The sequence below is a fragment of the Photinus pyralis genome, unplaced genomic scaffold, assembly GCF_008802855.1.
Source record: "Photinus pyralis isolate 1611_PpyrPB1 unplaced genomic scaffold, Ppyr1.3 Ppyr1.4_LG3a, whole genome shotgun sequence".
Classification (NCBI taxonomy): Eukaryota; Metazoa; Arthropoda; class Insecta; order Coleoptera; family Lampyridae; genus Photinus; species Photinus pyralis.
The window spans coordinates 784,093-845,040 of NW_022170509.1; the positions used below are offsets into that span (position 1 = coordinate 784,093).

Below are 60,948 nucleotides of genomic sequence, written 5' to 3' on the forward strand. Positions count from 1 at the left end.
AGCATGAACAAAAAGATGCCTTCTCACGCGAGTTGAAGTGAATAAAAACATTGCTTGAAGGAGGGGACTCATTGAATCGGTTGAAAAGCGACCACCGCGACTTCGTGCAACGTCATACATTTTTTATTCTTGTTCCATTAATTATAAAGATATTTTCAAACTGTACCCTCGTTGGATTCGTTAAGTTACCAGCTACAATTTTTATTTAAACTTTTTTAAATTATGATTCGTCTAAGAGTATTGTCTTATAAACGATATTTTTAAAAGTTACATTTTGCAAAACACTGTTTAAGCGAATGGCTAACGGTTATGTGTGCGTTCTTGCCGTATCTGCAATGTAAAATGTTTTTCTTTTTTGGGCCGTTTGGACATCGGTATCAACAGACGAATTTATGGGGTTAATTAGTAGGACAAACTACAGGAAAACATCATTAGATGCTTTTTACCTTTAAAAGCTTAACGGGGTGGATTTCTAAATCACTTTTGTGCGCGCGGGAACTGTACTATAAGAAATATCTCCATAAATAAGAAAGTTGACCTTGCACACCTGCGCATGCGTACATCTGATCTTTACTAATGCGATATCATTGAATTTATAACTATCAGAAGCGCCGATCCCATATAACAGTTTGTGACCATGTGCCAACTGGCCGCCGCTAGGAGCAGTTCGATCGTTTGAAAGTCCGTGGGCGATCGAAAGTGGAGCGTTACATTGACATTAGATGGCAGCATTACAAACCATTTATTTGACCATTCGAATATTTTCCTTTTTAATCGTTAGATGTCAGGAACTCGGGATGTTTTTTTTGTGTTATCATTGGAATGGTTTTATAAATAGGATTGGAATGTTCTAAAAATAGATCCCTTAAGAAGCGTTGCGTAAATTTGTAATGTAAATAATACATTTAGATGAACGAAGCTTGCAGTCCTTGTCCTTGAAGGAATGCAATTCCATACATTCTATTCACAGGCAGTACAATAGGCAGGTTCCACATTTTTACTGAAAGCGGGAGATTTTGTTATTCAAAAACGATCAAAATTTGAAGGCAAAATATTGTCCGTTGCAAGCATTTGAATTTTGAAAACCAACGGTCATCGAGAAGAGAAAAAACGTACCAACACATTTGCCGCCGCGTTGGCAGAATACAAATTCACGTGAACTGGAACCGATGTGTTAATTTTATTTGCTGTGTGCACAATGCTGCCAGGGTATAAAAAAAGTTGACGAAATTTACCCAAATTTAAATGAACCTCAGAACAGTCCAGTAGTGGAATTGTTGGCAGTTGGCAGCTACATCATTTCCACATTCACATTTGATAACTAAATTTCGCGAAACAGCTTTTTTTATAACCATGCAGCATTGTGCACAAATAAATCGGTCCCAGTTTACGTGAATTCGTATAGCTACTAGAGCTGAGCGATAAATGAAATTGTTATCGATTTATCGATAAGTCTGTTCAGTCTGATAATTATCGATTAATCGTTAATTGATAACTATCGATAATTATCGATAACTTTAAACACTTATCGATAACTTTCGATAATAATCGACAATTATCGATAAATCGTAACGCTAATTTTCGATAATGATCGATAACGTTTGATAATTATCGATAACTTTTTATAATTATCGATAACTTTTGAAAATAATTAATAATGATTGTTAGCTGCTGATAATAATCGATTATTATTGCCACGAAAATTGTCTATCTCTGATATTTATCGATTAATAGATAAGTAGCGGAAATTATCAAGAGAAAACTATCGATACTTTTTCATAAATCTCATCGATATATATTCTCAATGCTCAATCGATATATTACATCATCCATGCGTACACTCGCTAACACTTTTGTTTTTTTGGTATTGGTATTGCGAGAGATAATTTAAATAAAACAGGATCTTTTGATGCTCAAGTTTTCTGAAATCAAAGGTGATCAAGTGGACGATAATCCTCAAAAATGAGTACAGCAGTAGGTTGTGAATTGTGATCATATGGCAACTCCACAATGCTCTTACATCGCTTTTGTTGGAAGTAAACTGGTATACCTAAACATTGAAATTTATGTCGTTAAAAATTCTCTCGATAATTATCTATCTTAATAGTTTAGTTGTGAGGTTAATCGATAGATTATCGGTAATTATAGGTTTATCGACCAATCCTTTAACATTTTCGATAAATTACACCGGTCTACAGCATTTTTGCGCATGGGACATATATACCTTATTTTTATTGCTTCTATAGCCACAAATAAGAATTAGAACAAAAAATGGTTATGTATTTGTTTTTGTGTGAAAAAAATGCAAAAAACCAAAAAATAAAAATACCTATAGAATCCTACTTACATAGGCATGATTTATTAAATGGTAACGTTTCTACATTTATAATTTGTTTATCTTAGAGTCTAAATGTTTAAAATGGAGCAGTTTTGCTGTTTTTGTCATGTTCAACTGAATCTGATCTTCCATCATGCTTCCAACTTCCTGGCCTTGGGAAGGTGCCTAAGTTCCATTGTCTCGAGAAAGTGTTGTCCTTATTCAGAATAAGCTCCCATGACCCATATTATCCTTAAATTGATCTAAATGAGAATGTAACCTGTGCATCTTTATTCTTTAGAGACATTCTATACCCCATGATACAAAACCAAATCCTGTCAGCTCGTCATAATTTTCAGCTCTATGGTTTCCCAGGAAACACTGAACGGGAAACCATGGACTATTGCCTTAAAACTGTTCCAGGATTTTTTTCCTCTTTGCTAAGCAACGGCGGAAAAATATCACCCTCCATTTTTCTTTTTTTTTTAAGGGAAAACAAAGATTCCAACTTTAATTTTCGCCCCTGAAAGCTTTCAATCAAATCGCTGTAACTTTTGTAAAAGCAAATATTTTCGATGTCTTAATCGCACTTTTTATTTATTTTTGCTTATTATACCTAGTCAGAATATATATTGTGTAAATCCCATGCGCAAAAAAATTCTTTTTTTGTTGACCGGTCGACCATTTTTTTAAAATTCATCGATTGACTATCTATTAATCGATAATTATCGATAAGTTATCGATTAACCATTGAGAACAAATTTCAAACGTCAGAATTTAAAAGAAAAGAGGTTAACGACCTTTTTATTTTGTATCAAAATTGCCAGGTGTGACGTGTGATCCTAGATCAGGGGTCGGCAACCTGCGGCTCTTTTGATACCTATAAAGTTGCGGCTCTCCGTATTTATCTAAAGAAATGAGTTCATTTGTTCGAAATTCGCCTTTTTAATTAATCTTATTTTGTATCAAAAGTATACTTGCAGCAAATAATTATCTAATTTTTGACACTTGTTTACTTTCTGGTATTCTTTTGTTTTTTTTATTATAGCCAGCCTACTCCGATGTATAAACACGTAATTAATTAATGAGTAGGTACTTTTGTGAAAAATATTGAATAACCTAAACACTGCGGAGTTTAAGCACAGGGCACCCCTTATAAACATTTAAGAGAACACAAAAGACAATCGAATAGCGAAATAAAATAGTGGTAGTTCCATTTGAAAAAGAATAGTTATAGCACTTTGAACAAACGGCATTGAAACAACTAAATATTCAGGATGTTCTATTTAAAAAGATCAGTTATTAACTGACATCATAAAAATGGAACACCCTGTACATTCAAAAATAATTTCTGTAGATCCGCAACCACCAATATTTTTACCAGGTATCTGTCAGCTATGTAGGAAAAACCGACGGACTGTTGCAGGACCCTGTATATAGCCAAAAACTATAATATTGAATCAAAAATTATTTGTGGCTCTTTAAGAACTGTGAAATTTTGTAAATTGTAATTTTTGGCTCTTCCGTTTCAATAGGTTGCCGACCCCTGTCTTAGGTAGTTTAACCGGTGGCAACGGTTTAACCGACACACACAAAAATTAAGAATAGATAGGTAGGTACATTTAATTTCTGTTACAGTGATCAAGGATGCCTGCGTATTTTTTGCTTTCCTGTTCAAATGTAATTCAATCTTCCTTAAGGAATGTTAAGTAGGTCACGATTCATGAAAGGAAGAATGTTTATCTTACGTCATTCAACATCCTGTGTGCCACATAAATGCCTTATAAGTACGTTTCTTGGGTATGTAGAATTCTGTATACAACAATTACAAATCGAGATAGTGGGTTCATTACAGATTCCTGTATAATAATTAACAAAGGTAAAAAACTGACATTATTATTCATCTTTCTTACAGTGACTTTATAGAGACAGTGGCGACAACAGGGTATCTCGTTTTTGATTGGTCGTTGGTTCCGGTCGCCATATTGGAGCTAAATTCCAAACTGGCCAATAGAAAACCTTCAAAACGACGCGGTGCACTCCGTGCTATAATTATTAATTATACTGTTTTGACAGTGTCACCTGTAATTGTCACGGCTTCATGTTACTAGTTTATACTTTGCTTCTTGTATTTGCTTTATTTTACGTTTTCCGTCTCCAGTTTTATATAAACTCGATTTTTAAAGACGCATATAGTTTGGATTTATTACGATATTATAAGGTATGTAATTCGCTTAGTGTTTTTAGATGTAAAACTGTGCCTAACCTTACGACTGGTAATTGATGTAAAAATTTTTTCAGAAGCCCTAAATACCTACAGCGAGCGGCGCCGGAAGGGTAAGGCGACTAAGGCATCGAACTTAGGCCTCGCGCTTGATAGGCCTCGCACCGGTGTCTGAAATACCATTCCCATTGAGAAGATGTAATGACATCCATAAATACCAGTAATAATTTAATAAAGTTTCACGACTGCCAGAAAATGTTTTTGTGTACATTGCAATTTGCAAGGTGAATGTTCTTTGCATTCGCTTAACACTTTCTGTTACAGCCACAGCGGAAGTTTGAATGACCCTTAGCATATCATAATTCATTGAATGAAAGAAAATTGCTGAAACGCCAGAAATTGCACCATTTAGTTCCTCTTTTTGTTTTCACACTCCCACTCAGTCGTCAGCTATATCAAGTTTCCTATATAATGTGGTCTTTATTTAAACAAATATTTTATGCCAATTTATATCATATTCGCATGGGGCGAGATTCAGCACAAGTTAAACGCGCGTGCTGTAAAGAGATAAAGATATTTTTATACCTTACTACCAGTGTATAATGATCTTTGCTACCAGTAGACTAGTACGTACCTACCTACAAAGATTATACATTTGTGATTGTGATTATTTAATTAATATTGTTTTCAATTTTCCATTCGACGGATTTTACTTCATTTATTGACCAATTTCCCTACATTAATGTAAGTACTTTTAACTTTACCTACTTGTTTGTACCTAATTTGTAATAAGCGCTTAGTAACGTTCTTACTATCCTATTTTTATTACCTAATAGACACCCTCAGCCCTCTTACATGGCAACGTGAAGTTGTGATGATATGAATGACTAATACTAATAACTAACAACACTATTATATAACTTTTATAATTATAATAATAATGTTTATTTTTGCTCATTGTGCAGCTATGGCTTTACACTAGTCAATAGGTATAGAAAAACGGGCATCTTATGACACATACGCATACCTAACATTATGCATAATTTCAGTTTACATCCACAAATTTACCTTTATGTTATCACATCTGTGTTTACCATATTTTCCCGAGAACTACCCTACCTAGCATAGGCCTCTTCGGCGCATTTTACCTTAGGCCTCCTAAAGCCTAGCGGCGGCGCTGATACCTAATGAGTTTAGATAGAAAACTGGTTAGAGAAGCAGCTTATCCGAAATTTAGCAGCAAATTCAATTGTGATCGTAAATACGTTTGAATTGGTTTCATGTTTGCTGGAGCACATGGAATATTGATCTCTTGTACTCCGTGGACTAGATCAACGTGTTTTGTCTTCCATTTAAGAGACTAAAGAAATACTTTTAAGTCCGGAAGGAGCAACACGCGACAGGGGACAAGAAGTGACAGAAGACACTGAAATGTCAAACACAATTTAATGATTATTTATATGTACATTTTGGATATTGCACCATATTTCATACTTATTATACTGTTTTCCATATACCCATACCTTTTTGAATTTGGGAGGCATTTGTTTTCCCATAGGTTGTTCTGCAAAGCTTTAAACGATCATTTCTGCGCCGTTCGTTTTGAACAAGAATCTTTACTTAAATGAAACTGACATTTATTATTCTACGCTCACAATTTGACATGACAAGGTATATTGATCTTACAATCAATTTTTTAGCTCCAATATGGCGGATTATGATAAGTTGTCGCCACTGTCCTTATAAAGTCACTGTAATCTTTCTCGATGGTAGAGACATCTACGTCTTGTAATTTAAACTATTGAAAACAGTCACATATCCTGCCATTTAACCCGCGCTTCTGATAGTTATAAATTCAATGGCGATATGTACGTCTTTACTACAAGTAAGTATCTGTGGTTAAAATTTCAACAAAATATATGAATAAATAAGAAAGTTGATATTGCGCAGCCTGCGCATGCGCACATTAATCGTCAAGATTTTTCTTGACTCAGGTGGCAGAGCTATAAGCTACAGAATTGGAAAAGAACGCGCTAAATATATTGAAAACTGTGTCCTCGGACGGACGGATAGAGGTTAGACGGGCAGGCGGAAGGACAAAGAAAGTGGCGGCAATAGCGCACCCAACTTCATTGGGAAATGCGCTAAAAATGAGATTCTGTTAACGAGCGCGACTGTTGCCAAATTATTATCAGTGTGTGATAATTCCACGGCGTATGTGGTTGGCCCAAGTAGGAAAGGCGTTTTATCGCTTTCTATAGCGGATCTATATCGGCAACTGTGGTGAAAAAGGACAAGCCGTTGAGTGACACAGATAATCCTCACAATCAAGAAACATGAAGTCTAAACTGCCATGCTAGTTGCGGAATCTCGGCCTTTATTGATTGGTAAATTAACAAATGACAACGAGTTTTTACCTGTAGGCCTAGCGCCTGATGGATCTGCAATTCTCACATTACATACGCATACTGGACGTAATCATTGAATAAAAATGTTCCAAAACCCAGTCGTGGGTATTGCCGTGTAACACAAAGTATTGAAACGATGCATCGTCATCAAAAGCACACAAAATGTCGAATCTGCATATTGAACGTCCACGTCCAGAGAAAGAGAGGAGTAAAATAAGTAAAATAAAGTTTCAAAGAAATATTACCATACATAAGAAAGTTGGATATGAGCAGTCTGTGCAGTCACTGCGCATGCCCACATAATTTTTACCATGTGCGAAATGTTTGCCTTTACTAGAAGCATCTGTGGTTAACATTTCAAAGAATTATCTCCATAAATATGAAAGTTGGCATTGCGCAGTCTGCGCAAAATATGAAGTTAAATGAAACTGATCGAAATGGGCAAATATAGACCATAACAGCTATCAATTAGCGAAAACCCGAAGTCTCTAGGTGGCCCAGGGGCCGAGATCTCGATGGAACGGACGGACAGACGGAAACACGAGCACTACCTCAACTTCGTTGTGTTACGCTAAAAAAATGTCAGCTCTCATCAACGAGCGCCACTCCAAGGCATTTATTGCGTCGCTCTACACTACATCCCGCAATAATGCAAAACTCCGTTGGTCAAGGATGATTGTGAATCGACCTGTAGGATTCAAAGACTGACAGAGGAAAAGTCCCGCAAAAGCAGTTGTTGTTTTTATTACCTGGCCCTAATTGGATGAGATTAAGTTACCTACCTTAGTGAGCAATTACGTTGAGAGTAAGATTACAGATGATAAAGTGTCTCCGATTAACTAACTGCACTAACTAGGTTTGTGATTACTAACCTTAATTCAATCTTATATAAGAAAGCGCTTTCCCTTAAACGTCGCAATTCTTAAAAACTACCCCTTTGATATTTCTTAAAAAATACGTTTATCCACTTGCGAGAATTGTTTGTTTCAAACATAAAATGCCGGTTCGCTGGTAACGGGCGATTAACTTAATAAAACAGTAAACCAGATATCCCCTATAATCAGTGGTTAGTATAATAAACCTTAATATGGCAGATACATTTTCCAGTTGACTTTTCCTATTTTTTCCTTTTATATAAACAGAACGATAAATAGTGGAGTTTCGGCGTAGAGAAGTTTCGAAGGCGCCACTTCGACTACACTGTGTAATTTTATTCCGTTTTTCTGTGATAACCATTATAAGGTATATCTAACATATACGTTGTATAAACGGACTAAATCGATCAAAGAGCGCGTCGCTAATGTAGAAAAATAAACTGAAGGCGGGCAATTTTATTGTCGCAGGAATTATTGTCATCAAAAACTAGTTTGTATAAAAGAAATTGTTAGCAATAATTATAGACAAAACACATGGCCGTAAGGCTTATGTCTATGTTATATATAGGTACATACAGTGATATTTATTAAGAAGTATACATAGAGATTTACGTGTGTTTTTCCCTATGTCTCCTTTTAAAAGACAAAATCTCTTCTGACGGATACTTAATTTTATGTATCTACATAAAATAACTTTTTAAAACAACTAAACATCTGGCTGTCGTGTTAATTAGTTTGGATATTGTTGTTTTGGCTTAGCAGAAAATCAATCTTTTACGCTCCTTCCGACAATATACCAATTTATTGACTACTTATATCAACTTCGCCTTCAGTTGAATACATCGCACACGAATGAAAAAAATGTCAACGTTCTAGACAATATTGATCGTGTTAGTCTTTTAATCTTTAATCTTTTTCTACGCCGGGAAGTCTCGATTTTGTATCAAGTTACATCCGTTTTAACGAGGGTTTAATATTTTACATTTCTTACGTTGCATCCAAATAAAAAGTACGCTTGGAAGGTGGTGAGTGCACGCTTTTTTTGAATTGTGGGGGTTTTAGAAAACAACTAAGATTGGTTTAAAAAAGAGCCTTAACCAATGAAAATTAATTAATCGCCGCCTTGATTAACAATCGACCATTTTGGTCGGGTTTAATTATCAGAAACCGAGTGGGAATTCATTTTTGAAGTTGCTCTAGGAGGGTTCTCCATTTGGCTTTGAGAGCGGACGTTTTCGGTATCGAAAAAATAAAAATTCGGGCCCTTCGCGCCCTTTGTGAAGAATTTAAGAAAACCGAAAGCTACATATTGAAATCGGTGTAATATTGCGTAATTGCAACACTAGCTATCAACATTTTAATAATCGGCGTAAATTCAGTGCCTCCAGTGGCCAAGTTTGCTTATGGGAAAATTTTCTCCTGTAAAGAAACCTAATCATATAGACTGTCTGTATGTCAATGTTACGAGAGAAATCAATTTACATCTGCTAGTAAACTAAACGCCAAATCGAACCATCGATGACCCAGAAGAATTTCATATACTTGAAGAGATAATAGTCCGTTTCGACGGAGAGAGGTAACCAAATGCCATTCTGTCGGCTCCCGCAAGAGCTTCCACCTCTAATTGACTGGTGCCGAATACCAGTGCAATTTGCTGTAAATATGCATATTTCGTCGGTACTCGAAAGGGCGCTGGTACCAAATAACAGCACATTTTGCTAGCAAATTATGTTTCTGAAAATGAATGTATTGGATACAATAGTTATCTCACACTTACAAACAATGCAACAATATAAATAATGTACAAAATACAATGTTCGTGTTTGAGGCACCTACTATCTTTTTGAAAAATTCACTAGTGATTGGTTGATCTCCATAATGAACCTTTATATAGCTTCAGAAGTCACATATAGAGGAGAATTTTAAAAATTGAAAAATTTGTCACAGTACAAAGTTTAGAAGTTGAGTTACTTTCTGTCAGAATATTAGGTGACAAATTTTCTGCAAAACAAAACGTTTCCAACGAAAGTTTTCCATTGTCTTTTTTTTTAACCCGTGGGTCTATAAATACCATTTCAATAATGATATTAACCACAATCTCAATCGTTTCAAGTTTGCAAGAATACAGCGTGCTGAATTGAAATTAACTATTATTTTCTGTATACACAACGTTAAAGGTGACTCCACAACGAACTACACTAATACAATAATATGTATAAAAACAGTGAACAGTTGTTAAACCTAAAAGTTTTAGAAATGTATTTCAAAAGCGGCACACAAGCAAAATTTTCTCCGAGTAATTTATTCCATAACAGTTGCGATTTCCTTAAAACTTTATGTAAATGTTACTCACCACATAATGGAGAAGGTAAGCCAGATGTTGATATATCGGTGACCAAAACTGTAAAAGGATAAACAAATTAATATTCAGAGCATGTACCGGCATATATTAGCAATATTGAAAATTGCCTACAAATCTTATAAGATAAGCTGGACAGCATGAGGATTTCGGTAACCGTCACAGTTAAAAATCGACGTTGTAGTGTAATTTTGTAAACTTCATCTTGTAGGATTGCGCTAAAAAAGTGTCTTTCATTTCTTTATCACTTTCCAAATAACCTGATAAAAAACGAAACAACGATAGCTCAAGGAACAGTAACGTAAAATTACATAGATCTACATACAGTTTGTCCACGAATTGAGTGCAAATAAGGTGTATACTGTATATGAAAAATGTTGTTAGAGTTGGATATTTATGTTTTGAGGATCGCTCCTGCTTAGTATCAAACTAAGACTTTTGCCGAATTTTAAAAATTAGTCTAGTCAAGAGTAATGTTGAAGTAATCACTTTGGATTTTTTTTCAAAATCAGAAAACGGGGACAAAAGCTATGTAAAATTGTTAGTAGTATAACAGCATTTCGCCCACCACTTTTTGTGACGGCACATAAGGTCATGACCTTGGGGTCTCCCACGATTACGTCACTGGGTCATGACCTTAGTGTTTCCGCCGATTAGGTAACAAGACCATGACCTTGGGGTATTCCCAACTACGGTTCAAGGTCATGTGAATGTGAGGTCTTGGGGTTTCCCAAGGTCATAGCCGTGGATTTTCCCAATATCATTGTTTTGCGAATTCCCAAGGGTGTTTATATGTTGGTAAAATGATAATCGGTAATAGTAATATCGACTCAAACCCGAGCTTAAACCGTTATTTTTTGTTATTTGCGACATTTTCAACTACATTCAAAATTAGGTCACTCACTATAGTAGACGGAGCATACTTTGTGATCCGAAGGCCCAATGTTCAAGTGAGCATAACTTTTGTTTGAAAAGTGGTTTCAAAAAACTGTTCGACAGTTTGGTTTCTTAACTCATCAAAGATGTACACAACGAATTTCGTGGAATTCTCTCCATTTTCATTGTCCGACCAAAATTGCAGTGGAATTTTCAAAAACTAATTTCATATTCGTGATTTTCATATTCAAAAACCCTCGCATAACAAATTTCGTCTAAGTCAGAATTTTTTGCCACACCCATGGGGTGCGCGCTTTCGTGGTAGGAATTTTACTTATATGTAACGCCCTCTATATTGTTTGGTAAAAATAGAACACAAAAATAAAACAATATATTATAAACTGCAACACGTAGACGTTATTTTAGTATCAGCACTTTCAATAAGGTCGGGCCACGCTGTATGTGGTATAATTTCCATTTTTAAGTGCAAATCTGGTGGGCTATTTTAATAATTATTTTAATAAATTCAAAGTTGGTTTATTTTTTGTGAATTATATCTAAATGTTTCTTTTTCATTTTAGAATTTGGATTTGTACATGCGTTAATCAATTTAGATAAGGCGTTAAAAGTAAGATACATCTGGTCAAATTTGCGTGTTTTATAAATGGTTTTATCTGGTCGTTGAGATAAGGTTTGTCGTTAGGCAACATTTTATTAACGCAAGCGTTTTTTCGCCGATAGGGAGAATGCAAGTAAAGACGAATTGTGCGCTTCGTGTGGGTAAGTGGGAAGGCTTGACGCGTTCGGTCGTGGCTGGCGTTTATCTAATCTAATGGCGTTTGGCCGTTGACTTCATGAGGAAGGAGATTGTTTTATGGTGGAAGTGGTGTTGCATTAAATACTAAAAACATGACGGGCTTTTTCTTTCGCGATGTTCTGAGAGACTTTTCTTTACGCTAAATTTTCGGGAAGTCAGTAATAAAGAAGAAGTTAAGCAATCTTAATAAAGCGCTATTAGTTATTACATTGTCAAGTAAAGCAGTAAAAGTTCGTGGCAAGTCTTGAAAACGTGTTGCCCGTAGTTACTATGTGTGTGAGTCCACCAAACAAGTTGTCGAATAGTGAAGTTTTTTTTAAGGTTTTCGTTTCATTAAAAGTTAAAAGTTTTCTAGCGTCCTTAACGCCAATAATTTTGTTCTGAAATTCAACAAACCAGATTTTGTCATCAAGTTCTTTGTATGTAACTGTAAGTTTATAAAATTTTTTTTACTGATCTGTCGAACGCATGCGTGCGTGGTATGTGTAAAAACAAGCATTTTCTTTTTTCTTCCATTATTGTTTTAATTTCTTTGTTTAGGGGAATAAATTTCTGCCTTTGTCACTGAATTAACTGTGTGTTTAATTGATCCCAAAATGCGACCCAGGGTTTTCATGTCAGATTTTTTTTATTCATGCCCCAGAGTTGTGTCAGGTGTTAATGAAAATTTGTGTAGGGCACATCTTTATTTTTCGCAATCAGCGGTGGTAATAATTGGAGTGTCCACACACTCGATAGACGCACACGCGTAAGAACTTTACTGTGCTGTCCCTACACCCAGACGCAGACTCCCCGCGACTCCTACACTTTTTCCACCTTCCACACGGACTTAAAAAATAATGCACTTACATACTTATGGGTTCGTGACAGTCCTCGTACTTATACGTTACGTTATTCCGGCTACATTGACATCGGCCATGTTGTGTCGCTTCGCTAAATTACCTAATAATAATTTCCGTTACAGTTGACCGCAACATAGTTCATTTTGATTTATTATAATATCGTATGATTTACAATATTTATTCTATTCTACTTATGAACTGACTAAAATGAACGACGTAGCCCCAAATGTCCTATGCAATACTGAATCGTAACGGGTGGTAACGCGTCTTGCAAGTTCGTAGGCGTAGGTGACTATTGGAATTATTCGATCCCGAAATGGACCGCAGACCTTTCATACCTACCGCTAACCAATGAGCTATGAGCATCAATCTAAAATTACACTGCACTCAATTAATACCCACTCATTTGTCATAAATGTTTGTACATAACATGTATAGACATCGGAGAGAATATCGAACAAACTAACAAACAATAGTAACGCTGAGGTTAGTCAAGTAATTGCAGACTAAACAGATTAGTATGCTTGGCGCAATGAATAGCAAATATGGGAACAGTGGCGTTCTGCATTAATATTAGCAGATATTTAGTCGTGTTATAATGTAGTCAATTTATCGCATTACACAACAAGGAACTAACAAACAGTATGCTAAACGATTTCACTAATATGTAAATAAATTTTATTGTTGTCAAACAGTCTGTTAACGTACATAAATATAAATCCGACACTAAGCCAAATGGTATCCGGGGTTTGCCTCCAAAGTAATGTTTGAAATCAAAGCCAAATAACAGATTTTTCTAATGGTACATAGCTTCACTAGGTACATTTCAAGGAATAGGTGTTTTATGATATGCATTATCTGCTACAATTGTTCAAAATTCTCACGCAGTTCAGTTATTAATAATAATCTTGCCCAGCTCTAGAAAAAAAAGTGTGCTGTACTTAGTATACGCTACGATAATCAACCCAAATTTACAATGAGTCCTTGACGTAAGCTACACATTTTATGGCACATCTGCAGTTCTGTATCAGAAAAGCTTAGAACGGATAGGTCATTCAAATGAAAAGGAAAATGTTTAAGAAGTGTTCTCGGGATGATCTAATGCTTTCCCAATGAATAGAGGAAATAGTAGTTAATTTATGTAACAAAAGTTTAACACGTGTTATACCATAACGATCCAGAACGTCATAAAAGCAAGTTATATGTTCCAACTAGAGCCAGCACTATTACGATACTAGGGACTGTTCAGAGTGGGAGCGGTGACTATTAAGGCCAACGCGCAATTACCCCGGCGATGCGCGTTTTCGCTCACATGCGGGATTTATAAACTTTACGTTCGCGTCGGCGATCGCTGTTCGATGTCGTTGCAGAGCTTACTTCGGTGAAGGTATTTTTAGTTTACAGTTTGTTCATGAAAGGGACAAGAATTATTTCTGTGAAAGATTTATTATGAATGAGCATATATAAAAGATTTAGGTATAAGGATATTAATACACTACACACGCCAAAACGAGCAACTTTGACAGTTTGACTTTGACACTAATTTGCGCGCCAAATGGGTAATCTTTTTCCATTGGTCAATATCTTCGGTGAACTATGAACTGCTTCTAACTTTTTCAGTCCTAATTCGATGTTACGTTGACCTGCATAGATTTCACTAGGATAAATACTAAAAACATTGATCGCATTGGTTGCTGTATATACATTTTTTCTATATAACGTTGAAATTGCTTAACCTTTCCACTTCTAATTGCTGTTGCGGGCAAAGTGATCTTAGCTTTTATCTTCACTTTATGAGTACCCTGTTCCGATATTTAAGAGATTTTAAAGAGAGAATACATTGTAAGCAAGCACATAAGCACTTTAAATGGAACGGTAAGTTGCATAATGAAGTTATACTCGTATCGCAGTGCATTGATATAATTACCAACTTATTGGGACAAAATAAAATGTTCAAATACAGATAAATAAGATCCCTTACTGGACACTTTTTTCTTTCCATGATTCGTTTAACGGGATTCCATATGACTCACCCAGAAAGAAAGGGCGAAAGACTTCCAATTTCTCCTTGATCTCACACCGTAAGATAATCATCACTTTGATAAAGAAACGCTTGAACGGTAAGGGATTTTGGACTTTGAACGGTGCGCAACCTTTGAACGGCGGGAAACCTTTGGGCCGGCAACCTTCGAACTGTAAACTGTGTGAACTTTGAACGGCGACCACCCTTTAGATTTTGAACGGCAAAACTTGACGCGCACAACCTTATCTGCTTGTGGTAGACCAGTCAGTCCTGTCGCAGTCATTGCGACTGTACTGTGAATGCGGGCCAACTATAAAAAAAATATGACTCTGACCAACTGCTGAAGTATTTTCTCACGGTCCAAAACATTTTCCCAGGCGCAATAAAAATTTTAATATTAGTAAAAGACGGTTCAATTTACAACATACTAAAATTGGAGAGGTTTTATCGAGTGGTTTTGGTTTTAATCGACTTTAAAGATGACCGTAGCGCGGAAAGCCATAAAAACGATAGTTTAATAGGTGATGCGTTGAAATGATCGTGAAATTTTATTCCAGAAAATCTCTCTTAGGTCCAGCCAGCGCATAGGTATTTGCACACGCCTTAATTTAATAGCACACGCATTGAAATCGGCCTAATGAGTATTGTATTACGAAGCCTCAAATTTTTTACGCCGACGATAATAGCAGCGTAATCTTGGACAAAGGATTTATCCAATTGTGGAAAAAACTAGGTAGTCGACTGGGTTGGGAGAAAAATTGCATGGTTTATGTGCACAAAATATGCGTTTTCGGGACTCGTACAGTAAACATATTTCTTTCTACAACTGTCAAAAAAAACCTGTCATTTTTGACGAATTTCGAAACGCGAAGTCAAGGTTGTTTTATTAGAAAGGTTGTCTGGTAACTCTAAACCAATATAGAATGCTTGCATTTTGAAGGCGGGAAAACGTCATCTAGAATACACATTTAAAATGTTATAGCAAGTCTCTGGTTACAATGCTAATAAAAGGGGTAAAAAATTTAGTTTTTGCAGTATATTGGTGGATTTATATGGGTATATGTATATGTACGGTCTATTCAGTATATCTTCCGTTGCACGTCATTACCTGAAGAAAACGACGTACCAACGTAAACTTACTTTCGTTTATTAGGCAACACATTAAGCATGTAGTTTATTTTAGCCGTAACAATTGGTAGCATTTCGCTATGTTGTCGCGTTTAATTTTGTAAATTTGACAGGTTGCTTTTGGTTTACTTTTCGTTTGATTTGATTTTGATTATCTTCTACGTCTCTCGCTGTGCATTGGTTTGAAGAGAAATTACTGAAGAATTTAGATAACCCGTCAGTAATTGTGTTCGATAACGGGAAAACAGACATCATTAAAGTGTGGTTAGGTGATCATAATGTGCAGTTCTCCGAAAATGATTTTACAGCCGAACTGTTGAAAAGGTTGCACAGTAAGTACGTTCGCAAATTATTTGATGTTATATAAATCTTGTTGATACTTTTAGGAATAAATCAGCTAAAATGTACAGCATAACGCATTGACCACTTAGCCGAGCTATACGGTTACTTCGTTTTACGATTACCACCCTATCATCGCGTTTTTAATCCTATCGAACATATTTGGGGCATAGCGAAAAATTACTACAATCGACACATTGGTAGAGATGGACGAAGCATTGAAAATTGCATAAACATGTGACAAGAATCACTACAATCGATAACTTCCGAAACGTGGCGCAATTCAGTTAAGGATCCGGAAACTGTAATACACGAGTGGTACGAAAGAGAAAAGCAATTAGATCTTGAAAACGTTGCTACTATAAACTTTGAACACGAAAGCAGTTCCGATGATTCTGATTAATTTGAATATCATCCATCACATCACATTACCTGTAAAATTTTATATTTAGTACTTTCTCTGTAAAAGAGATGCTACATTTGTACAGTTCATAAGTTATTAAGGTATATTGTATGTATATTGTGGTTCCAATTAACGAAATGAATAATAAAAATTATTTTTATTTTATTTAAGGTGTGGATTGTTCACACAAAGAATGCACTGTCTTGTTGACAAGTGACATAACCTAAATCGCTCAAAACTAGATTTGGCATTATTGCATAGTAATTACGTCACAGAAAATGATGACGTGCAACGGAAGTTATACGGAATAAAGTGTATAAGGTTGGATCTTATATTGGAAATCTTGGAAGTTTATCGACTTCCACTTTTGAAAGCAATCAAAGTATTGAAAAAATGAATGTGGTGCGTAAGCTATTTTACGTTGCACGAGGACTTGTGAAAACGTAATCAAATTGATTTTAGAGGTGGAAATGGATAAAATTCCGCGATCTACAAAATAGGAACCACCCCTATGTATTAATACCTAGGCTTTGGGAATTAAAACTCTAAACATTCTTTAGCGGATGACGCCAAATAAAATGCTGTTGCGTTTTATGGAATATGTATATTTATAGTATGTACAAAATGGTAACCGAGGTGCACACGGCGAGCTCTGTCGTTGGGGTGAGCCCAGATGCATGTCTTCTGACTGATGGAGTGTGGCGCGAGGTCGAGCTGGCAAGGCGACCTGGTTCTGCAGGTGGAGAGCTTTTTGTTTCTTGAAGTGCAGTCGAAGCAAAAATTGGGTTGCACTTTGCAGAGTTTGTGGCTCTGCTTTTAAACGTTTGCGGCCAGGGACGCTACGCTTTCATCGGTTGGCCGTTTTGACCAATGAGGGCGCAGCACATTTTAGTTTGATGCCGGATGTGAAATATTTTCTTACCCATTCTACTACAAACAACGTTGAACATCAATGTCTGTATTCTCGATGACGTATACATTCCGTCCCTCCCGCTTCCGCCAACATAGTTACCAGGTAACCTTTGAAATAAAATAACCTTGACGCGAAGTACTAGATTTTTCAACGGTTAATTAATAAGTAAGGTTGCTCTTGACAACGTGCGCGAAATCGTCAACAGTGAAAAAAAGTATTTCGCGCACACAACAAAGTTGAACTTAAACAGCAAATTTAATTAACGATCGGTTCAGTTCTAGAAAAAATATTGTATATAACGCTAGCGCGAAGTTATTTCGCGCATTTGACTGTATTTTGACTCGGCTTCGCCTCGTCAAAATACCTTCAGTCTCAATGCGCGAAATTGAACTTCGCGCTCTTGTTATATAAATAACTATTCGTTCCGAAAACGGGTATTTTGCCCACTGACACAAATATCTAATTTGGCTTCGAGAAAAGGGCGAAAATGAATCGACATGTAATGTAGGTACCTATTATAGATTTGGCACAATTCACGTACCTATCTCTAATTAAACAACAGTCGCTTGAAAGTAACAAATTAGTGTTTTAGTAACGTAAAATATTGGCATTGCCGATAAAAAAAGGCTTTAATAGATATTAAAAAAACTACGTGATGTAAGAGACATCGACATTTGAAGAGTCGATACATCAACGTTTTAACCTCTACATTATACAAGTTGGAAAGGAGACGCTATAAAAGATTCGATCAAAACTGGGGGAGGTAATTGAGAATCCGATGCTTAATAATTGCTTGGTACCTCGGAAACTATCGATTATTCACGTTCCGATGCCGTTATCAATAAACAAAGTAAACAAGCATGGTCATTAGCCAAGGCGTTTCAATTTAAGCGGTGTTTGTATTGATTTTCCAAAGTGTCTGAAGAAAATAGGACATCAAAACAGGAAGTGATAAATGTTTATGGCACCTATATATTTTTCGGGTTATGTTTAACCTCTTGAATAAAATGGTCATAACGTGCAGCTTCAGTTAGGTGATTGTAGGTACCACCTCCTAACTTTAATCTGTTTCGTGATCTACCTTTTTGTAATTAGACGGATCAGTACAATGTACCCCGGTGTTACATTAGTCGCTGAAAGGGTTTCGAAATCCTTTCCGACTAACCTCCCTATAATCCAAATTAAATCCTCGTTATTAGTAGGTCTTTAGTCCTCAAATCCTGTTGTCTAATTCGTCTAAGAATATTATAAGACACACAATTTCGATTTATATTGCAATGAAGGCCAGGAGTAGAAGATATCGATCCATAAGTTTCACTATTCTATAGTTTAAGTCGCGTGTGCTATTTAAAGGATTAATTTATGGTCTAAGTGTATTTAAATCAATGAAACCCTCTCCGAAAGATATGCTACAACCCGCCCATCTTATGTACGCATCAGACACATTGTGTTTTGATTCAATTCACTAGTAGAGAAATGTTCATGACTTAAAACAAATGGGTAACGTGACAACAAAAACACGAATCTCCAAGGGAATTGTCTGCCTATCAGATTATGGTCTATTCTTACGTATCTTGATTGGTTAACTAAAGAGAAATAAGGCATGAATACCATCAGAACTTGCATTAGGCATTCTAAAACAGTTTAAAATGAATCGATTAAATGTCGCTATCGCTATCTATCACGCAAATAATGCCAGTTACATCACACCTAATTGTGAAATCAATACACTTTTCTTAAAGCAATGATCTTGTAAACTTTTATGCACAATTGCCCGAAATTAAGTATTGAGAGTGGGTTGATGAGAAGGGTCAGAGAAAAATAAGGCCGCTCCTGAATCCCAAATCCGCATTATTCGAAGCAAGCAAACAAACTAGATTCGCCACCCTTAATTACACGATTTATGGACTTTTTTTTAATCAAATTTGAGAGGCGTAACTTAAATTTAATTTGAATTTTTAGCCACTTTTTAACAAGAGTATCAATCTTAAAGAGCCGACCAATTTTCTTCTTCTGGAAACGTTCTAAATTATAATAAATGATCCCAGGAAAAACTTTCTTTGACGTAATAAATCTCTACTTGAGAAATGATTCTGTGGACTTTAGAAACCATTATTTATACATACCAGTAATTAGGTTTTTTCTAGTTATGTAGGGTTTCGTTTGCGAAGTGTGAATGTTAGACATATAAAAACGGCGAAACTTGACTTCCAAGAATTTTGCTTTTCCTAATATAAAGTCATTCGAGTTATTGATACCTTTTAAGTGTTAATTGCAGTTCTCCGTATACGATTAGCCTCGTGTCCAACGTTAGCATTGCAATTCGCAATTTATTTTGTGCAGCGCGATCATTGTCCCTTTTGTTTGTTCGTAGTGTTTTTGTATGTTTACAGATTTGCAGTACGCGCTCTTCTTGAGCTCAACAAGACCGTTGCGACATGTAGTTCAAAAGGTTAATTTTGTTATTTTGATCGACTTCCCCTACTGTAACGTTTGATTACATATTGGTTTTTGATACCATCAAATTGTAATTATTACATTTGCTTAAGGTTCACTTAACGATTATAGCTGCTCCGTTGTTCGATATTACGATACTTCCAATAGTGCTTATTGATTGAAATGAAACTCTACTTAAAAAGCATATTCCCACCACCCGCAGCCACGGAATTTTTGGAATAGAATGAATACCATAATCGACATATCGAATTTTTCATGATCATTTAATCATAATATCGACTTAAATCGTTATTTTTTGTTATTTGCAACATTTTCAATTAACTACATGCGAAATTAGATCACTGTCTAGTAGGCGGGGGACACTTTGTAACCCGAAGGCACAATCTTCAAATGAGTATAACTTTTGTATTAAAAGTGATTTTAAAAAACTGCTCGATGATTTTGTTCCTTAACTCGTCGTGTACACAACAAATTTCGGGGTATTCTCTCCCCATTTTCGTTGTCCGGCCAAGAATTGTGGTACCTAGAACTTTTTCCTCGAATTTTCAAAAACTAATTCCAGATTCGTGATTTTCATGTTCGAAAACACACGATACCAAATTTCGTCGAAATGAGAATTTTTTTTGAACCCCCAAGTAGGGATGCGCACTTTCGTGGTAGGAATTTTGAATTTTTTTTCAAAGTCGGATAGGGCACGCCCACCCCTACTTTGCCTGAGTTTACCGTGTACTTATTAATTTTGATACCTTTGGCCAAAGTGAACGTAACACAACATTCTATGTGCATCGCGGTTCACTAACACTTCTATTTATTTGGTGTGTTATTATATGTGCTACAAATTTGAAGAACGCGCCCTTCTGAGCTTAAAAGGTTACGACCCGAACTTCAAAGGTAAATTTTGTTATTTTCGTCGATTCCCTGATTTAACGTTTGATTACATATTGCTATTTGATACAATCGAATTGTAATATTACTTTTTACTAACAATTAGTTAAAATTTAAATATCGACATTGCAGATCTAGTGCTATTTATTAAGAAGTAGATATAGGGATTGATGTGTATTCTTTTTCCCTATGTCTACATTTAAATGACAAAATCTCTTTTGAAGGGCGCCTAATTTTATGCAACCCAAAATAACTTCTTAACCCAAATAAAGATCTGACTTTCATATTAAATAATTTGAATAGTGTTGCTTTGGCTTCCGTAGTTTTACTTTCCTTCGTGTGCGATGAATTCAGATGAAGAAAAAGTTGATATTGGCAATTGGTGTAATACCGGCAACAGTTTAATGGCCGTTTGCACCGATAAATTTAAGCGGAACTTAGCTCAAGCGTGGCTTAAAATCCATGGCAACCATTGTCTCAATAATCGTTGCCATGGATTCTAAGCTACGCTTTAGCTAAGCTCCGATTAAATTTGTCGGTGCAAACGGCCATAAGGAGCGTAAGAAATTTATTTTCTGTTAATCCAGAGCAACAACATTCAAATTAATTAATATGACAGACAGATGTTTATTTGTTTTAAAAAGTTGTTTTAGATGCATAGAATTAGACGCCCTTCAGCAGAGACCTTGTCTTTTAAAAGTAAACATAGGGAAAAACTACACACAAATCTCTATGTCTGTCACTGTATATATCTATTAGTCATTTTCTCGTAGATGTCGCACTCTGTACCGCGATAGATACATGCGCCAAATCATTTGCGTCCTACCATGCCGATGTGTTGCGGGAGAAAATCTAGTATTTATAATATTATATCATTTATATTTGTAACTACTTGATTTATAATACCGATGGTCCTTTATTTCTCGAAGCATGAAAATGTTTGCTATTTACACTGTTAAAGGGCATCTCTTCATTTAACTTTTTGGACTTAATTCAAACTTTTAGATTTAGAACTGGAAAAATGTTTTGGATCTGAAATCCGTGAACAGAGAGCAAAAAATCGTAAGATTTCAAAATCTCTGACCCTCACATATCATATGAAAATTACTCTTTCCAAGTAAATCACATTCTTAGGTAGGCAAATGTAGTGCGTTTGCGGCGTTTAATTTCCATGGAACATTGTTTTTTAATGGGTTCCGGAAGCCTCTCGATCCGAAATGTCTGGGATTAACACCAGCCTAGCAGAGTGTTTGGGAAATGCTTTTTTCCCGTACCCCGTCTCCGTTTTTCCTCGTCCCGTGGGGACCTCAACAAGTTCTGTGGAAGTACACCTTAACTCCTTCAAAGAAACCCACGATCTAAATGGCAAGCCCATTTCGACTGTGAAACATAAAACATAAAATCCTGTTTTATAATGTTCTTGTGGGAATTTCGTAAAGTTACTTAATAATTTCGTGATCATACGTCCAATCGTTCTCCAAAGTTTCATCCCAGTCGGATGAGAATTTGAAAAAATCAACTTTTTAAGATTTAAAGTTATTAAAATTAACCATTAGTTTCAAAAACCATGTACACGGGCGATCAAAATTTAAACCATTCTCAGGCAGCATAAAACAGTATTTTTGATTTTGGAAGACTCTTTGAAATCAAGTCAACGGAGTCCCCGGGTCCAGTTGAAAAGCAAACGAATTAGCTTGGAGCACGAATAAAATCAATAGCAGAATGAAAAGCAACTTCCGCAATTTATTTTGACGTTTATTGTCATGGAAATAATGTCATGGCTTCGGGTTTATCACGTATAAATATAAATTCGCGTGGGTAATATTATGCTTAAAGTGTCTTTTGATTCATTGAATAGTCCTTCGAATACCATTCGTAGTCGAAATATTTCTCAATTATTTTTGAGGTGCTGTTCTACTCATGCTAGTTACGCTTTTTAGCGCATTTTTGCAAAAAAATTTTTTTGTAAAAAGTAGCTTTTAATCTCACTTTGGCTGGCTGGCTGGCTGGCTGGCTGGCTGGCTGGCTGGCTGGCTGGCTGGCTGGTCGGCTGGCTGGCTGGCTGGCTGGCAGTAAATGCGCGCCCGTAGAAAAACGCTTGTAAAAAGACAAGGAGTGTACATGTAACTATCGGGGCCGTGTAATTAAGAACGTTAGGGATGGGGCTATCAGATTTGGAGTCGACGACATCTGGACGCCATCCCCGACCGTATTATACTAACCTGGAGATTTTTCAGTTTTTATCTATCTTCTTCTACAGTTTTTCTCCGATTGTTTTCAAATTGGTGTCGTCGGGAAGATCTTGTCAACGCGCACAACTCCTGCGTGGCGGAATTTTGTTTTTTTTCCTATGGGCGAAATAAACCACCTTTTGCGCGGCGCGCTTCGAGGGGTAGTCGACTTTGGGCGCCCAAAAGTTTCTTACAGCGCGAATCGCGGTCTCTCTTTCTCGTGTCACTAATAGAAGGTCGAGCTATGTGAAGTACCCAAAAGTTGAATACGATTTTATGCCGGGATTTTAGCGAAATCTTACAAAATGGGAATTACGAATGAACGGGACGTCGGAACTGTGTATCGACAAAGGGAATGTGGTAACCCCCGACGAGATCTTACTGATGGTGGAGTCGAAACTTCAAATCCGAATTGTTGCGGGTGATCAGAAGTGAGTGTCGACAAAGGGAATATAGTAACCCCCAAAGGATTTTAATGATGGTGGAGTCAAAACTTCAAACGCGAATTGCGAGTGCACGGTTAAGTGAGAAAATGGTACCGACAAAGTGAACGTGGTAGCTTTCGGCAAGATCTTATTGATGGTGGAGTCAATATTGGCTAATAAAACACTGATCTGCCACACAAAAATGCGCTGAAGTCCCTTCGATCTCACACGAGGACTTTGATCATTTTTAATACCACTCACGCAAGCGCTCGTGGGGTTAATCAGCGTAACTAGCATTCTTGACAGCACCTCAAAAATTATCGACAATACTTCCACTACTCATGGTATTATATATGACAATTCAACTCATGTATAAAAAATCACATAAGCCGCAGTGTAATTGTCACTTTGACAGCGGCAAAAGTTACCTGCAACTTTTCCAGCGACAAATGCACTATAGACCATTCGCACCTTAGTATGCAGTATGGGGCTTATGGAGAAACAGTACATGCTTGCCAAACTTATTATAGGATCGATTACTGCACCGTAAAACGGTAGTTTAGACACTATTTATTACTTTTTAACCTAACCTCAGAAGTCAAAAAGGAAAATTAATAACAAGTTGTAATTGTTTGTCAAATGTGGCCGAGAACAGCTTGTATTTATTAAGTCCCCAAAAATTTACAAATGTACAGTATACATATTAGTCACTGGAATCGAATTGAAATTCATTGGAAGATGACTGCGACACTTGAATTATAAATTCTTCAACATCATCTTGAAGATAATCTGCTGCCCACATGCCATCTTCGATAGTTTTCACGTGATTGACATAATGTTGCCAATTTTGAACCGTCACTTGTGAATAACCCATTTTTATTAATTCTTCCATGTCCTTTATTTTAAATGTTTTGTTATTCATTTTGATATGATGTTTAACTTGAGCCCACACCATTTCAATGGGATTTCATTCACAATGGTATGGAGGTAAACGGAGAATCTCGTAACCTTTTTCTTGTGCAATAACATCAAGCTTATTTTTGTCGTAGTGATGCCGAACATGCGCAACAGAAGCCAGTAGGTCTCGTTTTAATGGATTATCTTCAATCGGTACATTTTTCTCACGAAGCCAATCTATAATGTGTTCTTTTCTCCACGACATTGTTGGTATCTTCTCCAACTTTCTACTGTGGTACGAGGCATTGTCAATAACAATGACTGAATTCGGTGGCACATTTGGTAGAGGCTGTTCAAAAAACCACTTTTCATAAGTGTCTGCATCCATTTCGTTGTGTGCATCAGCAGTGTTCTTTTTGCAGAGAAAAGTCAGTTCCGCGCCCGGAATAAAACCATTATCACCACCAGCATGTACTAACGCAAAGCGAGGCCCTAGACCAGTGGGTGATTTTAAACCTGTACTGAGTCCTTTGATGAATGCCTGACGATTGCTTTCAACGGTGGTGTCATGCCACGCCCTGCTCACCGAATGACCAATGTTAACCCATGACTCATCCGTATACACAATATTTTTACCTAAAATATAAATATTATGTAATTTGCAATTAAATATAAGTAATAAAAAGATTAAGCACCTTCTTCTCTCAACTTCCTGATGCGACGTAGGTATTTATGTCTCCATCGTATAATATCATCCCGTTCAATAAGGATACTCTTGCGGCCAACCTTCTTAAATTCAAAACCCATATCTTTCGAGAGATTGAATAATGTGGTGCGTTTAAAGTTGGGTAGATCGTTATCGTCATTTACGGAAGCTAAGATGCTGTTCATAGTTGGTGGAATATTTGTAATGAAGAAGTTATGCACTTTACGTTGAATAACTGATTGCACATTTTCATCATACACATGAAGACGATCATTGCTTTGTTTCCCTTTTCTTTGCTTGCGTTTTTTCGGGCTTGATACACCTTCGTTTCCGTCTTCCTTTTTAATGGCATAGATGCTCCGTTCAGAACAACATAAAGCTTTACTTGCTTCTTTCACAGCTGCAGTAACGTTCATCGTTCCCGAGAAATAGTTCAGCACGTTGATAATGAGGTGTTTCTCCTTCCGGCTAAAACACTCTCCTTATTTATGGCGTTTCACGTTAGCAGATCCTGCTTCAGCTTTGGCTTCCATTTAATGGGATATTCTAAAAAGATGAAATCAAATAACGGTTCTACAAGAACACTCAAAGTTACCTTGTATATAAAGTACGAGATGGAGGCGTTCTTAAAAGAACGATTTGATTTTTAAAGCAATGAGACAATAAAATGTGTTAAATACGAAAGACAAAAACGAACCACACACGTAATGACAATACAAGAAGATTTGACGTTATATTTTGTTTTAAAGCTTAAATTCAATCATATATAAGTTTGGCATCATTGCGGTAAGGAATAAGGATAGCGTTATTGAAGAATGACGCAAATTAGTAAAGGAGGGATATAGTCCATAAGACCCCATACTGCATACTAAGGTGCGAATGCTCTATAGTGGTTTTTTCACTTATTCATTTTCGAACCAATAATCGCATTATCCTTTCCCATATGACTAGTTTGACGTCTGTCAATAATTGATTAATTTGGTGAATTTCTTGTTCGTTAAATTGTCCTACCGAATTACACTCGAGGTTTGTATTTAAACCGAGTAAATTTGGGTTGTGGCAATTCAAATCTGTTTCCTTTTAGCAATTGAACTCGAAAAACTGTCAACCTAAAAATGCTCCACCTGCGGTGTCGCATTTTTATTAGTTGACAGTTTTTCTCGTCTAATTGCTAGGCAACAGATTTTCATTACCTAAACAACCCAAATTTACTCGGTAAAATACAAACCTCTTGTGCAATTATAAGTGAAAATACTTGACAAATAACTGAATCGTCTTGTGCCATTTTTGAAATTATTTTCCAATATAATGATCGAATCAGCTTGTCCTATGGACACCCTTAATTTTTAGATCCTGGAAAAAGATAATAATGCTACCAAAGATTATCTACCTGTATGATTCAACTGGGTAATAACTAGGTACCTAATGGGTAACAACTACCTATGAAGAAACAGATTAAATTTGTGGCATCTGTGCATGGAATCTAATAATTATGTTTCATAATCCATAAATTAGTCTCTTGAAATTGCGCATTAAAAGAACGGCTGCAATGCAGATTAGGAACTCCTTTTGCTCGAATAGCAACCGCGACTATGAAGGTTTCAATTCGTGATTTCCCAAACATTTAATTTAAATTGCATTCACGATTCGCTATTTCCCTACAACAAAAGGATTTTGAAGTCGTAAAAAAGTTTAAATTCTCGCATTACAACAGTATATATCTCACCCGCGTGTTCGTTTTTCGAACTGGTTTCCACGTAGCATACGACACTGACGAATGAGCGAATAGAAACGACTCATTCATCTTTTGTCATTTTGTTTTATGCGTTTTAAGTAAATAAACCATATATTTCCTTTCTTATTTGACTAAGCGCAATACGACTCAATTTAAATATTTTCTTTTTATCTTGGATATCTTTTCATGATTACAAAACGAAATTATTTTAGTTATAGGAAACAATATGCGTACCTACTACACAAGTAAATTCAAAAATCAGTTTAAATAGTAGGTATATTATTATACGAGCATATAAAGAGTGCATATAGACACGAGGTGAAGCATGCAACAATAATTTTTCCGAGTGCCATAATCGCCTTTATATGCAAGTAAAATAGCCTATTTTATCTACGACTATTTAATTAAATATAAAATACGGGACCTGAATGAGTTTGACACGTGGCGCGGCAGCACAATGTGAATGTATGTCTATGGTTTCTGTCCGTGGACGGCTTGACGCTACTTAACCTCAAATCTAATTCAATGTATCGCAATGTACCTAAGCGGCGAACTAAATATGAAATTTATCTTATTAAGTCCCTAGAAGTCATTAATTCAACGCGTAATTACCTTCAGGTAAGATTATGTTAATGTAAATGGTTGTCATTCATTTTTCATTGTTTTAGATTGTTACATAACCTATGGAGATAAGGTGGTTATTTTAATTTATTTTGATGTACAATTTGTATGGTACAACTATTGTGTAAATCTGATTCCGATGTATCAATTATGGCTGCAGAAATTGTTACACAGCGTTCAAATGGAATACAATATTTTGTTTCGCATACATAATCTAATTTTTCAAAGACTTCGTTACGCTTCTCCGACCTGCATCCAACAACTTTCTTCCTCTTTAAGAAACGAAGTTTAAGTGATGATGAAAGCATAGTTTTATAGCAAATTTAAGGGCAAGAGGTGTTTTATTAGTTAACGTACATATTATAGCCATCGATTTAAGCAATTTGGTCAATGCCTATATGTAACACCGGTTACGAATTATCAATCCTTAATATAAATCATGCAAAACGGTAATTATTTATATTAGTGCTACGACAATTTGTAAGCTTTAGTGTCAACGAGTTTACAATATGTTATTTTTTAGTATCATGACACAATTTCGACAACAATACTACATATTTTGTACGAAACATATTTCTCCTCGTAAAAGGTCGAAACTTATAGATTATACCTAACAATAATCTTCGATTTGGGGCTTCCGGTAATCCATTATGCTACAAATAATTCCTTGTAAATATGAGTTTTTATATACCTATAACTCTTGCCAGGAAAGGTTGCCGGTCACAGCACACCTTGTGTCGATCTACAGACTACAATCTATGTTACTCTTAAGATGCGACGACTTCCTGAATAGGATCGTGTCATTTTTGACCGAAAAGTCTTTTTGTTCAACATTGTCATGATACTATCCCGGAAGTCGCTCACATCTTTAGAAAAACATAGGTTGTAGATCGGGATCAAGTGTTCTGTGACCGGCAATCTTTTCTGGCGAGAGGTAACTTACCTATTTCTCTTACCATCAAGGGTATCAAGACTCTTTACTTAAGTACAGGGAGATCAATAATCATATGCTGCGCCGCTCTTATAAAATATCACATTAGTAATCATTTGCTGCAACCAGGTATATGTGTACCAATACAAAACATAACCTATAATTTTACAAACCAAAACCATGATTTGTGATTCTTATTCGAATACTTTCGTCCCTTTCAAAACGGCTTTTTTCAAGACTACCAGTTTCTTTCGAATATTTACAAGGTGGGTAAATTACTTGTAAATTACAAACAAACGTTTTTTTAGTTGTAGCGTGTAATAGGCAATAGGTTTACTCCGACAAGCCTTTTACTTTAGAAGAGAATAAGATGCGTTTGCTGTCCTGTTTCCGTAATGGGACTAAAGACGAAAGTGGAGTTTGGGAGTACTCGATACGTTTGTGTATACAGGAGTTTCGATAAACGATTGTCAACCATGACGAGGATTACAACAATATACGCCGAAATGCTCATCGTCTACTTGAGCGGTTTAACATACCGGAAGTCTTGCTTCTGGGAAGTCACTTGGCCGCTTAGTGATTGCTAATAAGGAGGTTGTAAAAGACGTTTTTGCTCGTCTTGAGCAAAGTCGGAAAAAGCAGCTGCGACAATTTGTCCCACTCATACGGAACGTGTGACGCTATTGCCTGGAGAAAATTGTACTTCTATCCTTTAAAGTAACCGTGTTACAAGAACTCATCGTCCAGACTTGCAAAGCCGTCTAAATTATTGCATGCAACTTTACGAGATGGCAACGTATTCGAAATCGTTTACACACCATTGTCGAATTCCGGGCAGGTATAGAAGCTGCCGTTTGAAACATTACGCAACAGCACTTGCATGCCGGCTTCGAAAACATGAAGAAAAGAGTGAATCCATGTCTTAATAATGGTGGCGAGTTATAGTGTGCATGTAATTTACCCAATTACTTTGATATTAACGAGTTGTAAAAGAAATAAAATCGTTTCAATTTTTGTAGTAATTTGTTATTCGTGTAGTTCCACATAATTTGGAAACTTACAAGATCGTTGATTTAGGTTAAATATGGTTAAACGTCAAAAGTTTACTTTAAGGTTATGTTTTAGTATTGGTGCACCAGGCCTGTTGCGGCAAATGATTACTAACGTCATAATTTATTGAAGCGGCGCAGCAACTCAATATTGATCGCACTGTACATGTTGCTGCAGGTTATATGTTGATTATTAAAGATTGATCGATTGTCGTAACTACGTGTGTCGTGTAGTTTAGGTCTCCCTCAATTTTTGTAATATTCCATGTAACGTTATGAATAGTCATTGTTACGTTCACGTTTTACTGTATTCCAGCTATGTTTTTACCAAATGAGTAAACGCTACCTTTGTAACGCTTTTGTGTTTTCTCGTAATTCAAGGATATAGTATAAGCATGAAAACTGAGTACAATAGTAAACACGATGTTAAAAGGCCTCCGTAGTGAAACACAATCTATTTAATGACAAACTTTACAAGTTTTTAATTGTAGCTTGAGGGCAAATGCTTTATGGCTGTAAGAATATAATTTGCAAAACGGCACGTATAAAAAGGTCGGAGGAGATTCGTCTTTTCCCGACACTAAATGTCCAGGGAAGCAAGACAAAATGTAATAATGAGTTAGGCGTCAACCTAAGGTGTGCCGTCATCTGCTAGATTTTGAACGGAAAATATTTCGTTTCTGATTAACCCACATTTTGAGTATGCGGTCAGTTTTCCGTTCACAAAGCAACGAAGTTGTTAACTGAGGGAATTTCACTCTGAGCCATTAAAATGGAAATGTCGCCAAAAGAGATACAAAATTACACAACTCTCTTATCCATACAAATTACTACACGGAAGCGCCTTCAATCCCTATGATTTGACACAAATCGACTTTTACGTTCCACCATATTTTATCTGTGCACGTGTCTCCTTTTCTATACTCTTCACGCGTACAACTTGACTTGTTTTCCTAACTATTGTGGATATGCAGTGCCTTTATAAATTCTATATATGCTTCATTTCATGTTACTGTCTTTCGTGTCAGCATCCATGGCGCAACACGCACATTTTATTTTCGTGAACTCCCACACAATTATCATAGCCTATACAATCATTGTTTATTATTCAGTGCTACAATCTTCCATCCCCTTGCATATGACTAAACTGTTTATTCCAAATGGGGTTATATTTCATTTTCTAAAAAAACACCAGCCCATCTATAAGCATGCCAGATAAAGGAAATGACAGTTGGTTATCATAGATATCATTGAAATAAAAGACTGAGGTAGGAGGGTTACATACATATAACCACAGAGTAAGGGTACTCTTTGGTTCTATACTACTCCGGTATTTACCTGACGAATTAGGAAAACTGCAGGAAAACATAATTCGGAGTTTATTAGAAACACATGAAGGCTTATGAACTCGTTCACAATTATCCGTATTACTTTGCTCCGGGTAGGAAATTTATATGCAATTTACTGCAGTCGTTCAGTTGATTTAAGCAATTAATTCACGATTCATATAAAATAGAATTTTAACTCTTGCCGAAAGCAGATTCTGGTAAACTATTATCTTAAAGTGTCTCTAGATAACAGTCACCCGAACCATCACTTGCTTACAAATGAGATCACAAATGCTCGTCTAAATAGATGTAGAACGATAGGAGAAAGAGCTATAGAAGAACTGAGACACTTAGAACTCCATGAAGCAAATTTTGCAGATTTGTCTAAAATAGTTCGAGGCAGGCTTGTAAAAGCTCAAATAAATGAGCGTTGGAGTGACCAGTGGAGGGCATCTGACACATTTTTGAGGAGGGTCAAGCCGAGCCTAGGACCACTGTTTCTTGTTAATGCGAATCGTTCCGCTTTGATAAAACTATATAGACTCCGGCTTGGCCATACTGCCTTGACACATGGTTTTTTGTTGGCCGGTGAAGATCGTCCTCATTGCGTAAGGTGTGATGTAAACCTAACACCGGAGCATATAGTTTGTGTTTGTCCAGAATACCAAGATGCGCGTAACCTCTATCAAATAAGTGACATATGGGAAGGGAATTTTAGCTCTGTACATAAATGCTCAGAAGTACTGCGATTTCTAAGCACCATAAATGTGATAAGTAAACTGTGATAAAATGTTTGTAATATGTCCTATGACTGTACGTTTGAGCTGAAAATCTGTGATATATATGTAATGCATACTAGCATCTTAAAACTGTGCTATCTTAGCTGCTATAAGTAGGAAATAGATCGGCAAATGGTCTTAGGCCGGATGTCCACCGCATCGGAACGACCAAGATCGGTGCGATTTGAATCGCTCGATAAAGATCGCGCGCGTGTGCTCCTATTGAAGCCTGTCCACAGGCTCGATTTTTGTCGGGACCGATCGAAATCGCAACCGACTATTTTCGCCCGACCCGACGTTCTTGAACGATTTGTCGGCAGTCGTGTGTCATAATAATCAAAAGTGCTGGTAATCTTTTTTCTACCGTCACACATCTTCTGTAATTGGTGTCCCTTTTGGAAATTAATGGTCGAGCAATGTCAGCCAAAGGAAAAAAACTACTCTTGGACATACGATACATACATTTAAATTTGTGTTCATGATTCGCAAGTTCATGGGCACAAATGAAAGCACCTCTGTATCTTTTATTAGTTATGTACGGAAGAACCCAATAACTGTGGTGGTGAATTATCTTTTGCCTGTGGTGCAAAAGCATGACAACTGCTTCACTTAACATTTTATTTAATGTCAACTGTCAACCCGATAAAAATCGTTCGAAAGGCGATCTTCCTATGGACATGAATTGCCAATTTTAGTCGGCCCGATCAATCTGGATACGACTACAGTTGAACCGATCTTCGTCGCCCCGATTCGGTGAACATCCGGCCTTAGAAGCCGAAGCCTCAGGTGGGGTTTTAGCGAGGGTTTTAGTGGGTATGCCCAAATAATGGAAGAGTCCCACACTACTCCAGACCTCCATCTGGAGTGTGCGTAATGCATTTCCCCCCCCCCAAAAAAAAAAGGTTGTAAATTTTTTAAGAATTAAAAAAATGTGCTATTTAATTGTTTGCGTTTTGTCCGTCCGTCCGGGCCCACTTCTGCCATTTCGAACTACTTCTAGGGGAATGGTCCTAGAGTCCTGGAATTTATATACCTATACCTTGAAGGTGTACCAGACGGCCATCAAATTTCGCTATCTAAAAGGGGGGCCCCCCATGAATTATTTCCTGAGATGCGGTTTTTGAATGTAAATCGTGCATAACTTTTACATACGACAACCAATTGGTCTCAGATTTTGCATACGCATGCCTTTAGTGGTACCAAGTGAAACTTTAGAAAATGGGGGGGGGGGGGGGGCCACATGTTCTACCTTTCATGGTATTCTAATGAAAGGTCTCATCGAAATAAATTGGTTTGTACAAACTATAACTTTCCCGTGCGACTCTTTTTCGAGATCAGTTTGCGACGGGGTCCGAGGGGGGGGAGTTAAACATTAATTTTATCTCTCATTGTATTCTACTTAAAGGTTTCAACGAAAGGAACCGTTTTCTACCAACTACTGCCCTTCTTTCTGTTCTCTTATCAAAGTACGGGGTGGAGGGGGAGGGGGAGAGTGGAACTAGTTTTATCCTTCATGGTACTCTAATGAAAGGTCTCAACGAAAGGAATTAATTTCTACCAACCATACCCCTCCTCCTCGACCTCTCATCGTGATAGGGTATATTCCCTTATACCTCAAGAACGGATTGTCGGAAGAGGTACTCACAAAGGGCGATTCAGACAGACAAACAGAAGCTATTTCGGTTTAAAAAAATGCGCTTTATCTGCACAAGAGTGCACAATTCATACTTGTTTATACTTCTTTGATATTTTGACGAGATCTTTGAATTGGTAACTTATGATCACCTACATGTATGTTAATTTGAGCAGATAGACACCCCAACACACTATTTAAATGAAATTTGATACATATGCACAAAATTTATTTATGGATGCACATGCACCCAACTGCTTAGTACAACTGTTCAACTAGATCTTAAGACAAATTCACCGGAAACGTGTGAAGGGTTATCCGTTTTGCGTCCGTTGATTTCACCGGTCCGTTAAAAAAACGGATCGTGTGAAAGGTCTCTAAGGAATTAGGAGCTTATATATGAGTCGTGTTCGTTTCTCCTGATTCAATCGATTTAAGTAACAAAAGTGATCGTACGGCGCTCGTTTTCGTTTTAATTAGTACACCTCCACCACTGAAAAATATTACTTCAAAGTGAACGTAGTAATTATTAGCTAGGATCACGGTCGTATACAGATCTGGAAACTCGAGGATGTTTCCTATATGAGAAGTGAGGCTCTTACGCGTCGCCGTCACGTAGTACAGTACCATAAAGTCGTTACTGGTGGAGCATGAGTCGAGGGATGTGCTGTATAGTAGCGACACCCGGCAACGCCGCAAAGTGAGTGACAACCTCGACAGAGCGGGAAAATGTAAGGTCGTCGGCCGATGCAATATGACATGTGTACTTGTAAATGTTAATTGTACATGTAATGTGTGATGTAGTTAATAAATGGAATGTTATATCGCGAGTAAGTAAGTAATGTACTGATCCAGGTTACAACAAATTGGCGACGAGTCGGATAATTTTCTTTCAAAGAAAAAGTGCGGGTGAAGGTGCAACGTGCAAGTCAAAGGTCGTGTTCGTGTTAGATTAGAATTAGAAGGAACGTTATAAAATGGCGAATTTGGTGGGCTCAATTGAACAGTTCGACGAGAAGAATAAGGGCGATTTTGTGTCGTATATGGAAAGGATGGAACAATTCTTCTTAATAAATGACTCATTATCAACAAAGCAATCCGCGTTATTTATCACCTTAGCTGGCCCCCAGGTGTACAGCACATTGAAAAATTTAATTGCGCCAGAAGACCCCACAAAAAAGTCGTTTAAAGAAATTAAAGAAGCGTTACTTAAGCATTACGCACCCACGAAGTCTGAAACGGCAGAAAGGTTTGAATTTTATAAAGCTACCCAAAATCCAGAACAGTCAGTGTCGCAGTTCATTATGCACATAAGGAAACTAGCAAATAGTTGTAATTTTGGGTCGTTCTTGGATCAGGCATTACGAGATAAATTGGTCTGTGGGATAAGCAGTGAACAAACGCAGCGGCGGTTGTTATGTGAAAAGGATCTTACGTTTTCAAAGGCGTGTCAGATGGCGATTGCAATAGAGTCGGCAGAGAACCAGGCAAAAGCGCTAAAAGGTGGTTTGGTAGAGAAAGTTACGGATCATGTGTCGGAGTCCAGTCGTAGAAGTGTGTCAAGTCAGTGGCGTCCCAAAGGTCGTGGTCAGCCCAGTATGTCAAGCACAAGTCAGCCCCGGCAGTCCGGTCGAGGGAAGTGTCGTCATTGTGGAAGGTTCCATGATGAATCCAGATGTCGTGCGAGGGATTGGAAATGTTTCACATGCAATAGGCAAGGTCATACGTCAGTCGTCTGTTGGAAAAAAAATGGTGTCAAGTGCGTCAACGAAGAGGAGCAAGAGACGTCTACAGAAGAAGATGAAATAAATAAGATAAGTACACTTGTATGCAATAATGTAAAGTCAGTCAACAGTTCTGCGTTGTTAAAAGAAATGTTAGTTAATGATAAGCCAGTATTAATGGAAGTTGATACCGGAGCGTCAGTTACAGTCATGTCAAGTGAAAAATTTAATAAACTTTTCCCTTTGTTAACTTTAGCTGAGCATAAGGCGAAGCTTAGGGGTGTATCAGGACAAGAATTGAATGTATTAGGTCAAGTAATTGTGGATGTAAAATTAAGCAGTCAAGATAAAAATGTATTTAGATTACCGTTAATCATCATTGATAATGAATGTAGGTATACACTGTTAGGAAGATCCTGGTTGGATATTTTGTATCCTGATTGGAAAAATTGTATTGCTAATATTAACCCTAATGTGTCAGAATTGTATGTCGAGAGATTTAAGAAAGATTTTAATACTGTGTTTGATGTTGACAGGTTATCCTTCATAAAGGATGTACGAGTAAAGCTAGTGCTAAAGGAGAACGCAGTTCCCATTTTCCATGCCCCTTACCGAATTCCCTACTCAATTAAGGAAGCTGTGGAGATGGAATTGAAGGAGATGTTGGAATCTGGAGTTTTGGAGAAAACCAAGTATTCTGAATGGGCGAGTCCAATTGTGGTAGTCCCGAGGAAATCGAGTAAGAAAATAAGAATTTGTGTCGACTTTAAAGTAACCTTAAATCCTAATTTAAAAACGGAGCATTATCCTTTACCATTATGTGAGGATATTTTTAATACAGTATCCAAAGGCAAATACTTTACTACATTAGATTTGTCGAATGCATACCTGCAGCTGCAAGTCAGTCCGGAAAGTAGAGAATTGCTTACTATAAATACCCATTTGGGTTTATTTCGATTTACCAGATTACCGTTTGGAATTACGTCTGCACCAGCTATTTTTCAGTCAGTAATGGACAATATTTTAAAAGATATTCCATCATGCGCGTGCTACATTGATGATATCATCATATCGGGTCAAACAATTGATGAATGCAGGGACAATGTCAGGAAAGTACTTGAAAAATTGCAGTTACATAATGTCAAGGTTAATTTGAGTAAATGTCACTTCTTTCAAGAAAGCATTGAGTGTCTTGGTCATGTAATCGATGGAAACGGTATACGTCCGATGAAGGCAAAAATTGATGAAATTTGTTCGAAAAAACCACCTACGGATTTAACTCAACTGAGATCATTTCTGGGATTACTCAATTATTATAATAAATTTTTACCTATGGCCTCAAGCGAACTAAAATTATTGTATGACTTAGAAAGGAAAAATATTCCCTTTGTTTGGACTAACGAACACCAACGAGTGTTTGAAAAATGTAAAAATATGATTGTAAATAGTAACTTTTTAGTGCATTATGATGTCAAGAAACCCATAGTAATTGCAGTGGATGCTTCACAGTATGGAGTAGGAGCTGTAATGTCTCACCTAAGTGATGGCGTCGAGCATCCAATAATGTTTGCATCTAGTACCTTAAGTAATAGAGAGAAAAATTATGCACAAATCCAAAAAGAAGCCTTGGCGATAATGTTTGCTGTTAGGAAATTCCATAAGTATATTTATGGACGGAAATTCACGCTAATTACCGATCACCTACCACTAAGAACAATATTAAATGTCAAGACGGGTATTCCAACGTTGGCCACGTCAAGATTACAAAGATGGGCGTTAGAATTATCCGCATATGACTACGAAATCAAATACAAAAAAGGTAATGAGAATGCAAATGCTGATTTCTTTAGTAGATTACCTTCGGAAAGCATTTTAAATGAGGATGTGCTATCATTCTCAGAATTTAACGAGATACCATTATCAGTTACTGATGTTAGCATGTCTACAAAGAAGGATAAGGTAATAGCTCGTGTTTTAGAATATACCAAAAAAGGATGGCCAGATAAATTACCAGATTTAGGATTGAAGGATTATTTTTCAAAACGTCATGAGTTAAATATTGAAAATGAATGTTTATTATGGGGAAATCGTCTTGTTATTCCATTTGATCTTCGAGAAAAGGTGTTGGAAATACTTCATAGCCAACATATAGGAATTGCAAGGATGAAAATGCTTGCAAGAAGCGAAGTATGGTGGCCTAGTATGGACCTACATATTGAAGAACATGTTAAACGATGCGAAATGTGTCAACTACATCAAAACAAACCCATTGATGTACCGTACACACCGTGGTCGAAAACATCTAAATCCTGGAAGAGATTACACATTGACTTCTTACAATTTAAGCAATATCATTTCTTAATTGTTGTGGATAGTCATAGTAAATGGTTAGACATCTATTTAATGAAACATGGAACGGATTCTTCAAAAACGATTGAAAAATTGCGTCAAAGTTTTTTGCATTTTGGAATTCCAGAAGAGATTGTTTCAGATAATGGTCCTCCATTTTCAGGAGAAGAATACAAGAAATTTTGTTCATCCAATGGAATAAACTGTTTGCTAACTCCACCACTACATGCGTGTTCGAATGGTTTAGCTGAAAAAAATGTGCAAACAGTCAAACAAGCGTTACGAAAGTCCTTATTAAACCCGAACAACAGTACGAAATCAATTCAATTAATTTTGGACAATTTCATATTTAAGCATAGGAATACACCATCAGTATCAACCGGAATTAGCCCAGCATCCATTATGTTAAAGCAACAGCCGAGAACAAAATTGACAATGTTAAAAACAAAATTATCAAGTACACTGAAAGAGAGGGAAGAGAAAGTAAAGATTTATGAAGATAGGAGAAGAACTAAGTTGCGAGAATTTGTTGAAAATGAAAAAGTGTTAGCCTATATTATTCAAGGGAGGAAGCCTGTGTGGATGGAAGGAGTAGTTATGCAGCGAGTCAGTGCAGTTACATATCTAATTAAATTAAACGGGAATATAAGACTAATGCACGCTGATCATTTGAAGAAATCGTACATATCAGAAAACATTACGTTGCCTTATGAAGACTTACCAGACATCCTAATACCTACCGCACACGTTGCCTTATGAAGACTTACCAGACATCCTAATACCTACCGCACAAGAGAAGCCATCAGAACCATTGATCGCACAACCATCTACGTCTGTACCTAAACCCACTGTACAACCTTCGCTACCCTTATCACATCCTGTCCCACTGCGTAGATCAGCTCGAGAAATAAAAGCTCCCTCAAAGTTAAATTTGTAATGTAGATGTTTTGTCTTATTTTTAGAAGGGAGAAATGCTGTATAGTAGCGACACCCGGCAACGCCGCAAAGGGAGTGACAACCTCGACAGACGGAATGTAAGGTCGTCGGCCGATGCAATATGACATGTGTACTTGTAAATGTTAATTGTACATGTAATGTGTGATGTAGTTAATAAATGGAATGTTATATCGCGAGTAAGCAAGTAATGTACTGATCCAGGTTACAACAAATNTGGGTCGGAAATCTAAAATAAGGGTGCCAGAGCCAAATTTACCTTCTGGAATTTCGCGCCTGTAGTTAGGCAACCCAACCGGCCGGCGGTGCACACGGAGCGATCTCAGGCGGCGATGTGTGGCTGACACTTGATCAGAATTTTGTTTAAACCCACGAAATCCCGTCTGCAACGACGCGTATCAAGTGAATAAACACTATGGCACGTTTTACTAACACGGAATACGCGGACATGCACTTCATGTACGGATTGGCAAATGGTAACGCACGAGCTGCACGACGAGCGTACGCTGAGCGGTATCCAAACCGTCAGTTACCCTGCAGACAGGTCTTTCAAGAAGTTCACTTCCGACTGTGCGAGACAGGGCAATTGCAGGTAAGCTGACGGAGGCTTAACTTTACACACAGATTCGTGATGCACATCGATACTTGGGTCATTTAAGCACCCATTTCGAAAAGTTTGTTTGTTTACACCGACCTCCTCCTATTTCGCAGCCCACTAGCGCCCGTGATCGCGATCGCCCGTTGGTAAATGCCTTAGAGGAGGATGTGTTGGAACGTTTCGAGGCAAACCCGCGTACTAGCACTCGACTTGTAGCAGATCAGGTGGGTTGTAGTCAACACACAGTGTGGAACATCGCCAACAACAACAACTTACACCCCTATAAGTTTAAGAAAGTGCAAGAGTTACGGCCGGGTGACCATGAAAGGAGGCTGGAATTCTGCAACTTAGTCGTCCAGGAGGAAGAAGCTAATCCGAACTTTCTGAGGAGCGTGCTAGTTACTGACGAGAAAGGATTCTCAAGAGAGGGGACCTTCAATCCTCGTAACAGCCACTACTGGGCGGAGCACAATCCTCATGAAACGTTTACGCGAGGATACCAGGACAAGTTTTCTTTAAACGTTTGGGCTGGCATCCTGGGGGACAACCTACTGGGGCCTTACATCCTCCCTCCGCGTCTAAATGCCCATAATTACCTGATTTTCCTGCGCGAGGTGCTACCAGAACTTTTAATGGATGTTCCAGTGAACTTGTACTGGGACCACTGGTTCCAGCACGATGGGTGCCCTGCTCACTACGGGCGGCAGGTGAGGGAACACTTGGACCAAACCTATCCGGACAGATGGATCGGCCGTGGAGGTGCGGTGGAGTGGCCTGCCCGCTCGCCCGACATCGCCCCATTAGATTTTTACTTGTGGGGTGTGATGGAAGCGCACGTCTACGAGACTCCCGTCGAATCCGAAGAGGACTTAATTGCGCGCGTCGTCATGGCCGGAGAGGCTGTTCGCCAGGACATAGGAGTCTTCACGCGAGTTCGAGGGGAGTGGTTGGCTAGATGTAGGAAGTGCATTGAGAACAACGGTGGCCACGTTGAACACTTGTAAACGTTATTGCTTTTGACTGTCGTTTTCCCTCCTTCCCTCCCATGTCGCTTCCTCGCGCTAACTCGCTCTGCATCGCTCCGCGCGAAACGTCGGTCGGTTGGGTTGCCTACATACAGGCGTGAAATTCCAGAAGATAAATTTGGTTCTGGCGCCCTTATTTTGGATTTCCGACCCCAAGTGTCCTATATGAAAAGACTTCCCCTAGGCACCCCCTATACGCTCCCAAACGATGGCAGGTACTATAGGAATCACCCTGTATACAGATCTGGAAACTCGAGGATGTTTCCTATATGAGAAGTGAGGCTCTTACGCGTCGCCGATCACGTAGTACAGTACCATAAAGTCGTTACTGGTGGAGCATGAGTCGAGGGATGTTCTTTGACAACTGTCATGGCTGACTTGTAACTGTAAACACAAGGACTACCGCAGAGTAAAAATAAAGATCTGAGTGGACTACCGCCGCCTTGAACTTCTACGGCTACGCAAAAATAAAACCGCTGCTTTGAGAAAAATGAGGAACATGGCTTGTAATTATAGACGGCTGTGATAGATTGCTATTTTTGACCTCTCTAAATTCAATTCGGAATTATCAGAAGCTTTACAATGATTTATATGACTTCTGCTATAAAATAAAGTTTTGTACTATACACGACGATAAAGGGAAACTAACCATCTCGTGAAAGTTAATTCTCTCACTTGTGAATTAACATCTTTCACTCAATGGTTAAAACATCCTTTATCGTCTTTTATAATAAATAACTATAAATTGCTTGTGGTTAGATTGTTCTACCCAACACCCTACTTAATTTCTCAATCTGCGATATGCTATCTTATGCGTCGTTGGGGTCATACCCATAGTTGCCTCCAATTATTGTCTCCAATCACTTTCTGAAAAAAACGCTAACATTATTGATGTGACATTGCTTGTTTACTTGAATCAATTCAAAGACATGGATACGGACAGTGAAAGTAATTGCTGTAGGCGTGATTTTCCTACATAGGTGCATTTAATATGCCTCTCCGAAAATTGCGGTCTAAACGACAAGAATTAACCTAGCAACATAAAAGTCCCGTTAAATTAGGTAGGAAAGGTAAACGAGCACTGCTAAGTAGACAGTGGTATAAATTTTTAAAAGAAAAACGGGACTTTCCTTCTCATTTCTTCCTCCTTTAGTAGGTTTCTCATGCGCAACGGGTTTGTAAAAACCTAATTCTTATTCTTAATTACACCAAAACCAAATTGGATGTCGCCCTTTTTGCACAACAATCACATGTGGAGGATGCAATTCATTTGTATGCAAACACTCCTCTCAAATCTTTACCGTTAGGTCCTATATACACGGCCGATGTGAATGTGAAACAAGAACTTAATTTTATCAAACGTATTTTCAGCTTGAACGAATATTATCATTACTACTACTTTGTCTTTTAATTTATTGAGTTGGTGTTAATTTAGCCTAGTTGCCTTCCAATATTTCCTCCTGCGACGTTAAAAATCCATAAAAGCAATTTACGTTGCGTGTACACTTTAATGAATCGGAAAGTTTTTATTGCCTTCATTATCAGATACATTTAATGGTGAGAACATAATTTTGAATGTTAACGTGACCGATGCTTGCTCCAGTTGTAAGTTAAAATCAAATCGAATAAACCGATACAACGAAATATCGAAGGATCCGCAGTATTACAATCATACTTTTAACGACAATTTATTTTAATCTTACAGAATACATTTTACACATGCATCAAATTCATGTCTTGGGCATTGAGATAATGCTCTTGATCTTTTTCCCAACGATCTTGGTGCATAAATAACGTATTTAATTATACAACAAAATTATTGCGGTTGAATTTACCTACTTAAAGTGAGCATGCAGGCTTAATATGCCCTTTTTTCTTGCAAGCCATACAAACTGCATTTCTGAAAAAACATTGTTGGCTGGAATGGTTGGCTTTACCGTAACATTTGCAGGACGTTTCCAAAGAGGAACAACTGGAGGGCACTGCTGTCGTTTTGTTGTATTTCCGCTCTCCGCCATGTTGGTAACAACGTCTATGGTACACCGATGGGGGAGTTGACCTTCGGGGATTCGAAGCGTTTGGTTTTTGAAGACCACGTTGTATTTTGCGTCTTATCCATTTAACTTCTTTTTCGGCTCTTTCCATATTTGTTGATAACTCCACTGCTTTTGCGTATGTTAAGTATGTTTCCGCGAATAAACATTGTTTAATTACGTCACTTTTAAGCCCGTACACTAATTGGTTCCGTAAATTTTCTTCTAAATTGGATCTAAAATTACCCGTTTTAGCTAAACTTTTTAATTCAGTGACATACTCGAATCGTCTCGGGAAATAATACCGCTCGGCTAAGAAAATCACTTCTCCGCCTTTTATTTCAATTTTTTTTGGTTTCAAGTGAAACATGGCTACAAGTTATGCATGCGTAAAAAACCGAAACCTGCTTACTCGATTCAAAATTAAAATGGACTAGCTAGGAAATGAACCTATACCACAGAGTAACTGACAGTGTTAATCTTATCATGAACAAAATATTTATGAGGATTAGTGGATGATTCACAAGAAAAAGGGGTTGTAATGAAGAATAGTGGTGCCTAAAGTATCGCCTTTCGTTTTCCAAGCCGGCATAGCTAGAAAATTGAGTTTAACTTCTAGCAGTGTTGAAACTCAGAACCGAAAAAAAACCATAAAAATCTTAAAAAATTGTAGATTCCGGTTCTCGGTAATTTTTTGAAGGGTTCTGTTTCTGATCCCTAAATCAAATCTAAGAAAAAAACTCAAATTAAGGAAATTGGTTGTGACATCATTCATTTAATAATTTCACCAGTTTGCGTTGACAAAAAACGACACTCTTTTGCTAGTAATGTGATAGCAATTTAATATATCAAATATATATATATATATCTACCAAGGCGGGTTGTTATTTAAAAAAATGCCCCCTTTGACTATGTGGAAATACATTTTCACCCTGTATATTAACATAACAAAGTGAATTTAGTTGAATGTTTTGAGAAATGGGAAAAAAGTGAAACGATCCACGGACCGCATTAAGGGCGCAATTCGCAATCTGCTCATGGGACGTTGATCATTTTTTCAAGGGTGAGCCAAGGAGAGCCGAGCAATACTACGGGTGGCCTCTGGGCCCACTCCCTCTGGGGGCGCCACAAGAAAAGATTCTTCAAAGTTCGGTTTAATATCTGCCTGCTGGTCAATGGCAACTCTTAAAATTTCGAATTTTACCATATTGACATTTACGAAGTTCAAAAACTAAAGGAATTTTGATCCTACAATCAGGTATAACACATACAGGGTGATTCAAATTGGAGGGCTACCATGGGGATTTCGGGAACTGTAAGAGATAGGTAGGTAGTTTAAATTTGGTAAAGTTGCGTATTTTGATGCTTAACAAAATGCAGTTTTGAAACTTCCGAAATTCCGACTACTTTCGGAGATATCCGGAAAAAGCCGAAGTGTTTACTGAAGTTATTTAAAAATGTATTTCGAAATAAATGATACATTATTATGGCCACTTTTATCCCTCTACAAGATGCTAGTTTAAAATTTTAAATCCGACGTTTCGTCTCCGGTTGACAATTATCAACTTTGTTTCTCAAAAACGGTGAACATATTCTCTGCGCAGTTATGCTTGGGTATGACGCATCGCTGGTAGTGCTCAAAACTTACATGTGTTTTCATACCTATACCTTCTTACCTCACGTATCATACACAATTCAATTTCAATTTAATTTATTTGCAAAATATGTTATCACTTAATTGATAACATATGAAAATTGAAATTTTATAATAAAAAAGATGTAAACTCTGATTTATTATATTTAGGTATAATTAAATAACTATTTACTTTTCCTATTTTTCCTAATGATAGCGAAGGTGTACGGTAAAATATACCAAAAAAATCTTTGTCGCTAGCGTTGTCGTTAGCCGTACATTTTTTTTTTTCAAGAAACATGGAACGTGAATATTTTTGTTTCAATAGACAAATTTAAGACTCTTGTAAATTTGTTATCCTAAAGGATGGTGATTAACGCCAAAGAGGCAAATGAATAAACAAATTAAGATTTCAGAGCGTGAAGCTGCATATATTAGTAGCACTTAAGACCATACACCAAATTTGCGAGGGTAAATTAAGGGGTTATGTCTACATTTATAACAACGCTATAAAACTCCCTTACGTAAACCTCTGGGGATTTTATGTATGGGCAAGGCATTTAGTGGCACCTCCTTTACATAAAATGGCTCGTAATATTAAGCTTCTACAAATTTCTAATGCTTATTCTTGCTTTACGTATGGAATTTTGTCCCTTATGAATGATGTTGAACGTCACGCGATAAAATATCACAAAAACTATCGGCAAAAAGTAGTGTTTGGTAGAGTTGATGTGTCTTTTCACACGCAGGTTAATTGTAGGAGGAAATTTAATTTCCAGGTACCTATACAATATTTTAGTAGAATTTAATGGAAATTGTGAAGATTCAATAAAGACCATTAGACTTTAAATCCACTGTGCACTGAAATGCATTGGGGAATTTTCAACAACTTCATTAAAAGTCGTGCAATTTCATGACATGTAACGCGTTTTGTAAAATTAAGTTTGAGTTTGATAAACAGTTAGCAACTTTAAGTTCCTTGCACGGTGCAAAGTAATCCATTTTTACGTGTTTACAACATATGGTGGCATCAGGAAAATTTAATAACAATTCTTTTGAATAGCACTGTTATAGGTAAATGGTATATATAACGTGTCAACAGGAGAATTGTCCAATACATCGCCACTATTTCTTCATAAGTTGAAGCAAACATAGCAAAAATGGAGTACAATCATGGACTAAAATCCAAGAACTGCAGCTTCTAACAAAATGGGAAAGAAAATTGCTTACAACCGCCTACAGCTAGCAATCTCTTTTGATAGATGTCGCTTTTCGCGCGTTTTTGAAAAAAAGTAGCGCTTATATATTCACTTTGACTGTTCGGTCGGTCGGTTGATGGACTGCAAAGGTTTTTCAAGTATAACTCTGGAAGGAATTTTGCTGGTGGATAAAGTGAATTTGATTGGAATACATTGACAAAATGATAATGAAGGAGGATCGAAAGGAATAGAAAGCAAGAATGTTTCAAAAAGACGAAGAGGACGGGAAAAGGGGCTTGGTCAAGCTTTTTAATTAGCAAGACAGTCAGTCTTGGTACAGTTGTTATAGACGAAACTGTAGTTGGTGTTCTAGAGATTTTAATCGTCGTTATTAAAGTGAATAGTCTAGTTCGTGTTAACTCCAACTGTTCACGTTGTAGCGATCCCTAGCAACACAGTATAAAAAGCGTTTATTTTAGACTCTACGTATATTGTTACCGTTAACCGATTTTAGTAAAAACTCGTTTTAACTAGCTAAAACTCGAATTAACTTTAGACATTTGTTAAGACGGGTATTTACTAGTAAAAACGCGATGCACCTGCAGTGTTCAGTAAATAGCCGAATTTTATTAAACTTTGTTTTGTATTTCGGTTTTTGACTGATCAGGTCCTAGTTTCGCCCGTCAATTTACTAAAACTAGTTTTAACGGAAAAATACAGTAAGAAGCCGAATGTCGGTAATGAGGCATTTACATAAGTTAATTTTCGCCGTGCGATTAATCGCTTCACACATTTCCTCACAAAGCCGCATCGCCAACCCATTTACACAGTTGACTAAAATCGCAAGCGAATAGACCAAAAACACAACTTCATGCGGCGGGCGATCCTCTGCAACTGACCATTTTCACGGTCGATTTTAGTGACCAGCCGCATGCTGCCCGTCCTCGCACGGCCAAAGTCGGATGCTAGTCTACTTTGGAACAACCGTTTTTCTGGGATTTATTTTCTCCATTACGAAGCACTATTATTGTTGTTTATGGTTTATTACTTGTTGAAAACCCCGGTCATTTTTGAAGCAATTTGACAGATGGCTCCATCTATTAATGGATTTTTTCGGTCACTAAAAAAGAGGCGGTTTATGGAAAATGTGAAAGTAGTCTCTTCCCCTTTCGAGTGATGATGTGGTCAATGCTAGCCAACGGCTGATATGGAAAAGGCGTTCGAAGTTAATCGGCGGTCGCTAACAATGAGAAAGAGAAAGAAAATGTACACAATTTACAAAATTGTACTCTAACTGTTAATAATAATTAATAAAAAAGAAAATTAGTCTCAAGTTTTCTTCAATTGAATTATAAAATTTCTAAGTAAGGAGTGGTAGAAAAAGTATAGTGTGCACTACGTGCGGGAAAACTTTAAACTAAAAAAGTCTACGTCAAGCACTAGATACACAATATACTATTATAGCTAAAGGTATCTCGCTCGTGTGGTTTGTTTATATTGACACAATTCGTAGGTATTTGTTTGGTTCTGATGGTTCTGTTCGCTTTTTTCACCTTCTATGGCAACCCTTTATTTTAGATAAAGGAATAAAATTACAAATTGCTATTATTTTGCAGCGTAAAAACTGTTGGCCCCAATAAGAAATGTAATTTGATTGATGAAGAAACAAAATTATCAAATTGTTATCAATTTTAATTGAAATCGTAGTTGCAGGTAAGTTAAGCAAAATTGTGGTATCCTATATATCATATGATAAAATATACTTTCAAGGTTCAATAGAAATGAAAGTGAATTTCCAATAAGGAATATCAGAGCTTCTATTGATACTATACAAAATGAATGTAAACGCAAATCAGATTTCCAATGAAAAAAGTCTTTTAATACACCTTCGTAAGTGGCGTCAAAATTTCATTCACCTATACATCAACTTGGTTGCTTAAAACTTTGATGTTCACTTCGTTCGACTGATCTTTTAGGACTCTCTTTGTAAAATCCCGACATCATATCAAACATCAAGACGTAGGTACACGTAGACCCGATAACAAAAAATAATAACAACGGAATAGGATTACGTACTTAACGAAAATGTCAAAGAATGGAGTACGCTGTAACATTTCGTAAAACTTTTTATATTCAAAGGTAATAGAATTTTGATAATAACTTTGATCTAAAAGCTCTAAAAGCTGGCACTGGGGGAAACAAGAACTAAAACTGTGAGACTCTATGCATACGCACATGATCAAAGGGACTGGGACTAATCCATTACAACAAAAAATTGAATTTATGTCATTAGTTTGCGAATCATTTTTCAAATGTATTAAATATTTATCATGCTCTCACTCAAAAAATAAAGAACCGAAAAGAATGCACACTATTGACATAGTTATCTTTGTTAAAAATTACTGCAGTAATAAAAAGAAGCATTATGTAAACAAAACTGCGACTTTGGTTTAATAATTCAATAGTTTAACTTCTGAAGTCAGTGACATAATCCCATGAGAAGAATTTTAACTCGAAGAGGAGTATGTTCACATATTAAACCGATTTCCAAACTTTCAAGTTTTATCAAACGGATAACCAGTTTATACGCGTAGAATACGTATCAATCAAGGCATTATCGCTTGTACAAACTTTAAATATTTAGCTTAATTGTTATGTCTGAACGTTTAATATGAAGCATTTTCCTAGGAAACGATCCAATATGTAACATATGTAACATTTTTCGATGAATACGTAAGGAAGTGTCCAAAAAGAGCAAGTTTAAGATGGATATAATGTCGATTAAAAAGTGACGTTTGTCAAAAGTAATAAAAGTACGGGATCACAGGAATAATTTTTAACAAGTTTTGAAGAGTTTCGGACACTGAGAGGGCATATAGGATTTTAAAGAAACTTTGTTGAAACAAAAGTTGGTTTCTAACTTTTAGGGTTCGACACCATTAATAATTTTTTGTCGATGAGAATTATACATTCACCAATTTATTCCGAATTTAATGAAGAGTGGTAAACGTTTATCTGAGTTACCAATAATAATTATTGCTACAATGGAAACTTACTGCGTTACTTCGTTATAGGTAATATTCCGATATAATACCTATAGATATAGAGCATAATGTATTGTAGAGCTAATCTCGATTGTAAGTAATAGCAAAGAGTGGGTTACTCTTTGGTAATAGTTACCTACTTATAAAAAATCTGTCAGTTTCAAATATAGTATTGATTAGCACCAAATGAAACGCCGTCTTCCCTCCAATCTTATATAAGTACTTATTTCTTTTTGTTTGACAAAGCGTATAGGTATACCCACGAGGAACCGCGACCTAATAAAACCTCCTTTTCATTTTGTCATTGTAGAATAAGCCTGTAAAGAAATTTTCATCTTGAAATGAAAAGCCATATGAAATTTACGTAAATATTATTTAGCAAATGTTGGCTTGAATGGTGATGTTTAAATAAAGGAAAACGTTTGCAATACCACGTCGTGTAACAAGGGAAAATTCTGCAGATTATCCCAAAATTTGCTTAAATGTTAAATTCTTTCTATGACCACATGGATTTTGATCAAAACATGTCAAAATTGTTATTTATGCACCAAGATCGTTGGGAAAAAGACCAAGAGCATTATCCCAATGACCAAAATATGAATTTGATATATTTTTGGCGATCGCATGGATTTTGATCAAAACATGTCAAAATCGTTATTCTTGTAATGAGGTCGCTGGGAAAAAGACCAAGATGATTGGGAACAAGATTAAGACCATTATCTCAATGTTCAAGATATGAATTTGATGCATAAAATGTAGTTTGTAAGATCCGTAATAAATGGTCGTTAAAGAGTGGTATTTATTATTTATTGGCTTTTAGCATGCGCAGTGTCAAAAATTTGGTTTAACGCATGTGCAATGCTAACTTTTTATTTATGAAGATATTTAAATGAAACTTTGTATGTAAAACTACGAATATATGTAAAAGATTCACTAACGGTATAGAGGATTAGGGGTATTACACCCCTTAATTAAACACTATACGACAATTTACAATGGGCGTTTATTGAACAGTAACAATGGCTCGATACATTGCTCTATTTCTCGACCGTCTTTCTTGGATGTCGCGTACGAAGTCTCCATATGTGGGCCGCGCTCCTTCGCGCAGCCCTTGGTATAATAAAGCTGCCTTAGCGAGCCGTAGTAAAACGTGATGTTTTCATGTTTCACGAAGTTCCGCTTATAAATGTAAAATTAACGACGTTTTCAAAATGTTGTTTGCATGCCCAAATGCCAATTTTCTTATTTATGGAAGCATTTAAATGAAATGTTATACATAGGCATTTGGAATAAAGACAAATCTAACATCAATTGCAAATTTTGGTTTTGCGCATGCGCATTGCCAACTTCCTTATTTACGGAAGCATTAAAATGAAATTTAATACATAGATAGTTGGAATACAAGCAAATCTAACACCAGTTTTAAATTTTGGTTTTGCGCATGCGTATATGCAACTTTCTTATTTATGAAAGCAGTTAAATGAAATACCATATGTAGTAGGCACCTTGAATGAAACTAAAACTAACACCGGTTTCAAAACTACTGTTTACGCATGCTGTCTGTTTTATTTACGAAGGTATTCAATGAAATTTCTAATGTAGACAATGCGCAATGCCATTTACGAAAGCATTTATAAAAAGTCCAATATGTAGACAATTTGAATAAAAGTAAAACTAATGCCCATTTCCACAAGAATCCGGTTTACAGTGCACTGATGTCAGCGCAGACCAATAACATTACCAAACACCCCTTTCCAGTCACTAAAATATTAAGAGACCTGGTAGGAAATACTGATTTATCCAAAACTACTCCACATCCAAACTCTGTCTGCCCTCCATGGGCTAAGCAAATGCCTCAGATCAGCAAAACCTTATGTAAATACAATAAAACTGACACTCCTAACCTAGTTCTTAAACAATCATTCCTTAAGTTAATAGACAAATACGGACAATCAAACAACATACTATACACAGATGCTTCCAAAGACGACAAAAGTGTTAGTTGTTCAGTCACGACATCAGATTCCACAATAGCGAGATACGTGCTACCAAACTTTTGTAGCATTCATACTGGAGAGCTATATGGAGTCTTAATGGCGCTAAGCACCATTACCGGCGAGAATAAGAAGACAATAATATGTACCGGTTCCCTGGCAGCGATACTTTCCATCGACAATATATTTACCCAAAATTGCCTAGCACAACAGATCCATGACTCCTACCAGCAACTTGTTGCCAAGAATAACACTGTAACTATTGTCTGGACGCCTTCTCACGTAGGGATTCCTGGGAATGAAAGAGCTGACAAAGCCGCAAAAGAAGCTCTAAACATGGATTTGCCCACAGTACAAATTCAACTACACACCGACCTCCAAAACTCTCTGAAGCAGTCTATCACCAGCAAATGGCAACATATTTGGAGCCTCTCCAACGCCAAACTGGCCCAAATTCAAACACAAATAACCGCACATAATCTACCCTTAATGCCGAGAAAGGATACCATAATAATACACAGATTAAGGATTGGTCATACTGGTGTCACGCATGGTCACATCTTGGACAGTCTCGATCCACCACGGTGCGAATGCAACGACATTCTTACTGTAAACCACATTCTCTCCGAATGCCCAAAGTATGATGAAAATAGACTAAAATGGCGGATAGGGACAGACCTGAAAGAAGACCTTGCAACACCAGAAAATATTGCCAGAGTAATTAATTTTCTGAAAGACATCAAATTGTATAATTGTATATAGATACCGTCCTATACTTATTATGTTAGCCACACTTATCTTACTGTAACTGTGCCAATAGTAGTCGAGGCACAAAAAATTAAAAAAAAAAAAAAAAAAAAAAATTTGTATGATTTTATTTGTATACGCTCCACTATTTTTCATTACACTGTATAGACTTCGACGATGGCGGCTCATTTGAAAGAGAATGGGGTAAGGATCTCGTGCCTACCGCTATTTTTTCCTGGTCCTAGCATTAATATTATTAGGCTCTCGTAATGTATGTTTGCATACTTTTTAACTTGTGTTTGTACACGACGAACTACACTCGGTCCTCGTTGGAGATGCTATTCCAATGGTTTTTACTCTACAAAATAAACGAGCACTTATGTAGTTTCAAGCTTTACAATACGCTAGGTATAATAAATTAGTTAATCTAAGGTTATTTTGTTATATTAAATACGTGTATACAACCATAAATTATCTTTGCACAGAAAGTGTGCGTGGGGATTTTCTTGAATGCCCTGATTAACTTTGCTAGTATACGATTAACTTTGTCATATGGTTAGATCCTAACTCACTTTAGCTGCGGTTTTCTCAACGTTGTTATTATATAATAATATTTCATTATGTTACAATATGCGATCCATAATTACTTCGGGATTTGAACTGCACGGCTGACGACCTGCGGTCAACGAAAGCTGCCCTATTTATTTCCGTTCGTACACTGTGTGACAATTAGAAGAAAGGAACAATACAACAAGGTTCTAATGGTTTCATCAAAATGTGGCACTAAATATTAGAAAAGCTATCGCCCTTCTTTTACTAAAGCATTGAATAAAAAATTAATTTATTCAATGCTATTAGTCCCTATCGTACGGATAAAGTAATATAACAATAACATTCCGCTCGGTGTCATAATTACCTCACTACGTCAACCTAAAGGGCAAGACATGCGAAGTGATGGAAACGACGCCTTAATTATAAGGAAAAGTCGAAAGTGGGCCATCCATTGTATCAAATGATAAATGTATTGGAACGAAAATATACATATGTTCAATATTACTGTATGTATAAGCAAAATAATGGTTACAGTTTGCAAATGACACAATACGAGACTGCTCGCCGTGTCAATAATTTTTCAAGGTTTGGGAGAATTAATTATTTTTAGGAAAGGGCCGAATGATGCAAATTTTAATATTGTGACCTAGAATTTATGAGTAACAACTTAACAAGCGAAAACCTACAATTATTAAAAATATTATGAATGCAATCTCCGTTTTATAATTGGACTACAGATTAAATTATACAGGGTGATCATTTGAAAACTTACCACCCCCCATATCTTAGTAAATAAACGAGATATTTAAAAAAATCAAAATCCGTTTTGGTAATTCGGAGGGGGAATCACAATGACATAGTTGGCGACGCACCCCCCCACACCCCCTGCACCCTAGCCACCCCAACTTTTAAATCTTAAATAGTGACTCCCCATGTGTGATACGTCGTTGGAAAGCTCTGAAAAAATGCTTTCCAACCATACCAAATAGCATTAGGTTAGTAATTATCGTGCAAATCAAAAAATAAACATGGAAAATCGTATTTAACTTGAACTTCCAAAGCCGACTCGACAGCACTCATTTTTGATCGGCAGTTATAATCTATTCTCAAATTCTTGTCGAACCTTTCCAATGTTGGTTTTGCAATATTTCGACATTCTTGAATTATTCTCTGTCTTAGTTCGTTTATGTTCGCCGGTTGCGTTTTAAATACGACAGATTTCAAATGTACCATATTAGTTTATTTTTTGATTTGCACGATAATTACTAACCTAAATGTAATGCTATTTGGTATGGTATTTTTTCAGAGCTTTCCAACGACGTATCACACATGGGGGGTCACTATTTAAGATTTAAAAGTTGGGGCGGCTGGGTCGCAGGGGGTTGGAGGGGGTGCGTCGCCAACTATGTCATTGTGATTCCCCCTCTGAATTACCGAAACGGATTTTGATTTTTTTTAATATCTCGTTTATTTACTAAGATATGGGGGGTGGTAAGTTTTCAAATTGTCACCCAGTATGTATCTGTCATTTCATAAGCCTTGGAAATACTGTCTCCGTGATTCGATTAAAGTTTACCTTTCGCTGATCAGATCGCTGAAATAAATAATCTGCATTAGGTTGACCAAACACCTAATTTCAAGTTACCGGCATGGAGTGCTAGGGTTGCCACCGTATCATTTTCCGAAACAGCTCAATTTTGATTTTGAGGAGGACGAAATATCTATAACATACACTTCGAATCTCCACTCCGTGGGTGTCACAGCAACTCTTAAAGGTACCAAGAAACTGATTGTGTACGCATTCAGTACCCAAGAAGTACTAAATAGTACTGTTGTATATTAATGTGCGGGTTATCGTTGACGATATCAAGTGTACTGGCTAGCTTCCAAATCCCGCCCGCCAGTACATAAAAAATATCGGCGTCCTTTATAGGTAGGAAATTTTTGCTGTCGTTTTAAGATAGTACCTACTCAATCAAATGGTACTGCAGAGTACTGATGTACTGGCGCGTACTGGCTACCGCGCAGTCAATGTGTCCATGAATTAAATTATGTAGAAAAGACAGAATGATGTGCTTCCTTCTCATTGAAAGACCTGGGACAATTTTCCAAGTACAGCGTCTTAGGGGAATCCTCTATCAGGATAAACTCCTTCAGAATGGAAGTGGATGTATTTTAAAAAGCGACGTTGAGTGTACTCGAGTTCAAACGTACTTTTTGTAGGAGGGGTCCCAAATTAGAGCAAACTTGTAAAAACACAATAAGAACATTAAGTGCTTTTAATTTAAAGGAATCCACGAGAACTTATTAAAACCATTTCTTGTTTGTCCAGCATAGACAATTACCATTGCCTGAGTAAGCAGGTATACTTCTATTTATGAGGGTACAGCTCTAATATAATCAACCATCTGTCAATAAAATAAGATAAAGCTGTCGAAGACTTCCTGGATCTAAGAAAAGTTACAGTTATTCTGTCTTTCTATCTTTATTGTGTTGTGTTAGTAGACATAACCTTTACACTTGTCAATAGTTACAGATACCTATTGTATAGGACCTATGGTAATATACGTCATAAATCAGTAAGGTCGGCGACTATTTATGTAAACAATTGGAATTCGTGCTACTTGAATGGATTTGCGTTATTCAAATTTACAAAAACCCGTACAAATACATTAAAAAAACTTCGAGACCAAACGAGACTTTCGCCGAGACTAATGATTAGATAAATTCGAGACGAGACGAGACGAGACGAGAACTGGCATCACTGCTACCATTCCCTTGTCATTTCGCTTTTGCAGTTTTTACAAACAAATTTGCAAAGATGCACTAAAAAGGCACTGTGAATGTTAAATTGATTATGCTCAAATTTGGGTATTGCGTATTATATGGCCAAAGCTGTGCCCAGTTTGAATTTCATGCAATTCGGTCCATCCGTTCTCCTTTAAATCGATGAACATGAAGCCATCGAGCGAGCGAGCGTCCGTCCGGGAGAAAGCATAATAAAACCCGACGCAAAAAATATTCTACGAGTATTAAAAATGAATATTAAGAATCGGAACGGAAGTAATGGTCTTCGTTTATGCTATTATAAATGCGACAAATTATCTATTACGTGTAATTAATGGCGTCTTTCAAAGTTTCTATACAGCAAAAATCGTCTCACATAAATATTTATCATTTCAGTACATTCCCATAAATATAAAACAAACCAAGATTCAAATAATAAAACTGTTTGAATGTTCAAAATTTTAACCCTCTTAGACCACCCACCACCGCCGGGCGTATGTCAAAAGGAGATTTCCTCGTGAAACAAAATTGAATAAAAACAGAAAAACAAAGAAAACACATAACGTTGACTTATTAATTGATTGTGCCGTTTATGAACGATCCGAAAGTCGAAAGGCCATAACAAATAAAAAGCTAAAGGTCATACTCAAAATTGCAGTTTATACCGTCAGATAAAAAATTTACAATCAAATGAAACACACTATAAGTTAACAAGCAAAAGCGTTTACAAAAACTTTATTATGGAGGACAGAGGTTGGCTTTTCTTCGTACTTACTACTTTAATTGACAGTTTTTTCGTTAAAACTGTAGTTTTTATTTATTGGTCGCGTTCTTTGAGAAACTGTCTGGAGATAAGTGCGTTCTGTACAGATCGTTAAATACCTATATGGATTAAAACTTTATATTCAGGTTTAGTATACCAATTCGATCGACACAGTCTTCGGGTCTACAAATTAGTGAACGGGTAATTCGCACATCCACAACGTAGTTACCATAGAATTCAATTAAATTCATTTAAATTACACATGCCATTAACAGCCACTTTCAATTATATAAGAGTGCGTCTTCAATTATTCCTAATTTTGTTTGGGTAAAATACGGCCGTGGCAAAATGAAAAATCTCGTCGGATAATGAAGGCTGTAAAACGGAACGTTACTTCTATAATTCATTCTCAGCAAAATCCTTTTGTTACAAGAGCATCATTCAAAATTAAATTCCTATTCAATCTTCTTTAGACTTAACGCAATTGTTTAGAATTACGCCGTTCCGGGTGAAAAGGAGCGCCTCTAACATTGAATTGAGTAAATGGTTGCATCTTATTTGTTCGCATGCATTTTATTGCTGACGATAAAGTGATTACAAAAAATTCTTTTCATTTCAGATTAAAAAAGGAAGTACCTACTGAAACAAACCACGCGACTATAAAACGCATCCTCCGCACGCAAGGGAGGCTCGAGGCATATAACGAGAAGGGCCTAACTTCGAAACACTTATTACACTTTATGGTTACCACATAAATTTCAAACATGTGAAATGCCATATTTCTCTATATAGCTTGGTGAATGAATGACTGTCATCAACACTTCAGAAGCTTAATTAGATTTCTAGAATATTTGCTAACTTGAAACTACCGTTATTTTAATCTAAAAAGCTTATATTCGCAGCATTTATAGAAAATGCTGGGCACATAACTTAATTTTGCACAACCGATCAAAGTTGATAATAATTATCTCAACGTTTTTCGTTCCTTTATCGCACAAAATGTAATAACGGCATTCCAAAAGCTACTCTCGTCATTTGCCTTTAATTTCATTATACCTACCTGTTTCACTACGTTTAACGCAATATTTGTTGGCATGTACACAGTGCACATAACCATGCTAATCTAATTCTCGGAAACTCGATATTGCATTTTCCGAATTACAGCTGCCATACTATGACCATAATTTCTAAAAAGCATACTCCGGGAAAATTTGCCTTTACAATAATTACACAAATAAACGAAAAAAGCGACAGTTCCCAAAGAAGTGTTCAAATATTTTACTTCCATCTCTTCGACCCTATACCCTTCTCTTTGTGTACCGTGGCATTTCTTTTCTAGGCTAAATCGCTTTCTATGGAATTTTGTATTACATCTTCAAGTTATGTTTACGACTTGGGTTGTGACAACGTTTCGCAAGTTTCAAAGTGTAACCACATAGGTCTTAGTCATACAATGGGATTTACACAAAGGAAAATCATCGGGGATCAAGCAAGAGAATTGCATGTTTTCGTTTTTGCTCGGGAACAATACTTGCAATTCTTGAATGGCAACTACAGACTACAGTTTTATTTTACTTTGAATTTATATCTAGTTTATGCGTAAAAGTAAAATAAATCGACCTATCCGGAATTAAATAGGATTTTGCCAGTCACATTATTCGAGTACTGCAATAAAGTGCACGGCGTGTTTTATTTGAAAACTTTCAGTGGGAATGCATCAAATACCTGTGCTCGTTCGAAAGAGAATTCCTAATCAGCGTAGTGCAATCATCAAACTTACATTTTAAATTGATTTTGGGAAAAAAACTGTAGGTATTGTTTATTTTCGCACACGTACCATTACCCTTCTCTGAAATACTTACAAAATGCAATTCATTTTGACATACGCATGAAATTTGGAATCACCAAATATTTATTGAACTGCAATTTAACTTTGGAAACTGACTAGTATAGATAGTTAGAGAGTAAACATCCAGACAAGTATAACCTAGATATGTATAACTTTTTACAGCGAATAGCCAGGCACCAATCCGGCAGGAACTATTTTTATTTGACATGAAACTTTTACAAAAACACAACCATCAAAAGCATGTGAAAAATATACATTGCGGTAAACTATAAGGAACCGTTTTTAGCGCATTTCCACAAAAATAAAAAAAAATGCGCTATTGTGGCCACTTTGTCCGTCCGTCCGTCCGTCCGTCCGCTAACTTTGCGACGCTACTAGTTTTTTATCTTAAGAGCTATTGTTCTACTTTTTCCGCTATTTGGTTCGTTATGGTGTCGAGTCTTGTACCAAGGAAGGAATTTTTTCTGTACCGCTTACAAAAAAAGTTACTGTAAAAAAAACAAAAAACCGTTTTTTTACATGTTCTATAATTTTACACTTTTGCCGTTTATTAACGATCCTAGAGATCGTTTATAATTTTGCATTGCTATCTCTCGCCTGCCGGTTGATCTCTCCGTCTGTTCCTTTGTCTGTCTGTCCATCTATCTGTTCGTGTGAACGATAACTTTGTTTAGAAATGTTCGATCGCTTTTACATCTCCGTTAGTTATGAACTGAATTGCATGATATTCAATATGGGCATAGCTTTAACCATATAATACGCAATGCCAAAAGTTGAATCGAATCGATTCAAAATTCACAGTGCCCTTTTCGCATCTCGACCATTTGTAAACCGAATTGCAAACTTTTTTACTTATAAAACTATTTGAATGAAATTTGATACATACGCACTTGGGATAAAGGAAAATCAAACGCCAATTTCAAAATTTGGTTTTGCGCATGCGCAGTGCCAACTTTTTTATTTATGGAAGAATTTAAACGAAATTTGATACATAGGCACTTGGGATAAAGGAAAATCAAACGCCAATTTCAAAATTTGGTTTTGCGCATGCGCAGTGCCAACTTTTTTATTTATGGAAGAATTTAAACGAAATTTGATACATAAGCACTTCGAATAAAGGAAAATCAAACGCCAATTTCAAAATTTGGTTTTGCGCATGCGCAGTGCCAACTTTTTTATTTATGGAAGAATTTAAAAGAAATTTGATACATAGGCACTTGGAATAAAGGAAAATCAAACGCCAATTTCAAAATTTGGTTTTGCGCATGCGCAGTGCCAACTTTTTTATCTATGGCACCATTTAAGTGAAATTTGATACTTAGGCGCTTGGAACAAAGGAAAATCTAACATTAGTTTTAAAATGTAGGTTTGCGCATGCGCAGTTCCAACTTTCTTATTTAGAAAAGAATTGAAATGAAATTCTTCGCATAAACTGAAATTGAAGTAGCACGTGAACAATGGATTGCCCATGCGCAACGCTATCTTTCATATTTGTGGGCGGATTTTTACGATTTTAACAGAAGTTGCATCTTACAAATGGGAAATGAATGCAAGTGGAAATGCGCTTTATGTAAATCGTTTACGATTACTTTTTAACTTGTTGCTATTATGTATATTCTATGCAGAGACACTGCATTATTAATTTTTTATTCAATGATTAGGACTATAAAGTAGCTGCAGAAGTTGTAAGGTTTGGAAGAAAAATAATATGGTACTTATGGATCACTTTTTAGCGCATTTCCACAAAAATAAAAAAAAATGCGCTATTGTGGCCACTTTGTCCGTCCGTCCGTCCGTCCGTCCGTCCGGCTGTCCGTCCGTCCGTCCGTCCGTCCGCTCGTTTTGCGACGCTACTAGTTCTTTATCTTAAGAGCTATTGTTCTACTTTTTTCGCTGTTTGGTTCGTTATGGTGTCGAGTCTTGTACCAAGGAAGGAATTTTTTTTGTACCGCTTACAAAAAAAGTTATTGTAAAAAAAACAAAAAACCGTTTTTTTACATGTTCCATAATTTTACACTTTTGCCGTTTATTAACGATCCTAGAGATCGTTTATAATTTTGCATTGCTATCTGTCGCCTGCCGGTTGGTCTGTCCGTCTGTTCTTTTGTCTGTCTGTCCATCTATCTGTCCGTGTGAACGATAATTTTGTTTAGAAATGTTCGATCGCTTTTACATCTCCGTTAGTTATTAACTGAATTGCATGAAATTCAATATGGGCATAGCTTTAACCATATAATACGCAATGCCAAAAGTTGAATCGAATCGATTCAAAATCACAGTGCCCTTTTCGCATCTCGACCATTTATAAACCGAATTGCAAACTTTTTTACTTATAAAAGTATTTGAATGAAATTTGATACATAGGCACTTGGAATAAAGGAAAATCAACCGCCAATTTCAAAATGACACCGATTTTTGTGACATTTGTATATGTTATTTATTATTTATTATCCCCCAAGAACGTACAACTGGGGCTCGTCGTGAAAAAAGCTCAAAAATTTCGAGATTTACACACCTTTTTCCAGAGTTTGCTGACTATAGAGGATCGTGAGGTATTTATAAAGTCGAAATTCCGATTGCGGAAGCGGTACAACATTTTAAATTCTTGAACTTTGAAATGAATTTTAGGGATTTGATGAAATAAAAAAAATTATGCACAACTGTTAACGTGCTGTACAAAATGATTAAAACACTTAAAAGTGTTAAAACGGTATAATTACAAGGTTTACTTCAAAATAGTCATGTTTATACATAGATAATATGAGATAAATGGGCTATATGCTTATTTTACTACAAAATTTCATTACCCAGATTCCTTTGATCCTATTTTTATTCTGTTAAGTTAAAAAAAGTACGGTTTCCTGAGAAATATGAAGTCTAGTCAAACAATTTCTGTCCTTTTCTAAACAAGCGTTTAGCTCCAGGTTAATTTGCATCGCATCCGAATTTGAAAACGAAAGCTAAAATAAGAGCATAAGACGGCGAAATGATGCCGACGGCATTGAAAAACCAACGGTAGCTTGCGCTTATATAATGTATTCTGTTCCTACAGGATGTTGGCACATCGACAATGTTAATATGTAATAAGGCTGATGATTACAATACCAAATTTTCGCATAAATTTGACGACATCGATTGTTCTTAGAACATCCAATCTTCCTGATAATTAATTCATTTATATTCCTGATTATAGCTAAACAACCTACGATTTAATGCGTATAACGTTCGCTTTCCTTAATGGAAGAATTGGCCGAGAACAATTTCAATGGGGTATAAAAGCGGAAGTTTCGATACTTCCGGAGGTGTGAAAATATAAATAGGTATAGAATACAAGTTGCGCTCAATGAGGTTTATTTTCTTTGCGAAGGTTATTTATTCCCCCACTTCTCGCTTTCATGAATTATTCATAAATCTTCTGTCAAAATGAAACGTGTCTCTAAACAACCACCATAATGAATATTTGCATTAATCAACTATGCTACTTTGTACTCTAACAACATTTTATGACGTAGGCTACCTATTACGAATACTCAAAAATAGCATTCTCGAAAGACAAATTCTTAATCGCCAAAGAAGAAACCACCGTGTATATACGGATCGATTGACTTTTGTTCCCAAAAAAATGTCACGTTTTTTATAAATTGCACTGAACTTCCCACGTGGCACGTACGTAAGATCTTGGATTTTTTTCGCAAAATTTGATTAAGAATCATCAATATGACACAAATTTCATAAATCGTAATGAGAAGTTTGCGCAAATTCCTACAAAAAGATACGCTCGCTATAAAAAAAGGCAAACAATACATAAATAAACAATAAAAATTCGTTTCGTGGTAAGAATACGAAAAGCACAAAATTATTTAAAATATTCTATAGGTAACATTTTATTACACCAAAATTTTAGTGTAGCGCGAACTTCTCTAAAGATGACCTAAGTGGATTTATCAGTCGGATCCTTTCGATTGGTCCCTATGTACAGATTATTCCAATGAAGTATTACTTCAAAATAGCGATTTTGGATAAAAATTAACCAGCAGGGTAGTAGACGAGCGTCAAAATTTGTTTTTTCAGGGTGTCAAAGGGTGTTATTTGCAAAATTGCAATAATTCAAGAACAATTTCAGAATTTGAATACCCTTTTTCAAATTTGTCAAAAAAGATCGTGAGTTTTTAGGCAGCTTCATTTAAAAAAACCCTCTTCACCTTGCATTGGCCTTCTCTATACCAGAGAAAGTACCCTTTTTCAAATTTGTCAAAAAAGATCGTGAGTTTTTAGGCAGCTTCATTTAAAAAAACCCTCTTCACCTTGCATTGGCCTTCTCTATACCAGAGAAAGTACCCTTTTTCAAATTTGTCAAAAAAGATGTGAGTTTTTAGGCACTCAACACAATTTGCGAATGCTATTATACAAATTTTGATCGTTCAAAAAGGAAGAAATTTACTGCAGCGAAATAAAGGATCGGTTCAATTTCATACTAAAGAAAATTAAATAACTCC

The 60,948-nt window shown here is 36.6% G+C and overlaps 2 protein-coding genes across 5 annotated transcripts; both read left to right on the forward strand.

Moving 5' to 3' along the window:
• Nucleotides 1-33,933: 33,933 nt before the first annotated feature.
• LOC116165587 (uncharacterized protein K02A2.6-like) lies at nucleotides 33,934-38,407 on the forward strand. Of its 4 annotated transcripts, none has more exons than XM_031480151.1 (3): nucleotides 33,934-36,744; nucleotides 36,904-38,000; nucleotides 38,047-38,407. In XM_031480151.1, exons 1-3 carry the CDS (start codon nucleotides 34,179-34,181, stop codon nucleotides 38,209-38,211), a joined length of 3,828 nt encoding a protein of 1,275 aa, XP_031336011.1. In that variant the 5' UTR covers nucleotides 33,934-34,178; the 3' UTR covers nucleotides 38,212-38,407. The 4 variants fall into 4 exon arrangements, with proteins under 4 accessions (XP_031336011.1, XP_031336012.1, XP_031336010.1 ...); XM_031480152.1 differs by having other exon boundaries at nucleotides 33,934-35,664; nucleotides 36,385-38,000; XM_031480150.1 differs by having other exon boundaries at nucleotides 33,934-38,000.
• Nucleotides 38,408-49,853: 11,446 nt separating this feature from the next.
• LOC116165707 lies at nucleotides 49,854-50,516 on the forward strand. The gene has a single exon (XM_031480368.1). It carries the CDS (start codon nucleotides 49,854-49,856, stop codon nucleotides 50,514-50,516), a length of 663 nt encoding a protein of 220 aa, XP_031336228.1.
• Nucleotides 50,517-60,948: the final 10,432 nt, after the last annotated feature.

Excerpts from the sequence above, each read along its gene's own strand:
- LOC116165707 (XM_031480368.1), top strand. The coding sequence starts at position 49,854 with ATGGCGCTAAGCACCATTACCGGCGAGAATAAGAAGACAATAATATGT.
- LOC116165587 (XM_031480150.1), top strand. The coding sequence starts at position 34,179 with ATGGCGAATTTGGTGGGCTCAATTGAACAGTTCGACGAGAAGAATAAG. Across the intron at positions 38,001-38,046 it reads CTTATGAAGACTTACCAGAC|ATCCTAATACCTACCGCACA; the intron begins ATCCTAATACCT and ends GACTTACCAGAC.